Below are 72,089 nucleotides of genomic sequence, written 5' to 3' on the forward strand. Positions count from 1 at the left end.
ACAGAGACGGAACAGAGACAGAGACGGGACAGAGACAGAACAGAGACAGAGACGGAACAGAGACGGAACAGAGACAGAGACGGGACAGAGACAGGACCTTTCCATATTTATATCTATCAGGTTTCCCTCAGGTTCTATCAAGTTTCATTAGGTTCTATCAGGTTCCATCAGGTTCTATCTGGTTCCATCAGGTTCCATCAGGTTCTATCAAGTTTCATCAGGTTCTATAAGGTTCCATCAGGTTCTATCAGGTTCCATTATGTTCTATCAAGTTCCATCTGGTTCCATTAGGTTCTATCAAGTTCCATCAGGTTCTATCAAGTTCCATCAGGTTCTATTAGGTTCTATCAAGTTCCATTAGGTTCTGTCAGGTTCTATCAAGTTCCATCAGGTTCCATCAGTTTCTATCAGGTTCCATCAGGTTCAGTTAGGTTTTATCAAGTTCCATTAGGTTCTATCAGGTTCCATCAGGTTCTATCAGGTTCCATTAGGTTCTATCAAGTTCCATCAGGTTCCATTAGGTTATATCAAGTTCCATCAGGTTCTGTCAGGTTCGGTCAGGTTCCATCAGGATCTGTCAGGTTCCATCTGGTTCTATTAGGTTCCTCAGACCTCTCCATAGTTTCCATCTGGGTTTTCAGCTTCTGTGTTCTGCTGATGTTCTGAACTTTCAGCGGTTCATCTCATTCACCTGGACCCACCTGGACCAGATGGATCAGGTTCTGAGGAGGTTTCAAAACCCACAACTGTTCTGAGACTGAGAACCAACACAGAACTCCTCAAAGCCCAGAGCAGTCTGTGTTTCCATCCTGTAGGTTCTAGATACTTCACAGACCTGGACAGCTGCTGGGCTCCTGGTTCTGTGTTCCTTCATGTCTGGCTTCAGGACTGATGGATGAAACAAGAAGAACTGAAACAGGAAGAACCAAAAACAGGAAGAACCGGGGGGGGGGGGGGGGGGGGGGGATTAAGGGGGTCAGGGGGTTCTCAGGGGGTTCTCAGAGGCCTCTAGAGGATCTCAGAACTTGATCCTTGGGGGACGGTCCAGACCTGATCAGCCATTCATGGACTCATTCAGACGAGTCTGATGTCATTTCCTGTGTTTGTGTCTGAATGTTGTCCTTTCAGTTCTGCTTCCTGTTCACTGTCTGTGACTGTTCTGGGTTTGTGTTCTACAGAACGTTCTAGGTTTGTGTTCTACAGAACGTTCTGGGTTTGTGTTCTACAGAACGTTCTAGGTTTGTGTTCTACAGAACGTTCTGGGTTTGTGTTCTACAGAACGTTCTGGGTTTGTGTTCTACAGAACGTTCTGGGTTTGTGTTCTACAGAACGTTCTAGGTTTGTGTTCTACAGAACGTTCTGGGTTTGTGTTTTGCAGAACATCGACGTGACTAACTTCAGCAGCAGTTGGAGTGACGGCCTGGCGTTCTGCGCTCTGCTGCACACGTATCTACCCGCCCACATCCCCTACCAGGAACTGATCAGCCACAACAAGGTACGGCCACGCCCCTCAGACCAACGGCCAACTGACCACGCCCCTCAGACCAACGGCCAACTGACCATGCCCCTCAGACCAACGGCCAACTGACCATGCCCCTCAGACCAACGGCCAACTGACCATGCCCCTCAGACCAACGGCCAACTGACCACGTCCCTCAGACCAACGGCCAACTGACCACGCCCCTCAGACCAACGGCTAACTGACCACGCCCCTCAGACCAACGGCTAACTGACCAAGCCCCTCAGACCAACGGCCAACTGACCACGCCCCTCAGACCAACGGCCAACTGACCATGCCCCTCAGACCAACGGCCAACTGACCACGCCCCTCAGACCGCACCAGGAGGTTACGATGAGGCTGTCAAACATTGTTGTCTGTCTTCGTGTTTGTCTTCATCATTTGCCTTCACGTCTATCTTTGTCACCAGTCTTCGACGTCTGTCCTCATGTCCTCATGTCTGTCCTCATGTCCTCATGTCTGTCCTCATGTCCTCATGTCTGTCCTCATGTCCTCATGTCTGTCCTCATGTCTGTCCTCATGTCCTCATGTCTGTCCTCATGTCCTCATGTCTGTCCTCATGTCTGTCCTCATGTCTGTCCTCATGTCTGTCCTCATGTCCTCATGTCTGTCCTCATGTCCTCATGTCTGTCCTCATGTATGTCCTCATGTCTGTCCTCATGTCTGTCCTCATGTCCTCATGTCTGTCCTCATGTCCGTCCTCATGTCTGTCCTCATGTCTGTCCTCATGTCCTCATGTCTGTCCTCATGTCCTCATGTCTGTCCTCATGTCTGTCCTCATGTCCTCATGTCTGTCCTCATGTTCTAGTCCATCAGTAGATCTGCTCTTTTCTTTGTGGATCTCTTTAGACCTCCTTAGATCTGCTTTAGCTTTAGTCCAACTTTCTTAGATGTCCTTTAAATAAACCGTCCAATCATCTCTGTCATCTCCAAATGGTCCAGTCCGGTCCAGTCCAGTCCGGTCTGATCTGGTCCAGTCCAGATCCACCTGTTCATGGTTTCAGTTTGTTCCTTCATGTTTGGACTGGTGTACGTTTCACTGTTCAAACAAACATGGCTGTGGATCCTCCAGACCGCCGTGGTGGACCCGCCCCCAGGGACCCGCCCCCTCCCGTTCACTCCTTGTGCCTGTGCTGCTGTTGTTTGTTTTAGTCTGTGAATGGGATGTGTTTATTGTTCCTTCAGGTCCGTAACCTGACCCTGGCGTTCCAGGCGGCGGAGAACGTGGGCATCAAACCCTCACTGGTGAGTCTGACGTATTGACCAATCACAGCGCAGATGCTCACATGACACGCCAAAACAACTACGACTGTCTGCGTTCATGTCAGATATCAGCTGTTGGTCCTGTTCTGATCCAAACGCCGTCAGAACATCAGAACATGACCAAGAACCAGCAGAACATGGAGGAGCAGCTTCCACATTCAGCCCAGTTTGACCTGAAGTGGGTCAGAACCAGAACAAGAAGAACAGAAGAACCCCCCCCCTTTAAATGATGAAAATATTTGCATTTTACAAATAAGATGTAAATGAAAAAAGAAATGTATTTAATAAACAATATTCTTTATACAGTGGGTCAGAGTTCCACAAACGTGCAAACACGACGAATATTAGTACAAGTTTGGAACCAAAAGAAGAAGAATTTCCACAACAATATGTTTTAGAACATTTAAGAACATTTAAGAACAGACTGAATATGAGCACAAATCCACTGGTTCTATTCAGTTTGTAAATGTCACCTTTTCCATGGAACTGAACTGTTTTACACTAAAACACAGTGACACATGTCTGTGTTTGTGGTTCTTTAGAGTTTCTTCTGTTCTTATTTTCCTGGTTCTGATGTGAATGTGGAACCGGAGCAAACCAGATCTGAACTGCATTCTTTCATTCATTCTGTCTTTCATTCATTCATTCATTCATATCTTCAGTTGGATTTGGCATTTCACACTTTCATCCCATGGACCTGGTCCCACCCTTTGGTGGAACATGGGACCTTTTGGTGGACCTGATCGGACCCTTTGGTAGACCTGATCGGACCCTTCGGTAGACCTGATCAGACCCTTTGGTAGACCTGATCGGACCCTTTGGTGGCTGGTTTTGGCCCACAGGCCGTATGTTGGACCCCCCCCCCCCCCCATTCAGACTCAGCGGGTCTGTGTCAGTGTTTGTGTTTCTAAACCAGGTCACAGATGAACTGATGGATTTATTGGACTCAGGTCTTCATGGTAGACCAGGGTCCAGGTCTCCTTATCACCCGTCTGCACTCATGTCAGAGGAGCAGTGTGTGCGCAGTGTCATGGATCAAACCCCAGAGCAGAGTTCACACTGAAGGATCCATCACATGATCAGGGTCAAAGGTCAGACCTGGACCAGGTTCCACGTCCCAGGATTCAACAAACACATCAGCATCTGTATCTGACCAACACCAGGGTCACATGACAGTCACATGACACTGGGGGGGGGGGGGGGGGCAGAGCATCTCCTTGATATATGCCACATCTGATGGTCAGCTGGTCAGCTGGTTTGGAGTCGGCCTGATGCCTGACAGGAGCGTCTGTGTGGTGCTGAGGCCGGTTCTAGGCTGGTCCTGGATGGTCCTGTTCCCTTCTGGGGGTCCTTCAGTATGAGGACTGTCCTGGATGGTCCTGGTGCTGACAGTATATTTACCTTTACATAGTTAAATACACACACACACACACACACATATGTATTTATACCAAATCTCCACGTTCAAACAGAGTTCCAACGGCAGGTAGCCAAATATGGACCAGACAAATATGATCAATAGAATGAAATGAAATGTAGATAAATATTGTGTGTAATTCTAATTCTTGGAATCATTCTGTGGTTTTCAGGTGGAACTGAACAGTCTGATGAGGTTGAGTGGTGCATTTGGGTGGAATCAGACTTTTAGGATTCACTGCAGATCAGTGGTGTTTTCTGTCAGACTGCAGTGGAAGCCCGGCTTCCCCTAAAATTACAAAAATTAAATGGTTAAATCTGTTCGGTTGTGTTGACATTTTATTGACTCCAAATGTGTTAGAACACATTCATCTTAAAGATGAGTTTGTTCAGAATCAGTCTGATCCCAGATCAGTGGACTGGCTGTTGTTCCCTTCTCCTCCGTTCCCGTGTCTGTTTTCTCCTCCATCTCTGCTCAGTGCATGTGTCTGCAGACTGTGTCCGTCTGTGGGCTTCAGTGGGACTGAGTGGAACTGGTTTATTCATTGACTCTAAACTGGACGCTAATTGGATAAATGACACAATGTTGTCCCGCCCCCGGACGCCGGGCGTCTCTGGGGGTGAATGGAGCTGTGGGCGGAGCTCGGCCGGGCCGGACGCCAGAATCCCACGTGCTGATTGGAGGATCAGTCAAAGGGTGAATGCGGTTTGATTGACAGCTGTTTTCAGATCTGCTCCTTCACTGACACAGTTCAGTTTAATACCGTCACACATTCTGCTGTGGAATCACACAAACCAAAGTACTGGTTCATTTCTTGCACTGTAAATAAAACACACTCATTGGACTTCCTTGTTTCAATTTAACATAATTTCACTGTTTTCTTGTTTCAGTTCCATAATTTCATCATTTCTTGTTCAGTTTAATCTGGTTTTGTAGATAGTTAAATCAGTCAGACTGTCGGCTCGGTCACAGTGAAAGGAGCATCTGTAGTTTAAAAAGGCTGAAGTCTGACACCCACAATGCACTGGGCCAAGGCCGTCTGAGCAGACCAGCTCTGCTGGACATTCAGAGGACACTAGTCCAGTCCTGGAAAAGACGCCTACTGGTACGATAAGGACACTGAGCATTTTATTAAACAGGAACGGAGGGACGAATGTATGTTTAAATAACTTGACTTTTTTTTTTGTTTTGTTTTTTTTTCATGTAAGCTGACAGTGAGCTTCCCCTGTCTGAAAGACGAGCAGCCGCCACTGCTGCAGATGTGAAGGAGAAAAAACCTCAGGGTTTGTTTTGTTCAAATCGACCTCCAAGGTTTAGGAATAATGCTGCCTTCAGGTGCTGTCGGGAAGATGAGCCTCTCCACTTGTGAATTCAAAATTACCAGTGCGTTGTGTTCAAGTGCGTCTGTTGTTGTAGTTTAGTTTATGGAGACCTGATACTTCATTAAATCAGTTTAGGACACATTCATTCATCTGATGCAGCATTTAGTTTGTTTTGTTTTTTTAACTGTGTCTGTTATAAATGTGTAAAATGCTCTTCTAACAGCAGCAGAACATTAATAAAACCATTGTTTATCATTGGTCATGAATCCCTCATTGCTCTCCGTCATGTTGAAAAGGTCAAAGGTCATTTTCATCATTCATGTCTTTCCAGTTTTCCAGTGGAAAACACAACTTCAGGTGGCATAACTAGTATTTACCACAATTCCCATAGCACTTGAAGGCAGTATTAGTCTCTTATGAAAACATGTAAAATCAAATCAGATCCTCGGGTCAAAGGTCACAGATATTTATCATCATCATAAATGTCAAATCTCACAGATTTGTGCTTGAAAACTTTTAGAAGAAAATGACAATATTGAATCACACTGTATTTTGTTTCTGTTTTGTTCGTTAATGTCGATTCTTCAGTCGTGTTGGTTTTAAACTGAACTCATGGATCCGATCCAAACACACGAACACTGTGGACGGAACATTAGAGCACAGAACCGTCCCAGACTGAGTGGACGGAACATTAGAGCACAGAACCGTCCCAGACTGAGTGGACGGAACATTAGAGCACAGAACCGTCCCAGACTGAGTGGACGTGGATGCTCACTGTTGACGGAACCTTGGGAGGTTCTAGGGTCAAAGTCCAACCCACAAACTAACACAAAGCCAACGTCTGATCCGTTTTATGTGCAGTCCAGCTCCTTCAGTGGACCCAGATCAAAGTCCTCAGGGAGTCCCAGTCCATGGTGGTCCGTCCGTCTGGAATCAAATATGAAGGCGGGACTAACAGGCGCTGAGTAAACCAATCACAGATAAGACGGACGTGACGCTTTGGTCAGAGAAACTGAAATTACACAGATGTCACCTGGAATTTAAGAACTAGAACCACAACTAGAACCAGAACTAGAACCACAACTACAACTACAACCAGAACTAGAACCACAACTAGAAATAGAACCAGAACTGGAACCAAAGGTTACAGGGTCAATGTAAATCTCAGATGAGTTCAGACCAGTTTAGACCAGTTCAGTTCTGCTGGGTTTCTTGGGATCATATTCTCTAAATCTGTCTGAGGTCCAGGCTGGTTCTGGAGGTCCAGGCTGGTTCAGGTAGTTCTGGAGGTCCAGGCTGGTTCTGGAGTTTCAGGCTGGTTCAGGTGGTTCTGGAGGTCCAGGCTGGTTCTGGAGGTTCAGGCTGGTTCAGGTGGTTCTGGAGGTCCAGGCTGGTTCTGGAGTTTCAGGCTGGTTCAGGTTGTTCTGGAGGTCCAGGCTGGTTCTGGGGGTTCAGGCTGGTTCAGGTGGTTCTGGAGGTCCAGACTGGTTCAGGTGGTTCTGGAGGTCCAGGCTGGTTCTGGAGGTTCAGGCTGGTTCAGGTGGTTCTGGAGGTCCAGGCTGGTTCTGGGGGTTCAGGCTGGTTCAGGTGGTTCTGGAGGTCCAGACTGGTTCAGGTGGTTCACTTCCACCTTCAGACTCGGTCCTCTACCAGAGGTCTGGGACTCTGGTTCTGTTCTGGTTCTTCTCTGTTCCTTGGACTGTTCTCTGTTGGACTCAGAGCTCTGATGTGGTTCCTGGTATCTGCTGGTTCCATCCTCTCAGTTTGGGGGTCACTGCCCCTAGTGCCCCCCCACCCCCACCCCATCACTACTGGTACCACAGTTTCCTTCACACCCACATGTTCTGTCTCTCCTCTTTCAGTTCTTGCTCTTTCTCCTTCCTCTCCTGTTCTTCTTTCTTTGTTGCTCCATCTATCTCCACCTCTGTCTGCTGATGCTTCTCCTCCTCCTCTCTGTCAGGATGAGTGGACAGTACCATCTTGTCGGTCTGGATCTGGAAGTCCACCAGGATCTGGACCTGTTTGTTCTGGATCACCTTTGAGGGTATCTCCCATCTGGACCCTGGGACCTCCAGTCCAGACTGGGTACAGATGGTCCTGTCCACTATGTCCTCTACCTGGATATGGTGTTCCATATAGGCCTAACCTGGACCTGGGGTCTAGTCTACTGTGGTAGACCCTGGCCTCTATTGCTCTGGTGTTCAGGGTCTGTTCTGGTCCGTCTTTAGTCCCTCTGTTCTGTCTTTCAGCCCTTTTCCATCCACTGGTTTGTTTTCTCCATATCAGTCACTTTGTCAGTTTGTTGGTGGTCCATGCCATGCAGGGGCGTGTCCTTCCATGATTGCCCCTCTGGCTCCTCCTCCTTACTGGGCTTTTGTTGCCTGATGCGTTCACTTATCAGTTGGTCATTGGGTCCATTTCCTTCACATATTCCTGGAGGTTTGTCGTTTCCTCCTGGACAGTAGTTCTGACTCTTACTAGTCCTCGGCCCCCTTCCTTTGGCTTTGTATACAGCCTCAGGACGCTGGACTAAGGGTGAAACCCTCTATGCATATATATATATATATATATATATATATATATATATATATATATATACAGTACAGGCCAAAAGTTTGGACACACCTTCTCATTCTTTGCATTTTCTTTATTTTCATGACTATTTTCATTGTAGATTCTCACTGAAGGCATCAAAACTATGAATGAACACATGTGGAATTATGTACTTAACAAAAAAGTGTGAAATAACTGAAAACATCTCTTATATTCTAGTTTCTTCAAAGTATCCACCCTTAGCTCTGATGACTGCTTTGCACACTCTTGCCATTCTCTTGATGAGCTTCCAGAGGTAGTCACCTGAAATGGTTTCCTAACAGTCTTGAAGAAGTTCCCACAGATGCTTAGCACTTGTTGGCCCTTTTGCCTTCACTCTGCGGTCCAGCTCACCCCAAACCATCTCGATCGGGTTCAGGTCTGGTGACTGTGGAGGCCAGGTCATCTGGCGCAGCACTCCATCACTCTCCTTCTTGGTCAGATATCCCTCACACAGCCTGGAGGTGTGTTTGGGGTCATTGTCCTGTTGAAACATAAATGATGGTCCAACTAAACGCAGACCGGATGGAATGGCATGTCACTTCAGGATGCTGTGGTAGCCATGCTGATTCAGGTTGCCTTCAATCTTGAATAAATCCCCAACAGCGTCACCAGCAAAGCACCCCCACACCATCACACCTCCCCCTCCATGCTTCACGGTGGGAACCAGGCATGTAGCATCCATCCGTTCACCTTTTCTGCGTCGCACAAAGACACGGCGGTTGGATCCAAAGATCTGAAATTTGGACTCATCAGACCAAAGCACAGATTTCCACTGGTCTAATGTCCATTCCTTGGGTTTCTTGGCCCAAATAAATCTCCTGTGTTTGTTGCCTCTCCTGAGCAGTGGTTTCCTAGCAGCTGTTTGACCATGAAGGCCTGATTCACGCAGTCTCCTCTTAACAGTTGTTGTAGAGATGTGTCTGCTGCTAGAGCTCTGTGTGGTATTCATCTGGTCTCTAATCTGAGCTGCTGTTAATTTGCGATTTCTGAGGCTGGTGACTCAGATGAACTTATCTTCAGCATCAGAGGTGACTCTTGGTCTTCCTTTCCTGGGGCGGTCCTCATGTGAGCCAGTTTCGTTGGAGCGCTTGATGGTTTTTGCGACTGCACTTGGGGACACATTCAAAGTTTTTGAAATTTTCTAGACTGACTGACCTTCATTTCTTAAAGTAATGATGGCCACTCGTTTGTCTTTACTTAGCTGATTGGTTCTCGCCATAATATGTATTCTAACAGTTGTCCAATAGGGCTGTCAGCTGTGCATCAACCTGACTTCTGCACAACACAACTGATGGTCCCAACCCCATCAATAAGGCAAGAAATTCCACTAAGTAACCCTGACAAGGCACAGCTATGAAGTGGAAACCATTTCAGGTGACTACCTCTGGAAGCTCATCAAGAGAATGCCAAGGGTGTGCAAGGCAGTCATCAGAGCTAAGGGTGGATACTTTGAAGAAACTAGAATATAAGAGATGTTTTCAGTTATTTCACACTTTTTTGTTAAGTACATAATTCCACATGTGTTCATTCATAGTTTTGATGCCTTCAGTGAGAATCTACAATGAAAATAGTCATGAAAATAAAGAAAATGCGAAGAATGAGAAGGTGTGTCCAAACTTTTGGCCTGTACTATATATATATATATATATATATATATATATATATATATATATATATATGTGTGTGTGTGTGTGTGTTAGTGTGTGTGTGTGTATATATATATATATATATATATATATATATGTGTGTGTGTGTGTGTGTGTTAGTGTGTATGTGTATATATATATATATATATATATATATATATATATATATACTACCAGTCCAAAGTTTTAGAACACCCCAATTTTTCCAGTTTTGTCTGTGAATTCCAGCAGTTCCAGTCTTGAAATGGTCCAAAGGTAAGTGGTGAACTGCCAGAGGTAAAAAAAAAATAAATAAAAAAGGTAAGGTTAAATAAAATTGAAAAATAATGCACATTTCAGAATCATACAAAAAGGAGACCAAGAAATGGGTGAACAACTGAAAGCAGTTCTGCAGCAGTGGAGGTTGATCCAGTCTGGAAAGTTGGTGGTTCAGTTCCTCCAGGTGTCCCAGCGTTTGTGAATTCCTTCCACCCCCTGTGTCTGCAGAACAGGAGTGTGGAACACACTGTGGTACCAGACCCATGGAGCAGGACTGGAACAGGACTGGACTGAAGAAAGGAGTGTGGTACTGTAAAAATGGAAAAGAGGAAAAGGAATGAACCAGAGAAGAGAGACAGAGCATCAGAAGAGGGAAAAATGGAGGTGTGTCCTCCAGAGAAATGTCCAAGAAAGTCCAGGTGTCAGGAAGTCCAGTTTCCTTCAGCATCCAAAGGCACTGAAACTGGACTGGAAATGCAGACAGAAGAGGTCTGGAAGAAGCACAGACACAACAGAAGAAGAAGAAGAGTTTAGGACAGAAAACAGCTGGAGTGAGAGGAGACTGACAGGACAACAGCTGAAAGAAGAGAGAGAGAGAGGAGGAGGAAGAGAGGAGGTCATAGAGGAGGAGGAGAGGAGACTGACAGGACAACAGCTGAAAGAAGAGAGAAGAGAGAGGAGGAGGAAGAGAGGAGGTCATAGAGGAGGAGGAGAGGAGACTGACAGGACAACAGCTGAAAGAAGAGAGAAGAGAGAGGAGGAGGAAGAGAGGAGGTCATAGAGGAGGAGGAGAGGAGACTGACAGGACAACAGCTGAAAGAAGAGAGAAGAGAGAGGAGGAGGAAGAGAGGAGGTCATAGAGGAGGAGGAGAGGAGACTGACAGGACAACAGCTGAAAGAAGAGAGAAGAGAGAGGAGGAGGAAGAGAGGAGGTCATAGAGGAGGAGGAGAGGAGACTGACAGGACAACAGCTGAAAGAAGAGAGAAGAGAGAGGAGGAGGAAGAGAGGAGGTCATAGAGGAGGAGGGGAGGAGAGGAGACTGACAGGACAACAGCTGAAAGAAGAGAGAAGAGAGAGGAGGAGGAAGAGAGGAAGAGTTTACACTGAACAGAGTGAACAGATGAGTTTACACTGAACAGAGTGAACAGATGCAGGTCTGATGGGTCAAAGCCACTGGTGAGACTTCAGAATCAGAACCAGAGGCTTGGCTGGACCATGAAACAGCACCAGTGGAACTACTGAAGACTGGAAGAAGGGCTGATGGACTGATCAACCCTGACACTGTTCAGTCTGTTCCCAGTGTAAACTCAGTGTAAACTCAGTGTAAACTCAGTGTAAACTCAAACTTTCTTACTTTTTCTGTTTGTCGTTTGTGCAGAACATGGAGGAGCTGATGAGGACAGAGAGACCTGACTGGCAGAGCATCATGAACTACGTCTGCCAGATCTACAAGTACTTTGAGACCTGAACCTCCACAGAGAGGAGGAGGAGGAGGAGGAGGAGGAGGAGGAGGAGGAGGAGGAGGAGGAGGAGGAGGAGGAGGAGGAAGGATGGACATCAGATGGACCCATCTAAGGGCCACAGTTTCAGGACTCTTCAGACAGGTGGACGGTCCTTCAGGTCCACATTCAGAATCTGTTCATGTTGAATCATAGAAGACAGAACCACATGTCTCCTGGTGGACTGGTGTCTCCTGGTGGTCTGGTGTCTCCTGGTGGACTGGTGTCTCCTGGTGGACTGGTGTCTCCTGGTGGTCTGGTGTCTCCTGTCTCCTGGTGGACTGGTGTCTCCTGGTGGTCTGGTGTCTCCTGGTGGACTGGTGTCTCCTGGTGGACTGGTGTCTCCTGGTGGACTGGTGTCTCCTGGTGGACTGGTGTCTCCTGGTGGTCTGGTGTCTCCTGTCTCCTGGTGGACTGGTGTCTCCTGGTGGTCTGGTGTCTCCTGGTGGTCTGGTGTCTCCTGGTGGACTGGTGTCTCCTGGTGGTCTGGTGTCTCCTGGTGGTCTGGTGTCTCCTGGTGGACTGGTGTCTCCTGGTGGTCTGGTGTCTCCTGGTGGACTGGTGTCCTCTGTGTGGTCTGATGGTGTGTTTACTTCTGGACCACATGTGAAACAGATCAGATCAATAAAAGATGAACTGTTCCAAAAGTCCTGGTGTCAGTTCCGTCCAGTGTGTGAACATAGAGGTTCGGTTCTGGTTCAGTTCCAGTTCAGTTCTGGTTCAGTTCTGGTTCAGCAGGTTTTTAAGGCTCTGCATAAAACATCAGTTTCTGCGTGAACCCAAGTGGAAAACAGGGTCAGAACCGGACCGGACTGGACCGGCTCTGAACGGAACCAACTGCTCTGATTCTGTTGGACTGGGTCCAGTTTCATCAGATTTACACCAGGTTTTCCTGTTTCACTGAAACACACGAAGAAGAAGAAGAAGAAGAAGAAGAGGAGAAAACTTTATCGTAACTGAACAGCGCATGTGTGAGAGACAGCAACACACACACACATACACACACACACACACATACACACACACATACACACACACACACACATACACACACGACGGTTTCCACTGAATGCAGAACACGTGGAAACACTGTTTAATTGGCGCGTAATTAAGCACGACGCAACACATATGATTCCACCCGCAGCAGTGTGTGTGTGTGTGTGTGTGTGTGTGTGTGTGTGTGTTGGGCGGGGCTTTGCTGTTTTTTCTTTTCTCTCTCTCTCTCTCTCTCTCTCTCTCTCTAACTCTCTCTCTCTCTAACTCTCTCTCTCTCTCTCTCTCTCTCTCTCTCTCGCTCTCTCTCTCTCTAACTCCCTCCTCTCTCTCTCTCTCTAACTCTCTCTCTCTCTAACTCCCTCCTCTCTCTCTCTCTAACTCTCTCTCCTAACGCTCTCTCTCTCTCTCTAACTCTCTCTCTACTCCCTCTCTAACTCTCTCTCTCTTCTCCTCACTAACTCTCTCTCTCGCACTCTCTCTCTCTCATAACTCTTTCTCCTAAGGTCTCTCTCTCTCTCTCTCTAACTCTCTCTCTCTCATCTACTAAGTCTCTTCTAACTCTAATCTCTCTCTCTCTCTCTAAGTCTGCTCTCTAAACTCTCTCTCTCTCTCTAACTCTTCTCTCTCTCTCTAACTCTCCTTCTCTCTCTCTCTCTAACTCGCTCTCTAAGTCTCTTCTCTAACTCTCCTACTCATCTCTCCCTCTAAACTCTCTATCTCTCTCTCTCTCTCTCTAACTCTTCTCTATAGTCTCTCTCTAACTCTCTCGCTCTCTCCCTCTATAACTCTCTCTCTCCAAGTCTCTGCTCTAACTCTCTCACTCTCTCTCTCTAACTCTACTCTCTCTCTCTCTCTCTCTCTAACCTCTCCTCTCTAAGTCTCCTCTATAACTCTCTCTCTCTCTCTCTCTCTAACTCTCTCTCTAAGTCTCTCTCTAACTCTCTCTCTCTCTCTCTCTCTAACTCTCTCTCTAAGTCTCTCTCTAACTCTCTCTCTCTCTCTAACTCTCTCTCTCTCTCTCTCTCTCTCTCTCTCTAACTCTCTCTCTCTCTCTCTAACTCTCTCTCTCTCTTTCTCTCTCTCTCTCCAAACTGCTCTCGGCTGAACTTGTGCGTCTCTGTCCGTTCCGTTCCATTCCGTTCCGCTCCACTCCGCACGCACCGTCATTCGGCCGCTGTTGATGCGGAAACCCCGCAGAAGATGCGCGTGGGGTGCGCGTTAATGTGAACCGGTACCGGGTTCTGTTGCGGACCCGTTTAAAGGTCCGCGTGCTTGTGTGCATGCGCGTCCGCGGACCGATGGCCGCCCGTGAGGCGCGCACTGGCGGATCGTTCCCGGTTGTCAGCCCGCACACCCGTTAGGACCGGGTCCCCGTTAGGACCGGGTCCCGGTAGCCCAGATGGATCCGGGCTACATCGTGATCGAAGTGGCCATCGCTCTGCTGTCCGTGTCCGGGAACGTGCTGGTGTGCTGGGCCGTGGCCGCCAACAGCACCCTGAAAAACGCCACCAACTACTTTCTGGTGTCCCTGGCCGTGGCGGACATCCTGGTGGGCTGCCTGGCCATCCCCTTCGCCATCACCATCAGTGTGGGCATCCGCCTGGACTTCTACGGATGCCTGTTCCTGGCCTGCTTCGTCCTGGTTCTGACCCAGAGCTCCATCTTCAGCCTCCTGGCCATCGCCATCGACAGATACCTGGCCGTCAAGATCCCCCTCAGGTCAGTGAACGCACCACGGAGCGCAGATCAGAGGGTCCGAACCCCGGACTCATCTGGTCCGGGTCAGTTAGACAGAGTCAGTGTTAAAGGTCGACTTTTTCCGTTCGACAAAAACTCTGAAGTCGAACTGAACCGGTTTAATGTCGAATATGAATGGATTAAAAAAAACAACAACAGGCCAATTTATTCTGAAAAAACTGAAATGTTTTTATTATCAGTGGATTTAGAATTCAATCACAGATCAATATGTACAAAAACAATAACAATAATAATAACAACAATAATAATAATAATAATAATAATAATAACAATAATAACAATAACAACAACAATAATAATAATAATAATAATAATAATAATAATAATAACAATAACAATAATAATAATAATAATAATAATAACAACAACAACAACAACAACAACAACAACAACAATAATAATAATAATAATAATAATAATGCTAAAGTGCAGATTAATGAGTAAAAGTTCAGTTTCAGACCAAATGTGAAACTAATGGATCAAATGAATCATTGGTTGAATGTTTTACTCAGATTAGTTCAGTCTGGATCAGGGTTAGACCAGGGTCAGGGTTAGACCAGAGACAGGGTTAGACCAGGGTCAGGGTTAGACCAGAGACAGGGTTAGACCAGGGTCAGGGTTAGACCAGAGACAGGGTTAGACCAGGGTCAGGGTTAGACCAGAGACAGGGTTAGACCAGGGTCAGGGTTAGACCAGGGTCAGGGTTAGACCAGGGTCAGGGTTAGACCAGAGACAGGGTTAGACCAGGGTCAGGGTTAGACCAGGGTTGGATCTGTTCCTGAGTCAGACACTAGTTGCTGTCGTTGCATCCGTCCATCTGTCCGTCTTCAGTGTCCATCTGTCCGTCCTTCTGTCTGAGTGTTTGTCCAGATGTTTCTGTCCTCAGGACAGGACTCTCTCTCGGACTTCAGCCTCCGTTTCCCTCTGGACATTTGGACCCTGAAATAACCTTCAGCTGGCCCCGCCCACAGGCCCCGCCCACAGATCCCAGGCTGTAGTCTGGACATAACTGGACTGAGGGGACAGACATCCACTTGTACTGGACTGGACTGGACTGGACTGAGGGGACAGACGTCCACCTGTACTGGACTGGACTGGACTGGACTGAGGGGACAGACGTCCACCTGTACTGGACTGGACTGGACTGAGGGGACAGACGTCCACCTGTACTGGACTGGACTGGACTGAGGGGACAGACGTCCACCTGTACTGGACTGGACTGGACTGAGGGGACAGACGTCCACCTGTACTGGACTCAGATTCAGTTTGTCTGTAGTTGAAGCGTCAGGTTGTGACGGAGCTGAAACAGAAAGTGGATTCAAACCAGGACCCTGAGACCAGGACCAGGTCTAGGATCAGGTCCAGGTTCAGGTCTAGGATCAGGTCCAGGGTCAGGTCTTTGAACATATAGAGCCAATATCAGTATGTGTTCCATGTACATGTACACAAATACATATACATGTACTCATATATATATATAAATGTATACATATACATGTACACATGTACATGTATTTGTATATTAGTAGATGTATACATGTGTACATGTAAGTACATATATACACATATACATGTACACGTATACACATACATGTATGTACATACATGTACACATATACTAATATACATATACACAGAACGTGTAGCATGTATTAATATTTGTAATGTGCATTAGTACATGTAGTGTGTATTAGTATTTGTAGTGTGTATTAGCACATGCAATGTGTATTAGGATTTGTAGTGTGTATTAGTACACACTACAAATATTAATACACACTGCATGTACCAATACATACTACATGTACTAATACACGTAGTGTGTATTAGTACATGTAGTGTGTATTAGTACATGTAGTGTGTATTAGTACATGCAGTGTGTGTTAGTACATGTAGTGTGTGTTAGCACATGCAGTGTGTATTATTTGTGGTGTGTATTAGTACATGCAGTGTGTATTAATATTTGTAGTGTGTATTAGTACATGCACTGTGTATTAGTATTTGTAGTGTATTAGTATATGCAATGTGTATTAGTATTTGTAGTGTATTAGTATTTGTAGTATGTATTAGTATATGCAATGTGTATTAGTATTTGTAGTGTGTATTAGTAAATGCAGTGTGTATTAGTATTTGTAGTGTGTATTAGTACATGCAGTGTGTATTAGTATTTGTTGTGTGTATTAGTACATGCAGTGTGTATTAGTATTTGTTGTGTGTATTAGTAAATGCAGTGTGCATTAGTATTTGCAGTGTGTATTAGTATTTGTAGCGTGTATTACTACATGCAGTGTGCATTAGTATTTGTAGTGTGTATTAGTATATGCAGTGTGTATTAGTATTTGTAGTGTGTATTAGTACATGCAGTGTGCATTAGTATTTGTAGTGTGTATTAGTACATGCAGTGTGTATTAGTATTTGTAGTGTGTATTAGTACATGCAGTGTGTATTAGTATTTGTTGTATGTATTAGTACATGCAGTGTGCATTAGTATTTGAAGTGTGTATATTAGTATATGCAGTGTGTATTAGTATTTGTAGTGTGTATTAGTACATGCAGTGTGCATTAGTATTTGTAGTGTGTATTAGTACATGCAGTGTGCATTAGTATTTGTTGTGGGTATTAGTACATGCAGTGTGTATTAGTATTTGTAGTGTGTATTAGTACATGCAGTGTGTATTAGTATTTGTAGTGTGCATTAGTACAAGCAGTGTGTATTAGTATTTGTTGTGTGTATTAGTACATGCAGTGTGCATTAGTATTTGTAGTGTGTATTAGTATATGCAGTGTGCATTAGTATTTGTAGTGTGTATTAGTATATGCAGTGTGTATTAGTATTTGTAGTGTGTATTAGTACATGCAGTGTGTATTAGTATTTGTAGTGTGTATTAGTACATGCAGTGTGTATTAGTATTTGTTGTATGTATTAGTACATGCAGTGTGCATTAGTATTTGAAGTGTGTATATTAGTATATGCAGTGTGTATTAGTATTTGTAGTGTGTATTAGTACATGCAGTGTGTATTAGTATTTGTAGTGTGTATTAGTATATGCAGTGTGTATTAGCATTTGTAGTGTGTATTAGTACATGCAGTGTATATTAGTATTTGTAGTGTGTATTAGCACATGCAGTGTGCATTAGTATTTGTAGTGTATTAGTATATGCAGTGTGTATTAGTATTTGTTGTGTGTATTAGTACATGCAGTGTGTATTAGTATTTGTTGTGTGTATTAGTATTTGTAGTGTGTATTAGTACATGCAGTCTGTATTAGTATTTGTAGTGTGTATTAGTACATGCAGTGTGTATTAGTATTTGCTGTGTGTATTAGTACATGCAGTGTGCATTAGTATTTGTAGTGTGTATTAGTACATGCAGTGTGCATTAGTATTTGTAGTGTATTAGTATATGCAGTGTGTATTAGTATTTGTAGTGTGTATTAGTACATGCAGTGTGCATTAGTATTTGTAGTGTATTAGTATATGCAGTGTGTATTAGTATTTGTTGTGTGTATTAGTATATGCCGTGTGTATTAGTATTTGTAGTGTGTATTAGTACATGCAGTGTGTATTAGCATTTGTAGTGTGTATTAGTATATGCAGTGTGTATTAGTATTTGTAGTGTGTATTAGTACATGCAGTGTATATTAGTATTTGTAGTGTGTATTAGTACATGCAGTGTGTATTAGTATTTGTAGTGTGTATTAGCACATGCAGTGTGCATTAGTATTTGTAGTGTATTAGTATATGCAGTGTGTATTAGTATTTGTTGTGTGTATTAGTACATGCAGTGTGTATTAGTATTTGTTGTGTGTATTAGTACATGCAGTGTGTATTAGTATTTGCTGTGTGTATTAGTACATGCAGTGTGTATTAGTATTTGCTGTGTGTATTAGTACATGCAGTGTGTATTAGTATTTGTTGTGTGTATTAGTACATGCAGTGTGTATTAGTATTTGTAGTGTGTATTAGTACATGCAGTGTGTATTAGTATTTGCTGTGTGTATTAGTACATGCAGTGTGCATTAGTATTTGTAGTGTGTATTAGTACATGCAGTGTGCATTAGTATTTGTAGTGTATTAGTATATGCAGTGTGTATTAGTATTTGTTGTGTGTATTAGTATATGCAGTGTGTATTAGTATTTGTAGTGTGTATTAGTACATGCAGTGTGTATTAGCATTTGTAGTGTGTATTAGTATATGCAGTGTGTATTAGTATTTGTAGTGTGTATTAGTACATGCAGTGTATATTAGTATTTGTAGTGTGTATTAGTACATGCAGTGTGTATTAGTATTTGTAGTGTGTATTAGCACATGCAGTGTGCATTAGTATTTGTAGTGTATTAGTATATGCAGTGTGTATTAGTATTTGTTGTGTGTATTAGTACATGCAGTGTGCATTAGTATTTGTAGTGTGTATTAGTACATGCAGTGTGCATTAGTATTTGTAGTGTGTATTAGTATATGCAGTGTGTATTAGTATTTGTAGTGTGTATTAGTACATGCAGTGTGTATTAGTATTTGCTGTGTGTATTAGTACATGCAGTGTGCATTAGTATTTGTAGTGTGTATTAGTACATGCAGTGTGCATTAGTATTTGAAGTGTGTATATTAGTATATGCAGTGTGTATTAGTATTTGTAGTGTGTATTAGTACATGCAGTGTGTATTAGTATTTGTAGTGTGTATTAGTATATGCAGTGTGTATTAGTATTTGTAGTGTGTATTAGCACATGCAGTGTGCATTAGTATTTGTAGTGTATTAGTATATGCAGTGTGTATTAGTATTTGTTGTGTGTATTAGTACATGCAGTGTGCATTAGTATTTGTAGTGTGTATTAGTACATGCAGTGTGCATTAGTATTTGTAGTGTGTATTAGTATATGCAGTGTGTATTAGTATTTGTAGTGTGTATTAGTACATGCAGTGTGTATTAGTATTTGCTGTGTGTATTAGTACATGCAGTGTGCATTAGTATTTGTAGTGTGTATTAGTACATGCAGTGTGCATTAGTATTTGAAGTGTGTATATTAGTATATGCAGTGTGTATTAGTATTTGTAGTGTGTATTAGTACATGCAGTGTGTATTAGTATTTGTAGTGTGTATTAGTATATGCAGTGTGTATTAGCATTTGTAGTGTGTATTAGTACATGCAGTGTATATTAGTATTTGTAGTGTGTATTAGCACATGCAGTGTGCATTAGTATTTGTAGTGTATTAGTATATGCAGTGTGTATTAGTATTTGTTGTGTGTATTAGTACATGCAGTGTGTATTAGTATTTGTTGTGTGTATTAGTATTTGTAGTGTGTATTAGTACATGCAGTCTGTATTAGTATTTGTAGTGTGTATTAGTACATGCAGTGTGTATTAGTATTTGCTGTGTGTATTAGTACATGCAGTGTGCATTAGTATTTGTAGTGTGTATTAGTACATGCAGTGTGCATTAGTATTTGTAGTGTATTAGTATATGCAGTGTGTATTAGTATTTGTAGTGTGTATTAGTACATGCAGTGTGCATTAGTATTTGTAGTGTATTAGTATATGCAGTGTGTATTAGTATTTGTTGTGTGTATTAGTATATGCAGTGTGTATTAGTATTTGTAGTGTGTATCAGTACATGCAGTGTGTATTAGCATTTGTAGTGTGTATTAGTATTTGTAGTGTGTATTAGTACATGCAGTGTATATTAGTATTTGTAGTGTGTATTAGTACATGCAGTGTGTATTAGTATTTGTAGTGTGTATTAGCACATGCAGTGTGCATTAGTATTTGTAGTGTATTAGTATATGCAGTGTGTATTAGTATTTGTTGTGTGTATTAGTACATGCAGTGTGTATTAGTATTTGTTGTGTGTATTAGTACATGCAGTGTGTATTAGTATTTGCTGTGTGTATTAGTACATGCAGTGTGTATTAGTATTTGCTGTGTGTATTAGTACATGCAGTGTGTATTAGTATTTGTTGTGTGTATTAGTACATGCAGTGTGTATTAGTATTTGTAGTGTGTATTAGTACATGCAGTGTGTATTAGTATTTGCTGTGTGTATTAGTACATGCAGTGTGCATTAGTATTTGTAGTGTGTATTAGTACATGCAGTGTGTATTAGTATTTGCTGTGTGTATTAGTACATGCAGTGTGCATTAGTATTTGTAGTGTGTATTAGTACATGCAGTGTGTATTAGTATTTGACTGACCAGGCTGTGATTGACAGGTTCTTGTTGTCATGGCGCCTCATGTCGTGGTTTTCGCAGATGAGGTCGGGACCGTTGTCATGACAACTCAGACTCTGTGTGTGTGTTCATATCAGTGTGTGTGTGTGTGTGTGTGTGTGTGTGTGTGTGTGAGTCACAGTCGTCCTCTGCTGGTCATGTGACAGGTGTGAGTCAGAACTGACCGTCGTCCAGATGATCTGAGGGTTCAGGTCCAACATTAGACCCTTAAACTGACCCTTTAACACTTACCCTTAAACTAACCCTTAAACTAATCCTAAAACTGACCCTTAAACTAATCCTTACTGACCCTTTAACACTGACCCTTTAACTGACCCTTTAACTGACCCTGACCCTTGTGTCAATTTAACTGTTCGTATAAATGTGTTTAATGGAAAAATGACAGTTTGACCCAAATTCAAAAATATCAAATGTTTATTCAGTGTCATATTTTAACCCCTTAAATGATGTTTTTAATGGAAACAAACTGGACACCAGAGGGTTAATGGACAGAAGAAACGACAGCAAAGATAAAGAGTAAAGACTTTAAAATCTGAGAAAAACCTGCAAGAGAAATATGGAACCTACAAAAAATACACAAAAAATACACAAAAAAATACTCACTAGATCAGAAGTGTATGAGTCGTGTTTCTGCTCCTGGACTTATTTATTTATGTATTTATTTATGTATTTATTTATGTATTTATTTATGTATTTCCTCAGTTTTTAATGGTTGTAACAGAACACCAGAAGAGACTGTTTATTTACAGTTAAAGGACGCCAAAGCCAAGCTCCAGGGGGCGGGGTCATAATCCAGGTCCTTTGGGGGGGCGGGGTCATAGTCCAGGTCCTTTGGGGGGGGCGGGGTCATAATCCAGGTCCTTTGGGGGGGGCGGGGTCATAGTCCAGGTCCTTTGGGGGGGCGGGGTCATAATCCAGGTCCTGTGGGGGGGCGGGGTCATAGTCCAGGTCCTTTGGGGGGGCGTTTCCCTCCTGGACTCTAGACCAATCAGATGCTCTGTTTTGGTTTCAGGTACAAACAGTTGATGACGGGGAAAACGGCGCGGGAGATCATCTCCATCCTGTGGATCCTGTCCTTCGTCATCGGCCTCATCCCGTTCTTCGGCTGGAACAACAAACACGTCAGCTGCGGGAACGGCGGCTCCGGCGCCAACTCCACGGCGGGCGGCGGCAGCGGGCGGAGCTGCGAGCTGACGTGCTACTTCGAGAGCGTGGTGGACATGCAGTACATGGTGTACTTTAACTTCTTCGTGTGCGTCCTGCTGCCGCTGCTGCTCATGCTCGCCGTCTACGTGAAGATCTTCACGGTGGCGCGGCGCCAGCTGCGACAGATTGAGCTCAAATGCGTCGGTAATGGCGACAGCCATCACCACGGGCTCCTGCAGCGCGAGATCCGCGCCGCCAAGTCGCTGTCCATCATCGTGGGCCTGTTCGCTGTCTGCTGGCTGCCCGTCCACATCCTCAACTGTCTGACGCTCTTCTACCAGGACCTGCACAAGCCCGCCGCCGTCATGTACGCCGCCATCATCCTGTCCCACGCCAACTCGGCCGTCAACCCCATCATCTACGCCTACCGCATCCAGGACTTCAGGAACACCTTCCGCAAGATCCTGACCCGCCACTTCCTGTGTCGGAGGGAGGAGACCTACCTGAGCTCCAACGGAAGCAGGACCACTACGGACCAGGTCCACATGACCATCGACCCTCTGCTCTAGGACCTGGATCCGCCGGGGGGGCTCCGGTCTGGTCTGGGTGGCTCCGGTCCGGGTGGCTCCGGTCCGGGTGGCTCTGGTCCGGATGGGTCCGGTCCGGGTGGCTCTGGTCCGGATGGGTCCGATCCGGGTGGCTCCGGTCCAGTCCGGATGGGTCCGGTCCAGGTGGCTTGGGTCCAGACCTTCAGTTCACTGAGGGTGACAGTGTTTACAGAACATTACTAATGAAGACGTCAGCATCAATGTGGACATTATTTGTGACCTGGTCCAGGTGGACCAGGTGGACCAGGTGGTCCAGGTGGACCATCTTATCCTCTCTTTTGAAGGTGTTTTGTTCAAACTGTGAATCAGATCCAGACTTGGCACTAAACCCTCTTGATCGTCCTTACTCCACCCCGTTACCATGGAAACACTCCTGTTCTGTTCTACTGTCACTGTTGAACTTATTTATTACTTTGAGAACGGAACCAACCGACGGTTTGTGGTTCCATCTGGACCCGTGGACTAAACCGGATCCTACCCATAATCCCCTGCATGTGGGTCTAATGGGAGGCGACAGAAACGGCCTTAAACCAACCCTTCCAGTCCAGTCTGGACTCGAACCTGGTTCTGGACTTGGACCTGGTTCTGTAGTCGGAGCTGGTTCTGGAGTAGGACCTGGTTCTGCGTGAACGGGTCCATCAGGTACTGATGCACCATCTGCGGGTCAAACCAGTCCAAGTCCATGTGATCATCCTGGACTAACGGATGTTCGAACATTAATTAAATAATAAACCTGGTAGTGAAGGGTGTGAAGACTGTGATTGACAGGGGAACGGACCAATGGCGTGGCTCGGACCTGTGAGTGCGTGTTCATTTTTGGTCCAATTATCGGCTCCGTTTCCCTCCACAAACATGAACCCGGCATTTAGACCCAGAGTGTAAACCAGACCAGCGTTGAACCCACAACTCCACTGTGTCTGTTCAGCTCCGGCTGGTTCAGGTTCCACATTCAGACCACGAGCAGAACGTCAGAACCTGGAAAGAATCACAAAAAGGATTTTTTTTCTGTTTCATTTAATGAAACAAATTAAAATGACATGAAGCCTGTGTTTGTTCCACAGGTTCTGTCAGTTCTAACTGGGTTCTGTCAGTTCTAATTATAAAAGACAAACTGAATATTAGTCTGGTTCCACAGATGTTTGGACCCAATCCTAGGGTGTTGATGTTCTTAATAAATGCAGACGTTCTCAGACATTTGGAGTTCCGTCTGGGTTCTGTCATTTCCTGGTTCTGATCCACTTCAGGTCGTACTGGTCTGAACCTAGAAACTGAACTGAGCTCATTTTTACATCATTTATTGTTTGTGTCTTCAGTGTCATTTTGTGGGTTGAACATAAATGAAATAACGACAACGCAGTAAATACAGACACACTGAAGCGTCCGAACCTGTCAGTGATGCGTTTAAAGGCGACGCGGTAAATACAGTTAATGAAATGTGACCTTCACTGTCCACAAAATCAACCACACTGCCTCTGATTATGTTTTGACGGATGGATGACCTGGTCCGGTTCAGTCCTGGTTCTGGTCTGGTTCAGTCCTGGTTCTGGTCTGGTTCAGGTCTGGTTCTGGTCTAGTTTAGTTCTGGTTCTGGTCTGGTCCCCAGCTGTGGTTTCGGTTCTATCGTTTGCTCTCGTTGTGGTTTGAACATCTATGTCCATAAAAGGAAAACATCAGGTCAGAGGTCGTTCTGTCTGAAACCCAATCAGACCTGGACGGTTCCGTCGCCTGAACCCGACCGTAGAACCCGACCGTAGAACCTGAATCTGCCGTAAACTCAGTGGAACCGGGTTTGGATCAGACCTTCTGTCCAATCAGCTGCTCTGATGAACCGTTAACGTTAAGGGCTAAACATTAGTGTTCCATCGCCGTGGAAACGGTAAACGCACCGGATGCTGGGAGCACCGGTACCGACTCGGTCCCGGTTCCACTGAGCACATGCTGAACCACTTCCACATTCCTGCCTTTGATTGGCTGTGTTTGAGTGTCAGGACCAATCAGGAAGGAGCCCCAGTTCTACTGTGAACGTTTACGTCTGTGTTTGATTCTGTTTAATAAAATCCTGTTTCTACTGTTTCCGTTGTCTGTGTTTATTTATTTTCACCTGAGTTTAAGTTTAAACCTGAGTTTAAATCTGTTCACTGGGACACAAAGGACTGTTTTTAGGGCTTTTTCCCATGATTCCCTGTGGGTTCCCATGGGAACAGACCAGATGTGGTCCTGTGTTTCCGGCAGTTGATGATGTAACATTCATCTGCCGCCGCTGAGCCGACCTAAAAATAGACCCACGCCCGCCTGGCGTCTTTGAAAACGCCATTCATCCTCGCCGTGACCTAAAGCGTCCTCTGAAAATGTCCAATCAGAACATGGGCCCGTCGCTGAACGTACCTGAGCATCATGGGACCGCCTCCACCGCTGAGCATCATGGGACCGCCTCCACCGCTGAGCATCATGGGACCGCCTCCGAGCATCATGGGACCGCCTCCACCGCTGAGCATCATGGGACCGCCTCCAAAGCTGAGCATCACGGGACCGCCTCCAAAGCTGAGCATCATGGGACCAACACCACCGCTGAGCATCATGGGAGTGTTCCCCTGCTGAGCAGCGCTGTCATGTGCTGGTCGGTGACGGCGTCCTGCTGGGTGACGCCCATGGCCTGGGACAGGTACACAGCCAGGAGGTGTTTACACTGGAAGAAGAGAAACAGCTGATGATCCAACAGAACAGTCCCATCAATAACCTGATCAATAACAGACCATATATGGACCTGATCTGACCTTTGACACATGGAGGTGGAGCCGCTCCTCACACCAGGGTTTAAAGAGTTAAAGGAGCTGTGGCACATTTCTACAACACTGCAAAAAAAGTTCTGAAGTTTCAACTTCAAATCTGAGTCTGGGAGGATTTTAGAACTTTAGTTTATTCTGAAAACAGAAGTGGACTGGATGAACTGTGGACTGACAGAAGGACAGAGGGACAGAAGAACAGAGGGACAGAAGGACAGAAGAACAGAGGGACAGAAGAACAGAGGGACAGAAGAACAGAGGGACAGAGGGACAGAAGGACAGAGGGACAGAAGGACAGAAGGACAGAGGGACAGAAGAACAGAGGGACAGAGGGACAGAAGGACAGAGGGACAGAAGGACAGAGGGACAGAAGGACAGAGGGACAGAAGAACAGAGGGACAGAGGGACAGAAGGACAGAGGGACAGAGGGACAGAAGGACAGAGGGACAGAGGGACAGAAGGACAGAGGGACAGAAGAACAGAGGGACAGAAGGACAGAAGAACAGAGGGACAGAAGGACAGAGGGACAGAAGAACAGAGGGACAGAAGGACAGAGGGACAGAAGAACAGAGGGACAGAAGAACAGAGGGACAGAAGGACAGAAGGACAGAGGGACAGAAGGACAGAGGGACAGAGGGACAGAAGAACAGAGGGACAGAGGGACAGAAGGACAGAAGAACAGAGGGACAGAGGGACAGAAGGACAGAGGGACAGAAGGACAGAGGGACAGAAGGACAGAGGGACAGAAGAACAGAGGGACAGAAGGACAGAAGAACAGAGGGACAGAAGGACAGAAGAACAGAGGGACAGAAGGACAGAGGGACAGAGGGACAGAAGAACAGAGGGACAGAAGGACAGAAGAACAGAGGGACAGAAGGACAGAGGGACAGAGGGACAGAAGAACAGAGGGACTGAAGGACAGAGGGACAGAAGGACAGAAGAACAGAGGGAAACAGGAACAGAGGGACTGAAGGACAGAGGGACAGAAGGACAGAAGAACAGAGGGACAGAAGGACAGAAGAACAGAAGGACAGAGGGACAGAAGAACAGAGGGACAGAAGGACAGAGGGACAGAAGAACAGAGGGACAGAAGAACAGAAGGACAGAGGGACAGAAGAACAGAGGGACAGAAGGACAGAGGGACAGAAGAACAGAAGAACAGAGGGACAGAAGAACAGAGGGACAGAAGGACAGAGGGACAGAAGAACAGAGGGACAGAAGGACAGAGGGACAGAAGGACAGAAGAACAGAGGGACAGAAGGACAGACGGACAGAAGAACAGAGGGACAGAAGGACAGAAGGACAGAGGGACAGAAGGACAGAGGGACAGAAGAACAGAGGGACAGAAGGACAGAGGGACAGAAGAACAGAAGGACAGAGGGACAGAAGAACAGAGGGACAGAAGGACAGAGGGACAGAAGGACAGAGGGACAGAGGGACAGAAGAACAGAGGGACAGAAGGACAGAAGAACAGAGGGACAGAAGAACAGAGGGACAGAAGGACAGAGGGACAGAAGGACAGAAGAACAGAGGGACAGAAGAACAGAGGGACAGAAGGACAGAGGGACAGAAGAACAGAAGGACAGAGGGACAGAAGAACAGAGGGACAGAAGGACAGAGGGACAGAAGGACAGAAGAACAGAGGGACAGAAGAACAGAGGGACAGAAGGACAGAGGGACAGAAGGACAGAAGAACAGAGGGACAGAAGGACAGAGGGACAGAAGAACAGAGGGACAGAAGGACAGAGGGACAGAAGAACAGAGGGACAGAAGGACAGAGGGACAGAAGAACAGAAGGACAGAGGGACAGAAGGACAGAGGGACAGAAGGACAGAGGGACAGAAGGACAGAGGACAGAGGGACAGAAGAACAGAGGGACAGAAGGACAGAAGAACAGAGGGACAGAAGAACAGAGGGACTGAAGGACAGAGGGATGTGGACACCAGGATGTCCTCCACACATCTGTCCCAGTCCAGGTTCTACATGTTTACACTAATGTGGTGAAGGCGGGGCTAAGTGCATGTTTAAACTAATGTGGTGAAGGCGGTGCTAAGTGCATGTTTACACTAATGTGGTGAAGGCGGGGCTAAGTGCATGTTTACACTAATGTGGTGAAGGCGGTGCTAAGTGCATGTTTAAATTAATGTGGTGAAGGCGGTGCTAAGTGCATGTTTACACTAATGTGGTGAAGGCGGGGCTAAGTGCATGTTTACACTAATGTGGTGAAGGCGGGGCTAAGTGCATGTTTAAATTAATGTGGTGAAGGCGGTGCTAAGTGCATGTTTACACTAATGTGGTGAAGGCGGGGCTAAGTGCATGTTTAAACTAATGTGGTGAAGGCGGGGCTAAGTGCATGTTTAAACTAATGTGGTGAAGGCGGTGCTAAGTGCATGTTTAAACTAATGTGGTGAAGGCGGTGCTAAGTGCATGTTTACACTAATGTGGTGAAGGCGGGGCTAAGTGCATGTTTAAACTAATGTGGTGAAGGCGGTGCTAAGTGCATGTTTACACTAATGTGGTGAAGGCGGGGCTAAGTGCATGTTTACACTAATGTAGTGAAGGCGGGGCTAAGTGCATGTTTAAATTAATGTGGTGAAGGCGGGGCTAAGTGCATGTTTACACTAATGTGGTGAAGGCGGGGCTAAGTGCATGTTTAAACTAATGTGGTGAAGGCGGGGCTAAGTGCATGTTTAAACTAATGTGGTGAAGGCGGGGCTAAGTGCATGTTTACACTAATGTGGTGAAGGCGGGGCTAAGTGCATGTTTAAACTAATGTGGTGAAGGCGGGGCTAAGTGTATGTTTACACTGATGTGGTGAAGGTGGGGCTAAGTGCATGTTTAAACTAATGTGGTGAAGGCGGGGCTAAGTGCATGTTTAAACTAATGTGGTGAAGGCGGGGCTAAGTGCATGTTTAAACTAATGTGGTGAAGGCGGGGCTAAGTGTATGTTTACACTGATGTGGTGAAGGTGGGGCTAAGTGCATGTTTAAACTAATGTGGTGAAGGCGGGGCTAAGTGTATGTTTACACTGATGTGGTGAAGGTGGGGCTAAGTGCATGTTTAAACTAATGTGGTGAAGGCGGGGCTAATGTGGATTATTTCACACATTTGTTTGGTTCTCCGTCTCTGTCTCTCCCTCTGTGTCTCCGTGTCCGTCCTCAGTTGGGGTTAAAGTCCACGTTCTCACAGTGGTCTCATCCTCCGGGGACACGTCCTGATGATCGTAGAAGGATGAGGGTCAGTGGGCACAGACGTCCCTCAGAGCCTGAGGTCATGTGACCACATACTGGACAGAAAGACACGTCCAAGTGGACACGTCTGTCCACTAAACACATACATGTCCCCGAGTGGACAAACGCAGACTGGACAAATGAAGACATATACTGGGTGTGTTTGCTGTCCTCGGCTGTCCTTCACTGTCCTCTGTCCGTTTGTCTCCGTTTGTCTCTTACAGGTTCTCATGCTCGGTCTGTGTCTGGACTGTTTGGGTGCGTTTGTTTCTTTTTCTGTTGGAACACTCACCATCAGAGCTCCGCCCCTGTGAAGGACGGCATAGGCGAAGGATGGACACGGACAGAAGTGACAGGAAGTGAGGCAGGTGTAGACCCGACCGGAACCGCCCACCACCTAGGACACGCCCACAAAACACATATTAAACACACATTAAACACAGACTAAATCTAGGACTAAATCACAGACTAAACAAGAGAATAAACCACAGACTAAACCTTAGACTAAACCACAGACTCAACCTAGGACTAAACTAGAGACTAAACCACAGACTAAACCTAGGACTAAACTAGAGACTAAACAAGAGTCTAAACCACAGACTAAACCTTAGAATAAACCACAGACTAAACCTAGGACTAAACAAGAGTCTAAACCACAGACTAAACCTTAGAATAAACCACAGACTAAACCTAGGACTAAACTACAGACTAAAGCTTAGACTAAACCACAGACTAAACCTAGGACTAAACTAGAGACTAAACAAGAAACTAAACCACAGACTAAACCTTAGAATAAACCACAGACTAAACCTAGGACTAAACTAGAGACTAAACAAGAGACTAAACCACAGACTAAACCTTAGACTAAACCACAGACTAAACCTAGGACTAAACTAGAGACTAAACCACAGACTAAACCTAGGACTAAACTAGAGACTAAACAAGAGACTAAACCAAAGACTAAACCTTAGAATAAACCACAGACTAAACCTAGGACTAAACTACAGACTAAACCACAGACTAAACCACAGACTAAACCTAGACTAAACTACAGACTAAACCACAGACTAAACCTCAGACTAAACAAGACTAAAGCTCAGACTAAACCTCAGACTAAAGCTCAGACTAAAGCTTAGACTAAACCCCAGACTAAAGCTCAGACTAAACCTCAGACTAAACCACAGACTAAACCTCAGACTAAAGCTCAGACTAAACCCCAGACTAAAGCTCAGACTAAACCCCAGACTAAAGCTCAGACTAAAGCCCAGACTAAAACTCAGACTAAACCCCAGACTAAAGCTCAGACTAAAGCTCAGACTAAATCCCAGACTAAAGCTCAGACTAAACCTCAGACTAAAGCTCAGACTAAACCCCAGACTAAAGCTCAGACTAAAGCCCAGACTAAAGCTCAGACTAAACCCCAGACTAAAGCTCAGACTAAAGCTCAGACTAAACCCCAGACTAAAGCTCAGACTAAACCCCAGACTAAACCTCAGACTAAAGCTCAGACTAAACCCCAGACTAAAGCTCAGACTAAACCCCAGACTAAAGCTCAGACTAAAGCCCAGACTAAAACTCAGACTAAACCCCAGACTAAAGCTCAGACTAAAGCTCAGACTAAATCCCAGACTAAAGCTCAGACTAAACCTCAGACTAAAGCTCAGACTAAACCCCAGACTAAAGCTCAGACTAAAGCCCAGACTAAAGCTCAGACTAAACCCCAGACTAAAGCTCAGACTAAAGCTCAGACTAAACCCCAGACTAAAGCTCAGACTAAACCCCAGACTAAAGCTCAGACTAAAGCTCAGACTAAACCCCAGACTAAAGCTCAGACTAAAGCTCAGACTAAAGCTCAGACTAAACCCCAGACTAAAGCTCAGACTAAAACTCAGACTAAACCCCAGACTAAAGCTCAGACTAAAGCTCAGACTAAATCCCAGACTAAAGCTCAGACTAAACCTCAGACTAAAGCTCAGACTAAACCCCAGACTAAAGCTCAGACTAAACCCCAGACTAAAGCTCAGACTAAACCCCAGACTAAAGCTCAGACTAAACCCCAGACTAAAGCTCAGACTAAACCTCAGACTAAACCACAGACTAAACCTCAGACTAAAGCTCAGACTAAAACTCAGACTAAACCCCAGACTAAAGCTCAGACTAAACCCCAGACTAAAGCTCAGACTAAACCCCAGACTAAAGCTCAGACTAAACCTCAGACTAAAGCTCAGACTAAAACTCAGACTAAACCCCAGACTAAACCTCAGACTAAACCACAGACTAAACCTCAGACTAAAGCTCAGACTAAACCCCAGACTAAACCTCAGACTAAACCACAGACTAAACCTCAGACTAAACTGGATCCAGATCAGCCGTTAGTGGGAGGAGGCGGTTCAGGTTGAACCCAAACATCTCAAGCATCTGTGAACGTGTTCAGACTTGACTCGGTTCTAAAACCTGCTTCAGTTTATTCAGACACAATCTGATCAAAACACACGACTACAGTTTAGAGAACGGAGAACAGACAATCAGCTTCAATGAAACTGTATGAAACACACAAGTTACTGACGACACGTGGTTGGACTGAAGCAACTGTTTCAGCTGGTCTGGATTGAATTATTATCAATAATAATAATATTAATAATGTACACACACACATAAATACATATATATATATATATATACACACACACGTATATATGTGTATATATATATATATATGTGTATATATATATATATGTGTATATATATATATATATATATATATATATATATATATATATATATATATATATATGATCCATTCTTGGTCTGGTTCATTCCATCTGATGCTGGTGCTTTTCTTTTCGTTTTTTTTCTGTTGAACTGATTGTGTGACGGCGTCTGGACTCAGAGGTTTTATGTCTTTGGTTTAATGGAGGCGTCGGCACAGAGACGCTGATGTACGACACGTCTGATGTACGACACGTCTGATGTACGACACGTCTGCGTCTCAGACACATGAGGATGAAGTGGAGGCGGGACCTTAACGACGCCTCCATGAATCAGCTCTGTGGAAACATCATCATCTGTTCACATGTGGACGCTTTGACCCTTTAACGGCTGCTTTTACACACAGGTACATTTAAACATGTATTATTTGTGCTGGTGCTTTGTAGTGGATGCTTGTGTTCATTTGACAATAGCACATAAATCAGATGGAATTTTGGGTTCGTTGCATATTTGTGACAACAGGAAATTTTAAAAAAAATCGGACCAATGGCCCTGTAGCTTAGCGGCCAAATTCAAAGTTTTGGGAAATGTATCCAGATCCATTTATTCTCCCCCAGTTCTGTGTATTTATTCTATTACAGAAATAGTCCATGTTTTGCTCATATTCAATCAGATCTGTAAAAAATTCAAATTCACACTTGATATCAGTGATACTGATTTATTGGATCAATCCACTTCCTATCTGTTAGAATGGGAACATTTTTCAAAGTGGCACCAAATCCAGAATCAGATCTGGATCCAAATAATTTCACTAACTTGTGTTGACATCATCATACAGAAGCTGTAGACCAAGTTTGAAGTCAATCAGAACTGGAGTTTAAGAGAAGAAGACAATTGAACCTTTTGTGACAGACGACGACAGATGCCACCACCAGGTGTCACATGACAACAGCAGCTTACAGCCTGTCGGCCAGCGAGCTACAAACCCATATTTCCTGTTGTGAGGCTGGAGGTGGTTCTACTGACACCAACTGTTGGAACCGTTAGAACCCAAACAAACAGAACTGTGAAGGTGGAACATGGAAGTTCAGGTTCCACATCCAGACGCGGATGATCTGAAGAACCAAACAGAACAAATACTGAAACACAGAAAAATGAAACATGTTTTGTACATGCCATTCGACATCTTTCAGTTTCTTTGAGACAAACTTCCCAGAGGGCGGAGTCTGCAGTGACGCTGAAGTTACATTTAGGTCCAAATGAACTGGGATCTACATCTGGAACCTCAGTCACTTATCCGGTCCATTCTAATATGAAACTGTTCTATCAGCAGATGTTCTGGGGGTTTCAGTCTCCGTCCTGGGCCCTGGACGTCCACAGGTCCAGCTTGTTCCCAGCTGAAGGTCTAAAACCTCCTTTAACTCTATCCCGTCTCATTTGTTCAAATGTTCAGGCATTTGTTGTTCAGCAGCTGAAAAGCTTCCAGAGTGTTTGACATTCCAGTCAGAACTGAAGTCTGGCACCGACGGAGCAAACAGAACAAACAGAACCCAAAGAAGGCCTCGGACACAAGCAGACAAACGGACGGATGGACGCCAGCCACAGGACAGACGGCAGAGTGGTACATCAAACCCCAGGAAAAAAGAAGAAGAAAAAGAAGAGGAAGAAGAAACCCCAGGAAAAAAGGAGAAGAAGAAGAAGAAACCCTGGATCAAACCCCAGGACAAACGAGGCCTGTTGGACTAAGCCCCGCCCCATTGACTGAATCTGTAGGTGGGTTTCAGTTTGTTCGTGGGTTCTTCTGTCAGAACCTGAAGGTCCAACATTTATCGGATCCTTCATGTTTGATTCAACAGAACCAGAACATGTGTGAGTTCAGGTTCTACATTCAGACCCATATGTTCTAAAGTGGATGAGAACCAGAACAATAACAACACAATCAACTAGAAATAATGAAATCTTCCTCCTTTTATTTGACAGTGAAATAAGTCTAATTTCAGGATGAAACTATTCTCAGACCGCATCGGACCGGATTGGACCCTGGGGCGGCCGGTTCTGGTGCACGGGCCGTAGGTTTGACACCCGTGAGCGTCAGTCTGTGCCACCATGAGTCACTGTCTGCACCCATTTCCCATCAGCCCCTGCTGCGGCGTCTCCAATGAAAAGGTCACAAACATCAGACACGACGCACGGAGACAAATGCAGTGAAGAAACGACGACGTGGATGAGTTATTCATGAACGGAGGAAACAGAACGGAAGCAGAACAGAACACTGAAACAGAACCCAAGGAGAACAGAACACTGAAACAAAACCAAAAAACTGGACCCGCCCAAACACCAGTCAGCACTAGGACAGAGGTCAAAGGTCAGAGGAGGACATTCGGACAGAACCTGGAAAAAGGTCAGACTCAAACGTCTGAACTGAAACTGAAGCTTCTTCTGGTTCACCTGCTTCAGGTTTGAAACATCAGAACATCTGCAGTACACTGACAGAACACAGTTATCTAGAACCTGAACTCTGCCCACATTTATAGATTGTTTCTAAGGGTTCATCCATATGAACTCAACTCAGCAAATCAATCAATTAAAGCATAGATTAATTCAATCAATTCAATCCTCAGTCTATATATGGACTTTGATTTACTCAAAGTTAATCAATTGTTGGTTTTCACTAATAATTGATCCTTAATCATTGGAACTCTGGTTAGCATCCACAGACAGTTGAACATCATCTCATTCAGACTCAGGTTTATTTAATTAAACTGGTTTAATTAACTCAACTGTTGTTGGGTTTAAGTTCCTTTAACAAAAGGAACCAAGCTACATTAGCTAATGTTACCATGAATATGTATGAAATTCTATGGTCTGTCAGCAAGCTGCTAATTAGCTCAGGTAGCATTAGCATGTTTGTACATTTAAACTGTTATTAACACAACTGTAAGTGTTTACATTTATTCTTATTTGTATAAAATGACCATTTTTGGACGTAATACTAAAAGCTTATGAAAATTCAATTTTGAGCCTCTTGGTGACCATCTGAAAAAGGTGTTGAAACAACCTAAAACATCTCAGGGAGTGTTTATTATGAACTCAGGAAAATCCTAAAACACTTTTGGAGGATCTATTAAAATGTGTTCAAAATGACCATTTTTGGACATCATACTATATCGCCTTATGAAAATTCAATTTTGGGCCTCTATGTGACCATCTGAAAAATGTGTTGAAACAACCTGAAACATCCCCGGGAGTGTTTATTATGAACTTAGGAATATCGTAAAAACACTTTTTAATTATCTATTAAAATATGTTCAAAATGACCATTTTTGGACGTCATACTATAGCCCTATGAAAATTCAATTTGGAGCCTCTATGTGACCATCTGAAAAAGGTGTTGAAACAACCTGAAACATCTCAGGGAGTGTTTATTGATGCCTTAGGAATGTCCTAAAACACTTTTGGAGGATCTATTAAAACATGTTCAAAATGATCATTTTTGGACGTCATACTATAGCCTTATGAAAATTCAATTTTAAGCCTCTTGGTGACCATCTGAAAAAGGTGTTGAACCAACCTGAAGCATCTCAGGGAGTGTTTATCGATACCTCAGGAAAGTCTAAAACACTTTTGGAGGATCTATTGAAATATGTTAAAAATGACCATTTTTGGACGATATAGCCTTATGAAAATTCAATTTTGAGCCTCTTGGTGACCATCTGAAAAAGGTGTTGAAACAACCTGAAACATCTCGGGGAGTGTTTATTATGAACTTAGGAATATCGTAAAAAACTTAATTATCTATTAAAATATGTTCAAAATGACCATTTTTGGACGTCATACTATAGCCTTATGAAATTTCAATTTTGAGCCTCTTGGTGACCATCTTAAAAAGGTGTTGAAAATACCTGAAGCATCTTGGGGAGTGTTTATCATGAACTTAGGAACATCCTAAAACACTTTGGAGGATCTATTAAAATATGTTCAAAACGACCATTTTTGGACGTCATACTATATAGCCCTATGAAAATTCAATTTTGAGCCTCTTGGTAACCATCTGAAAAAGGTCTTAAAAAAACCTGAAACATCTAATGGAGTGTTCATTATGAACTTAGGAATGTCCTAAAACACTTTTTAAGTCTATTAATGAGTTTATCCAGTGCTTCTCCACACACTGCAGCTCTATTCTGAACCAGGTGGCTCCCGTGAAAACTAATGTCACTCGTAAGTGGTCTTGTCCCTGGATAAATGAAAACATCTTAAACCTAAGGAGAACTTGTCGCAAAACTGAGCGTCTTTGGAAATCAACCCAGTTGGAAGTACACAGGTTACATCTTAAAGATCTCATAACCTCCTTAAATAAAATGATTAAGGAGGCAAGATCCAGCTCCTTCCACAAACTTATAGCCACAAACAAGAAAAACCCCAAAGTAATCTGTGACACAGTCCAGTCCATTGTGTCCCCTGCTGTCCCCTGCCCCCCCCCGTGCTCTGTAAAGCTGACAGCAATGACTTCCTAAACTTCTTCACAGACAAGATCAGGGATATTAAACACAATATCCCACCACCCTCTGGCCGTCTGACCCTATCTGATCCCCCTCTGCAAACCTGGTCCTCTTTCGACCCTGTGACACTGGAGGACATCTCAGCACTTTTATCCAAAACGAAACCCTCCTCCAACTCTGCAGACATCCTCCCCCATAAGCTCCTTGTCGGTGTCTTTGACACTATTGGACCATGGGTCACAAAGCTTTTTAACCTGTTGCTCTCAACTGGTTTGTTTCCCAGCTCCTTCAAACAGGCCATCATAGAACCTAAACTAAAGAAAACCACACTGGACCCCACAGACTTCAAAAGCTACAGGCCCATTTCAAAGCTCCCCCTATTGGCCAAAATCCTTGAGAAGGCAGTGTCTAAACAACTTACAGCTTTTCTGGAGACACACCAGATCTATGACACTTTTCAGTCTGGGTTTAGACAACGCCACTCAACACAAACCGCACTATTAAAAGTGTCCAGTGACATCCTGATGGAGGCTGACTCCGGGAAATCCACGGTCTTGGTCCTGCTAGATCTGTCCTCGGCCTTTGACACAGTGGACCATACCATAATGATTGAGAGACTGAGGGACCTGGTAGGGATGTCAGGTCCTGTGCTAGACTGGTTCTCCTCTTACCTGACCGGCAGAAGCTTCACTGTGTCAATAAACAACTTCCAATCTGACTCAGCGGATCTACTGTGTGGTGTGCCCCAAGGCTCTGTCCTGGGACCAGTGCTATTCTTACTCTATGTCCTCCCACTTGGCCACATTATCCGACAGTACAGTGATGTCTCCTATCATCTATTCACAGATGACATCCAGATATACTGCTCCTTTGACTCCTCTGAACCCCACAAACTGAGTTCCTTAATCATCTGCTTGTCAGAGCTGAAGCAGTGGCTAAATGAGAACAGCCTCCAGCTGAACTCCAGTCAAACACAGACCCTCATCATTGACCCGGACAGTGCAATCCCAGGGATCAAACATCACCTTGGAGACCTGAGTTCCTCGGTAAAGACCAAACTGAGGAATCTGGGTGTCATCTTTGACCAGGACATGTCTTTAGAATTCTACTCCAAACACCTGGTGAAAAACTGTTTCTTCCACCTACGCAACATCTCCAAACTCAGGTCTATGGTGTCCATCAATGAGCTCGAGATGATCGTTCACGCTTTTGTGTCTTCTGGCTTAGACTACTGCAACAGCCTGTTTACATGCTTAAACAGAAGGAGCTGGCCCGTCTACAGTTTGTCCAGAACTCTGCTGAAGGCTCCTGACCCGCACAAACAGGAGAACCCACATCACTCCCATCCTTAAGTCTCTCCACTGGCTCCTGTTCTATATCGTCTTCATTTCAAAATTCTGGTGCTAACTTTCCGGGCTCTACATGGCCAGGCCCCTGCATACATTGCTTCCCTGATCCAGCCCTACAGCTCGACTCGTAGCCTGAGGTCTTCAGGACAGCACCTGCTGATGGTTCCACACACCTGCTGATGGTTCCACACACCTGCTGATTGTTCCATGGACCTGTTTTAGCACACGCGGTGACAGGTCTGTTAAAGCTGTGGACCACGTCTATGGAATGACCTGCCTCTACACCTACGGTCCATGGACTCTGCACAGAGCTTTAAGAAACACCTGAAAACCCTCCTGTTCAAAAAGGCTTTTTAGTCTCCCACCTGACCCAGGACCACCACAGACTGACTACACTCTATGTATTCATCATAACGTACTCCATGTGTCATCCCCCCCCCCAGTCTCTCTATATCTCTATCGCTCTCTCTTTTCTCCTCCTTTACTCTCTCTCTCTCTCTTTAACCCCACTGGTCCAGGCAGACGTCCATCCTTCAGGAGTCTGGGTCTGCTCCAGGTTTCTGCTGTTAAAGGGAAGTTTTTCCTTCCACTGTCACCAATCACACGTGTTTGCTCCTGAAGGATTCTGTTGGGTCTGTAGAGTTCATTTGATTCTGATTTGAATTGATAAAGCACTTTGTGACTCTGTCTGTGAAAAGTGCTCTATAAATAAAATTTACTTTACTTACTTACTTAAAACATGTTAAAAATGATCATTTTTGGACGTCATACGATAGCCTTATGAAAATTCAATTTTGAGCCTCTATGTGACCATCTGAAAAAGGTGTTGAAACAACCTGAAGCATCTTGGGGAGTGTTAATTATGAACTTAGGAGGAACGTCCTAAAACACTTTTGGAGGATCTATCAAAACATGTTCAAAATAGAGGTCGGCCGATTATCGGCGCCGATATTTGGAAATCTGACATATATCGGTATCGGCCTTTTTTTAATCCGATGGGCCGATATTAAGAAATCAATTTAAAACTGAGTTATTTCGGCTCAGATGCAGCCGCGCCTCTCTCTCTCTCTCTCTCTCTCCTCTGCACTATCCACTCTCTGCCCTCTGATTGGTTGACGTGGAAGCTGTCCTCACACACACACACACACACTCAGACTGGGACTGACTTGGGATCAGACTGTGTTCTATACATGTTCTCCATTACTAACACATAGAGCGTTTAGATCCAGACTGAACTCATGTTCTGGTCAAAGCTCATCAGACTCCACCTCAGCGTGCTTCCATAAAACAAGTGAAGTGAGTTTTTTACTCTCTCTCTTAATCCCACACATGCTTTTCTCTCACAGACTGTTTCCATCTCCATATTCTCTGCAGTCTAATTCACACACATGTCAGGAGGTCATCTAAGTTAGCAGAGCTGCCGCTAATGTTTCTTCTGCTCTGACGTTCTTCTGAAACATTAGTAGTAGTTATCAGATGTAGAGCACAGGGATGTTTAGTCCAGTTTCAGAAGAGTTTTCTGCCTTTACCTTTGACACATGTTCTCTCTCTGGAGCTTCTCACACCAGAAAACTTCTCCTCTCCGCAGTGCGTACTCCTTCTGCGTCGGATTTCAACGCAGAAGGACTTTCAACTTTATAAGAGATGCTTCTGAGTCTAGGAAATCCATGCACTTCTGGAGCTATTATTTTCTATTTGTTTGATTAAATAAACATGTTTTAGGCATTTAAACAAAGTTCAGTGTTTGCATTATTCAAAATTTTTCACGCCGATTTTTACACTTTTACTGCAAATGAATATCGGCTCCAAATATCGGTTATCGGCCTCCTCTAACTACTAATAATCGGTATCGGCCCTAAAAAACCCATATCGGTTGATCTCTAGTTCAAAATGACCATTTGTGGAAATCATACTATAGCCTTATGAAAATTCAATTTTCAGTCTCTTGGTGACCATCTGAAAAAGGTGTTGAAACAACCTGAAAAATCTTAGGGACTGTTTATCGATACCTCAGGAAAGTCTAAAACACTTTTCGAAGATCTATTGAAATATGTTCAAAAGAACCATTTTTGGACGACATACTATAGCCTGATCAAAATTCAATTTTGAGCCTCTATGTGACCATCTGAAAAAGGTGTTGAAACAACCTGAAACATCTCGGGGAGTGTTTATTGATGCCTTAGGAACATCCTAAAACACGTTTTGAAAGTCTATTAAAACATGTTCAAAATGACCGTTTTTGGACATCATACTTATGAAAATTCAATTTTGGGCCTCTATGTGACCATCTGAAAAATGTGTTGAAACAACCTGAAGTATCTTGGGGAGTGTTCATTGATGCCTCAGGAAAATTCTAAAACACTTTTTAAGTATCAATTAAATATGTTCAAAATGACCATTTTTTGATGCCGTACTATAGCCTTATGAAAATTCAATTTTGAGCCTCCTGGTGACCATCTGAAAAAGGTCTTTGAAACAACCTGAAACATCACTGGGAGTGTTTATTGATGCCTTAGGAATGTCCTAAAAAACTTTTGGAGGATCTATTAAAATATGTTCAAAATGAGTATTTTTGGACGTCATACTATAGCCTTATGAAAATTCAATTTTAAGCCTCTTGGTGACCATCTGAAAAAGGTGCTGAAACAACCTGAAACATCTCGGGGAGTGTTTATGAACTTAGGAACGTCCTAAAACAATTTTGGAGGATCTATTAAAATATGTTCAAAATGACCATTTTTGGACATCATACTATATAGCCTTATGAAAATTCAATTTTGGGCCTCTATGTGACCATCTGAAAAAGGTGTTGAAACAACCTGAAACATCACTGGGAGTGTTTATTGATGCCTTAGGAATGTCCTAAAATAATTTTGGAGGATCTATTAAAACATGTTCAAAATGACTATTTTTGGACGTCATACGATAGCCTTATGAAAATTCAATTTTCAGCCTCTTAGTGACCATCTGAAAAAGGTGTTGAAACAACCTGAAACGTCTTGGGGAGTGTTTATTATGAACTTAGGAACGTCCTAAAACACTTTTAGAGGATCTATTAAAACATGTTCAAAATGACCATTTTTGGACATCATACTATATAGCCTTATGAGAATTCAATTTTGGGCCTCTATGTGACCATCTGAAAAAGGTGTTGAAACAACCTGAAACATCACTGGGAGTGTTTATTGATGCCTTAGGAATGTCCTAAAATAATTTTGGAGGATCTATTAAAACATGTTCAAAATGACTATTTTTGGACGTCATACGATAGCCTTATGAAAATTCAATTTTCAGCCTCTTAGTGACCATCTGAAAAAGGTGTTGAAACAACCTGAAACGTCTTGGGGAGTGTTTATTATGAACTTAGGAACGTCCTAAAACACTTTTAGAGGATCTATTAAAACATGTTCAAAATGACCATTTTTGGACATCATACTATATAGCCTTATGAGAATTCAATTTTGGGCCTCTATGTGACCATCTGAAAAATGTGATGAAAAAACCTAACACATCCCCAGGAGTGTTTATTATGAACTTAGGAATGTCCTAAAACACTTTGGAGGATCTATTAAAATATGTTGAAAATGACCATTTTTGGACATCATACTATATAGCCTTATGAAAATTCAATTTTGGGCCTCTATGTGACCATCTGAAAAATGTGATGACAAAACCTAACACATCCCCAGGAGTGTTTATTATGAACTTAGGAATGTCCTAAAACACTTTGGAGGATCTATTAAAATATGTTGAAAATGACCATTTTTGGACGTCATACTATAGCCTTATGATAATTCAATTTTGAGCCTCTATGTGACCATCTGAAAAAGGTGTTGAAACAACCTGAAGCATCTTGGGGAGTGTTTATTATGAACTTAGGAATACCATAAAACACTTTGGAGGATCTATTAAAATATGTTCAAAATGACCATTTTTGGACGTCATATGATAGCCTTATGAAAATTCAATTTTGAACCTCTTGGTGACCATCTGAAAAAGGTGTTGAAACAACCTGAAACATCTCAGGCAGTGTTCATTGACGCCTCAGGAACATTCTAAAACACTTTTTAAGTATCTATTAAAATATGTTTAAAATGACCATTTTTGGACGTCATACTATAGCCTTATGAAAATTCAATTTTGAGCCTCCTGGTGACCATCTGAAAAAGGTCTTGAAACAACCTGAAACATCACTGGGAATGTTTATTGATGCCTTAGGAATGTCCTAAAACACTTTTGGAGGATCTATTAAAACATGCTCAAAATGACTATACTATATTTATTTATGACTATATATTTATGAAAATTCAATTTTAAGCCTCTTGGTGACCATCTGAAAAAGGTCTTGAAACAACCTGAAGCATCTCAGGAAGTGTTTATTATGAACTTAGGAACATCATAAAACACTTTGGAGGATCTATTAAAATATGTTCAAAATGACCATTTATGGACGTCATACTATAGCCTTAGGAAAATTCAATTTTGAGCCTCTTGGTGAACATCTGAAAAAGGTGTTGAAACAAAATGAAACATCCCCGGGAGTGTTCATTATGAACTTAGGAAAGTCCTAAAACACTTTTGGAGGATCTATTAAAACATGTTCAAAATGATCATTTTTGGACGTCATACTATAGCCTTATGAAAATCAAATTTTAAACCTCTTGGTGACCATCTGGAAAAGGTCTTGAAACAACCTGAAACATCTCGGGGAGTGTTCACTGATGCCTCAGGAACATTGTAAAACACTTTTTAAGTATCTATTAAAATATGTTCAAAATGACCATTTTTGGATGCCGTACTATATATACTATATGCCTTATGAAAATTCAATTTTGAGCTTCCTAGTGACCATCTGAAAAATGTGTTGAAACAACCTGAAACATCCCCGGGAGTGTTTATTATGAGCTTAGGAATGTCCTAAAACACTTTTTAAGTATCTATTAAAATATATTCAAAATGACTATTTTTGGACGTCATACTATAGCCTTAGGAAAATTCAATTTTGAGCCTCTTGGTGACCATCTGAAAAAGGTGTTTAAACAAAATGAAACATCCCCGGGAGTGTTCATTATGAACTTAGGAAAGTCGTAAAACAATTTTGGAGGATCTATTAAAATATGTTCAAAATGACTATTTTTGGACATCATACTATGGCCTTATGAAAATTCAATTTTCAGCCTCTTGGTGACCATCTGAAAAAGGTGTTGAAACAACCTGAAACATCTCAGGGAGTGTTTATTGATGCCTTAGGAACATCCTAAAACACTTTTTAAGAGTCCATTAAAATATGTTCAAAATGACCATTTTTGGACGTCATACTATAGCCTTATGAAAATTCAATTTTCAGCCTCTTGGTGACCATCTGAAAAAGGTGTTGAAACAACCTGAAACATCCCCGGGAGTGGTTATTGATGCCTTAGGAACATCCTAAAACACTTTTTGAGCATTTATTAAAGACTTTAGGTTTAATGACACAGGGATGTGGGCGGGGCTTATCATGACAGTGTTAGTGGATGTGGGCGGGGCTTATCATGACAGTGTTAGTGGATGTGGGCGGGGCTTATCATGACAGTGTTAGCGGATGTCGGCGGGGCTTATCATGACAGTGTTAGCGGATGTGGGCGGGCTTATCATGACAGTGTTAGCGGATGTGGGTGGGGCTTATCATGACAGTGTTAGTGGGAAAATCAACTCTTTTTTTGGAAACTAAACTAAATAAATCCTGAATCCGTTGTGATCCAGTGACTTGATGTTTCCAAATGTCCCATGATGCCCTGGTGCACAGCGGGGGTGTGTGGGTACATTCATGCCATCAGATGAAGTGTTCCTGGTCCCACATGAAAGGGTTCCTTCAGTCAAACAGGACAACAGAACTGCAGCGTCTGGTCAAAGCCACGCCATCCAACGCATCCAACATTAAACTGAAACTAAGGCTGAACATGAACAGACGCCACGGCCAGAAGAACCACCACCACAAGGAAGAACCACCACCACGAAGAAGAACCCCCACCACCACGAAGAAGAGGACCACCACGAAGAAGAACCACCACCACGAAGAAGAGGACCACCACGAAGAAGAGGACCACCATGAAGAAGAACCACCACCACGAAGAAGAACCACCACCACCATGAAGAAGAACCACCACCACGAAGAAGAACCACCACCACGAAGAAGAAGACCACCACGAAGAAGAACCACCACCACGAAGAAGAACCACCACCATGAAGAAGAGGACCACCACAAAGAAGAACCACCACCACGAAGAAGAGGACCACCACGAAGAAGAGGACCACCACGAAGAAGAACCACCACCACGAAGAAGAGGACCACCACGAAGAAGAACCACCACCACGAAGAAGAGGACCACCACGAAGAAGAGGACCACCATGAAGAAGAACCACCACCACGAAGAAAAACCACCACCACGAAGAAGAACCACCACCATGAAGAAGAACCACCACCACGAAGAAGAACCACCACCACGAAGAAGAAGACCACCACGAAGAAGAACCACCACCACGAAGAAGAACCACCACCACGAAGAAGAACCACCACCACGAAGAAGAAGACCACCACGAAGAAGAACCACCACCACGAAGAAGAACCATCACCACGAAGAAGAACCACCACCACGAAGAAGAGGACCACCACGAAGAAGAACCACCACCACGAAGAAGAGGACCACCACGAAGAAGAGGACCACCATGAAGAAGAACCACCACCATGAAGAAGAACCACCACCACAAAGAAGAACCACCACCACGAAGAAGAACCACCACCACGAAGAAGAGGACCACCACGAAGAAGAGGACCACGAAGAAGAACCACCACCACGAAGAAGAACCACCACCACGAAGAAGAACCACCACCACGAAGAAGAGGACCACCACGAAGAAGAGGACCACGAAGAAGAACCACCACCACGAAGAAGAACCACCACCACAAAGAAGAACCACCACCACGAAGAAGAGGACCACCACGAAGAAGAGGACCACCACGAAGAAGAACCACCACCACGAAGAAGAGGACCACCACGAAGAAGAACCACCACCACGAAGAAGAGGACCACCACGAAGAAGAGGACCACCATGAAGAAGAACCACCACCACGAAGAAGAACCACCACCACGAAGAAGAACCACCACCATGAAGAAGAACCACCACCACGAAGAAGAACCACCACCACGAAGAAGAAGACCACCACGAAGAAGAACCACCACCACGAAGAAGAACCACCACCACGAAGAAGAAGACCACCACGAAGAAGAACCACCACCACGAAGAAGAACCATCACCACGAAGAAGAACCACCACCACGAAGAAGAAGACCACCACGAAGAAGAACCACCACCACGAAGAAGAGGACCACCACGAAGAAGAGGACCACCATGAAGAAGAACCACCACCATGAAGAAGAACCACCACCACGAAGAAGAACCACCACCACGAAGAAGAACCACCACCACGAAGAAGAGGACCACCACGAAGAAGAGGACCACGAAGAAGAACCACCACCACGAAGAAGAACCACCACCACGAAGAAGAGGACCACCACGAAGAAGAGGACCATGAAGAAGAACCACCACCACGAAGAAGAGGACCATGACCAGGAAAAGGATATTTACACGTTTTTATGTGTATTTTTATGTTTATATGTGCTATATATGTATTTACATGTTTTTATATGTTTATATATGTTTATATGTGTTTTATGTGTTTTATGTGTTCACGTTTTATATGTTTATGAGTTTTATAAATGTTTGTGTTTACATGTGTTCATATTTTCATACTGTACTTGTACTATATACTGTACTTTATACTGTATTTTATACTTTACGTGTACTTTATATTGTACTTGCACTTTATACTGCACTTTTAGTTTATACAGTACTTTACACTGTACCTGTACTTTATACTGTACTTCTACTTTATACTGGACTTTATATTGTACCTGTACTATATACTGTACTTTATACTGTACTCTACTTTACACTAGATTTTATACTGTACTTCTACTTTATACTGTACAGGGTGGGGAAGCAAAATGTACAATATTTTGAGGCAGGGATTGAAAGACAGTGTATGACCAATTAGTTTAGTGAAAGTCATGAGAATTTATTTGCCACAAGAAAATGTCCATAATAGAAAATGTTTTTATTCTATGTGTCCTCCTTCTTTCTCAATAACTGCCTTCACACGCTTCCTGAAACTTGTGCAAGTGTTCCTCAAATATTCAGGTGACAACTTCTCCCATTCTTCTTTAATAGTATCTTCCAGACTTTCTGGTAATAGTTTTGCTCATAGTCATTCTCTTCTTTCCATTATAAACAGTCTTTATGGACACTCCAACTATTTCTGAAATCTCCTTTGGTGTGACGAGTGCATTCAGCAAATCACACACTCTTGGACGTTTGCTTTCCTGATTACTCATATGGGCAAAAGTTTCTGAAAAGGTATGGATAATAGTGTTAGGTATGATTATGACATCAGTATATGTTTGGGTTCAAAACAACTGACGTAGTGTCTGCTGAGAAAAAACAACTAAATGTTCAGTGTACATTTGGCTTCCCCACCCTGTACCTGTACTTTATACTGTACATGTACTTTATACTGTACTTTATACTGTACATGTACTTTATACTGTACTTTATACTGTACATGTACTTTATACTGTACTTTGTACTGTACTCCTACTTTATACTGTACTTTGTACTGTACATGTACTTTATACTGTACTTTGTACTGTACATGTACTTTATACTGTACTTTGTACTGTACTCCTACTTTATACTGTACTTTGTACTGTACATGTACTTTATACTGTACTTTATACTGTACCTGTACTTTATACTGTACTTTTACTTTATACCGTATTTCTACTTTATACTGTACTTTATACTGTATTTGTACTTTATACTGTACTTGTACTTTATACCGTACTTGTACTTTATACTGTACTTTTACTTTACACTTTACTTGTACTATATACTGTACTTGTAGAATATATTGTACTTCATGCTGCACTTGTACTTTACACTGTACTTTATACTGCATTTGTATTTTATACTCAACTTGTACTTGTTACTGTACTTATACTTTATACTGTACCTGTACTTCATACTGTACTTTATACTGTACTTGTACTTTATACTGTACCTATACTTTATACTGTACATGTATTTTATACTGTACATCTACTTCATACTGTGCTTTATACTGTACCTGTACTTTATACTGTACATGTACTCTATATTGTACTTTGTACTGTACCTGTACTTTGTACTGTACATGTACTTTATACTGTACTTTATACTGTACCTGTACTTTATACTGTATCTGTACTTAATACTGTACATGTACTTCATACTGTACTTTGTACTGTACCTGTACTTTATACTGTACTTAATACTGTACCTGTACTTAATACTGTACTTAATACTGTACCTGTACTTAATACTGTACATGTACTTCATACTGTACTTTGTACTGTACCTGTACTTTATACTGTACATGTACTTTATACTGTACTTAATACTGTACATGTACTTCATACTGTACTTTGTACTGTACCTGTACTTTATACTGTACTTAATACTGTACCTGTACTTAATACTGTACCTGTACTTAATACTGTACATGTAATTCATACTGTACTTTGTACTGTACCTGTACTTTATACTGTACATGTACTTTATACTGTACTTAATACTGTACATGTAATTCATACTGTACTTTGTACTGTGCGTGTACTTTATACTGTACTTTGTACTGTACCTGTACTTTATACTGTACTTTTACTTTATACCATATTTCTACTTTATACTGTACCTGTACTTTATACTGTACTTAATACTGTACCTGTACTTAATACTGTACATGTACTTCATACTGTACTTTATACTGTACCTGTACTTTACACTGTACTTAATACTGTACCTGTACTTAATACTGTACATGTACTTCATACTGTACTTTATACTGTACCTGTACTTTATACTGTACTTAATACTGTACCTGTACTTAATACTGTACATGTACTTCATACTGTACTTTATACTGTACCTGTACTTTACACTGTACTTAATACTGTACCTGTACTTAATACTGTACATGTACTTCATACTGTACTTTATACTGTACCTGTACTTTACACTGTACTTAATACTGTACCTGTACTTAATACTGTACATGTACTTCATACTGTACTTTATACTGTACCTGTACTTTACACTGTACTTAATACTGTACCTGTACTTAATACTGTACATGTACTTCATACTGTACTTTATACTGTACCTGTACTTTACACTGTACTTAATACTGTACCTGTACTTAATACTGTACATGTACTTCATACTGTACTTTATACTGTACCTGTACTTTACACTGTACTTAATACTGTACCTGTACTTAATACTGTACATGTACTTCATACTGTACTTTATACTGTACCTGTACTTTACACTGTACTTAATACTGTACCTGTACTTAATACTGTACATGTACTTCATACTGTACTTTATACTGTACCTGTACTTTATACTGTACTTAATACTGTACATGTAATTCATACTGTACTTTGTACTGTACCTGTACTTTATACTGTACTTTGTACTGTACCTGTACTTTATACTGGACATGTACTTTATACTGTACTTTGTACTGGACATGTACTTTGTACTGTGCGTGTACTTTATACTGTACTTTGTACTGTGCATGTACTTTATACTGTACTTTGTACTGGACATGTACTTTGTACTGTGCGTGTACTTTATACTGTACTTTGTACTGTACACGTACTTTATACTGTACTTTTACTTTATACCGTATTTCTACTTTATATTGTACATGTACTTTATACTGTATTTGTACTTTATACTGTACCTGTACTTTATTCTGTACTTTATACTGAACTTGTACTTTACACTTTACTTGTACTATATACTGTACTTGTACAATATATTGTACTTCATGCTGCACTTGTACTTTACACTGTACTTTATACTGTATTTGTATTTTATACTGCATTTGTACTTTATACTCAACTTGTACTTGTTACTGTACTTATACTTTATACTGTACTTGTACTTTATGCTGTACTTGTACTTCATGTATTTATTAAACCCTGTTCTTGTTTACATTGGTCTGTATCTGACAGTCACTGACTGTGTAGGTCAGGGGTCACCAGCCTTTTCTCTTCTGTGGGCTACGTTTACCTACTGAAGTTGCCGGAGGGCTACTCTAATTTAGCAACATTTATTTACATAACTATTTTTCATATATACTCATATTTTGTATCATACGTTTGTAACATTGTGCTCTCCATTTATTTTATTTATTTATATATCTTTGTTTTGACATTTACAATACTTAAAAAGTGTTAATATGAAACTATTATTTTACTTTAAGAAAATCAAAAGTAGAAAAAAACAAATACAAGCATTTGCATATTGTATTCCTAAATATTTTAATACTATGTCAGAAATTATGAAATGGAACAATCCTGCATATTTTTATAGAATTACTAAAAACAAATACTACACACCTGTATGTGCATTTTTAATACTCTGAAACTGTGAAAAGGAACGTTGTCACTCACACAATAAAACTTCACCAGCATGTGCTGCTGTTTTTCTGAAGGATTTGACCTTTTCTAAATTCACATATTTTGTCAAAACATGAATTAAAACCAGAACTTTGTGCACATGAATGCACCGTCACTTCTACAGTCATCACACTGGAGTCAAACGCAGACGCACCTGTTCAGGTCCGACTGCAGCTGTCTGAGCGCATGCGCAGATAGTGCACATATGTTTGTGCTGGTCCAGGATGTGGACCACTTCACTGATGGTTCTGCTGGAGCTGGTCCTGGTCAGTTTACTGAACATGGACTGTTGGTTTGGACTGGAGTTTTCAGCTCTTTTACCTTCTGTTCACAGAGGCTGATTCCCACTGGAGAACCTCCAGAACAGCTGCTGTGAACTTTGGTGAAGTTCCGCTCCACGTTGCATCTTTTACTGACTTCCAGAACGCACCACACACACACACACACACACACACACACACACACTCGTCTTTCACATTAGTCAAACATTAGTCCGTGCCTCATCGTTGGTGAAAATAACTCCTGACCATATTCCGTCCACATGGTTGTGGGGCTAAACCCACTTCCTGCCTGGCATCTGGCTCATCCTGGGCTCCGCCCCTCTCCAATGACAGGCAGCAAACCAGCGCTGAAGTTTGATTGACAGCTAGTTGATCGTTTCATCTCGGGAGGGGGACACTTGTAATTTTGACTGGGTGGAAATTTAGACCTGTTCTACCAAATGACCACTCAGCTTTGTGTTCTTATATTAGTGACCACTGGAGAACCACCGGTAGATCGCGAGCAACGTGTTGGAGAACCCTGAACTAGTTCTATTTTTAGAACAGGCCTGCGGGCGACTCGCGTGGTCCCTGCGGGTGACCTGGTGCCCGCGGGCACCGTGTTGGTGAGCCCTGGTGTAAAACATCTAATCTAATCAGATCACAGCAGTAATCTGATTACATTCAATCAGATTACGACACCTGGATCTGTCCCAGTAGTCTCATGTTTTCACACGTTTACAGGTTCATCTGAACATGTGGAAAAAGGATGAAATCACAGAAAACACAAGAACGGAGACGACAAGAACAGGAAGGAGGAGTTTACTAAAGTCAAAAGAAACCAAATATTCAGGAAAAAACCAACAAAAAAAGAACCAAATCAAACAAATATTCAGTAAAAACCATAAAAAAAAGAACTAAACCAAATATTCAGTAAAATAATCCAAAAAATAGACAAAACCAAAGAAAAACTGAGGGAAATAATGAACAAATTAGTAAAACCCAATAAAAAAATGAACAAAATAATGAAAGAAATGAACAAAACTGAACAAAAAATGAAGGAAAATCATGAAAATAACTCATAAACTGAACTAAAATTGTCTAAACTGAAGAATAAAGTGAACAAAGCTGAACCACAGGAGTTAAAGACAAAAACAGGAAGTGGGATTGGACGTCACTACGAACAAACGACCTGTGAACTCAACTCAATAACAAACTGAAGCAGGTTTATGGACGATCCCGTTTCTGAGCTGACAGTGAACGCATCATGATCTGGCTCATAAGTTATTGGATTATTGTCGTCATGGAAACAGACTAATGTAAACACACGCTGCAGGTGGGTTCTGTCAGAACATTCACCCGGTTCTGTAGACGCAGCAGAACCACATGGAACACCCGGTTCTGGTTCTGGACTGACCTGGAAGACGCTGCGTCCACTGGGAGACGACAGGCGGGACACGCTGCGGCGGTCCACCAGGTCCAAGGCCGGCAGGACGCACGAACCCAGCACGAAGGTCAACCTGAGACCAAAGACAGGACACGGAGGTCAACAGGTGCCCTGCAGGGGTCAAAGGTCACAACAGTCAAACCAGCAGGGGTCAAAGGTCACAGGTCAAAGTGTGGACTCCTCTGCAGTAGAAGCTGAACTCAAACACTAACGTGTCGGTTTTTTTTGTTTTTGTTGCTGTTTTAATGTTTCATCAAAGTCAAATATTGACTTTAGAACCAGTTCAACAGAAACTGACAGAACTGGACGAAGCTTCATGGAATGAACCGTGTCCAAACCAACAGTGGAACCTTTAACATCCGTTTAAGAACAGGCAGAACCACCGGCTTTGACCCAGAGTCAGAGCCAGTTCTAAAGGAGAAGAACCACGGAGAACGTCTGCAGAACCAGCACAGACCAGAAACACTGGGATCAAAGAAAAAAATTATAAATAATAATAATAAAATGATAGTAATAATAATAATAATAATTGTAACAATAATAATAATGTTTTTTGTCTGATTTCAGTCATATTTTCTGTGTTTTTAAAGCTGCTTCTTCTTCTTCATGTTTATTTTTTTAATATTTGGATTCCATTCTAAATACTGTTTCTTTTCTGCTTCTTCTGTTTCACAGTTTTCCAGGGTTTGTGTTTGATCAGACTGATGTGTATTCCAGATGTTAGAGGTTCACTGAATGTGAACTTAAAGGTCAAAGGTTAAAGGTTGATACTTACGCTATGAGCAGGTCGTCAGGAACTGAGGAAGAAAAGAACAGGAAACAAGTTCAAGTGGATGTGAATAAAAACAGCTGATTTCACCATTAGACAAGAAGAACCATCAAACTGTGAGTGTTATTGAACACAGTGAGTATTAGAGGAATGAGTCTGAGACTGAATGAAACAAATACATGGATTTATTTACTTCATGTGAATATTGTATGAAGAAAAATATTCTTGACATTCATCTGATGATCCCACAAGAAAACTGACAATAAAAGAAAAAGGTAAAATAAGAAAAAAACACATTAACGGAGGGATAGAGGAAGAGGAGGAGGAAGGGGAGGAGCAGCAGGACTAAACCACTCGTTCAGTCTTTGTTTGTTTCTCCATTTTTGTTTTGTTTTTCTTGCTGTAAAAACTTAAACGTGGTGAAACTCCGCCTCCTGCTGTTCAAACATCACATGACACCATCAGATCAAACATTCCGCAGGAACAGAACTGACTTTAAATCAGCCAAACTGTTTTAAAATAAACACCAGTCACTTTTTACTTTTTTTTCCTTTTTAAATCATCCTCAGACGGACTGTCGGGTTGAACTCACACCGGCACGTGTTTCAAACAGTTAACTTTAATGCTAATGCTAATACTTCCGGTTTACCGACGCCCGTTCCCGTGTGTCCGGTGTGTCCTTACTGTGAGCCGTGTCCTCGTATGTCCTCTGGATGTCTGCGAGCAGCTGTTCAGCCACAGCAGGTAAAAACGAGCCCATTTTCAAACCCTTTGGTCCCAGAAAATAGTCGGATCCACAAAACTGGCGCGGGAGTAAAATGTGACCACTTCCGGCTTGATGCGGCTCCTTCAAAATAAAATACATGCGGGGGTAAATATTGAATTAAAATTAAAATGAAGGATAAATAGAACCTTTAAAGCACGAATATACGGAAGACAGGTTAATCATGTGATTTTGAACTTGAATCCGTTTTTATACAAGTTTATCTTTGAACTGGTAAATGTTTGTGTTTGAAGTTTTTTTTTCTAAAATCATTGGTTTCTAATTCACTCAAATGTACACGGACCGTTTTTTGTTTGTTTTTTTCACGGCGTTTTCCCGCGGTTCGGACCGTCCAGTGGTGACCCCGAACCTGCTGTGTGGCTCCAATTAGGTCTAATTAAGTTTAATTAGGACTAATGACCGAATTCAGAGCAGCTGTGTTGGTCTGGACACGCTGACGGACTCTGTGACGTCATAGGTCAACTGGTGCGTGAGACAGACTCACCTAAAAAAAAACAAACAAAAACAAACAATAATAATAATAATAAACTCAGGGCCTTGTTTTTGTGTTTGTTTTTCCAACAGGTTTATAAATATTTATGACTTTAATGAACTTCAGTGTCGAACAGATTTAATTAGTCAATCAGTAGCTTTGATACTTCCTGTTTTCTCTTTTCCTGAATTGTTCAATGTGTACGACAGACTTTGTGTCTCAGTGTGAGGTTTGAACATTTAAAGAAGTTAAATATATAAATAAATAAATAAATAAATAAATAAATAGTCTATTTTGGAAACTTGAACTCACACACACAGTGAATGAAATAAACAAGTACAACTAATCAGCTAACATTAAAAATGACCTTTGACCTCTGACCCCACTCACCTGCTCATCACCTTCCCTACGTTATTTTTATGTACGTTTATTTTAATTATATCTATTCTAATTCTATTTATTTTAATTATCATATTTATTTTAAGTATTGATTTGAATTAGGCCCGAGCCGAGTAAAGCCGGCGCAGGGCCTATTGAGTCTGCAGTGGGCGCATGGGGACGAAATCAGCAGTGACGCGGTCGCCTTTCTCCACTGTCGCCACTCTCACACATATTCACATTCACGACAGTCAGACCTTTAAGAACATGTACATGACATGTGCACAAATCGCATATTTACACCTGCTCACAATGAATGGGAGTCAATGGGACACGCCCACTCAGGGTCAGTCACGTGTGTAAGTGCACGACATGTGACCTCTGACCCCACAGACATGTGGGGGAGCTAAAGAGCTTTCAAATAAGGCCAAATATGTGGTTGCCACGGAAACAGCTATATTGTTCTTGCTCAGATTTTTTTTTTTTCTTCTCCTGCTCTTTGAGCTCAAATCTGACCCCCTGAACATTTATGAAAACTCACCAAATTTTGCCCAAAATTCAGAAGTGCGAGAAATTGAATTTACAAATAGGTTTCGTAGATGTCGGTAAAGAAATGCTGTGACAGCGCCCCCTTGAAAAGTGGAAATGCATTACGCCAATGGGAGCACGTCCAACATAAAGTTTGTCGTAGAGCCACGAAAATCGGTACACAGATTCATCATGAGGAGACAAACAAAAAATATTATTATGGCCACGCCCCTAAACCAACCTTTAGTCGGCCATATTGGATTGAAATTTCCAAAATGCTGAGTCAGCGTTTTCGCTGACGTCGTATTTTAACTATCTGCTCCTTGGCCGTTTGGCCAAATGAGCTCAAAATCGGTGTACAGTATCTAGAGAAGTGGGGCATCAAAAGTTAGCCAAATTCTTGGGATGGGTGTCACCGTTTTTGTGTGACGATGTCGCAAACTTTGCAAAGTTTCTTTGGGAATTTACCATTACAAAAATTGCTTCAGCTCAGACATTCGAACACCGATTTGGCTCAAATTTGACTCAGACGTCTATCTCCCAGGCCTACACCCATTTATTAAAAGAAATTGAAATTTCACACTATAGCGCCCCCTACAAATATACATTTACAAAAATGACACCAGTTCGGACATACGAACACCGATTTGGCTCAAATTTGACTCAGACATCTGTCTCCCAGGCCTACACCTATTTATCAGAAAAATTTGAAATTTGGAGCTATAGCGCCCCCTACAATTTTACCTTTACGAAAATTACTTCACTTCAGACATACGAACAACAAAATTGGCTCAAATTTGAATCAGTTTTCAATCTCCCAGGCCTACACCCATTTATCAAAAGAAATTGCCATTTCGCTCAATAGCGCCCCCTACAAATTTACCTTCACAAAAATTGCATTAATTCAGACATATGAACACCGATTTGGCTCAAATTTGACTCAGACATCTATCTCTCAGGCTTACACTCATATATCAGAAAAAATTGAAATTTGGCGCTATAGCGCCCCCTACAATTTTACCTTTACAAAAATTACTTTACTTCAGACATGCAAACACCAATTTGGCTCAAATTTGAATCAGTTGTTAATCTCCCAGGCCTACACCCATTTATCAAAAGAAAACGCCATTTTGCGCAATAGCGCCCCCTACAAATTTACCTTCACGAAAATTGCATCAGTTCGGACATACGAACACCAATTTGGCTCAAATTTGACTCAGTGGTACATCTCGCAGGCCTACACCCATTCAATGGAACAAATTGAATTTTGGCTCCATAGTGCCCCCTACAGATTTATTTATACAAAAATTTGTTCAGTTCAGACATACGAATACTGATTTGTCTCAAATTTGAGTCAGTTGTCAATCTCCCAGGCCTACACCCATTCATCAGAAGACACAAAATTTGGTGCTAGAGTGCTACCTGCTCAACGATGGACATACTTCTACTGGACGTGCCCGTGGCGAGGGCCTTTAGATGCCGCTTGCGGCTTTAATTTTAGTTGCACCTGCAGGACACTGGGGGGTTGAATGTGAAGCACATTCTGCTTCATGTACCATGTTTGAAAAATGTGAAACAAATAAAGTTTGATTGAAATGTTGGTCTGAAGTTTGGACCTGATGAGCAAATGTGGAGACGGAACCAGTTCAGAAGGAATTCAAACAAAATAATGAATGTTCAGAGTTTAAGATCAGCTGGAGGTTCAAATTCAGATGGAACTATTAGAGTTTAAAGACGAAGAAATGAAGCAACAACAACTCAGTTCAGAAGAGTCCAGAACGGAGACCACGGTCTGAGCCCTGGTCTAAACTCTGGTCTGAGCCCTGGTCTAAACTCTGGTCTGAGCCCTGGTCTGAATTCTGGTCTGAGCCCTGGTCTGAACCCTGGTCTGAACCCTGGTCTGAACTCTGGTCTGAGCCCTGGTCTAAACTCTGGTCTGAGCCCTGGTCTAAACTCTGGTCTGAGCCCTGGTCTAAACTCTGGTCTGAGCCCTGGTCTGAACTCTGGTCTGAGCCCTGGTCTGAACCCTGGTCTGAGCCCTGGTCTGAGCCCTGGTCTGAGCCCTGGTCTAAACTCTGGTCTGAGCCCTGGTCTAAACTCTGGTCTGAGCCCTGGTCTAAACTCTGGTCTGAGCCCTGGTCTGAACTCTGGTCTGAGCCCTGGTCTGAACCCTGGTCTAAACCCTGGTCTGAGCCCTGGTCTGAACCCCGATCTTGGACCCTGGTGTAAACCCCGGTCTTGGACCCTGGTCTGAACCCCGGTCTTGGACCCCGGTGTAAACCACGGTCTTGGACCCTGGTCCTGGACCCAGGTCTGAACCCTGGTCTGAACCCCGGTCTTGGACCCTGGTCTGAACCCCGGTCTTGGACCCTGGTCCGGTTGCCCACACATAAATGAAGGAGTCGTGCTCATTGGTGGAGAACGGATCCTCCCCTTTATTTGATTGGTCTGAACGGTGGTTCTTTGTGCGATACAAACATTTCAACATCAGGACACACGGGTTCAAGTCCATTTAAAAAGACACAAAAACAAGAGTTGAAAACAGGCTCCAATTCTGTTTCCGCTTCATTTCCGATTCTTTAAGATTCAAGTTTGTAAACGTTTTGTCGTTGCCTTTTGTAAACACAGAACATCCCATCGGAACGGGACCGAGAACCAGGATGTTGAAAACCACAGAAGAAAAAGGGGAACGGGAGACAAACGTCCAAAACAGGAAACAAACAAACAAAAAAACGTCCAAAACAGAAAATAAAAAAAAAAAACATCCAAAACAGGAAAAAAAACCCAAAATGTCCAAAACAGGAAATAAAAAAAAAAAAAAAAAAAACCGTCCAAAACCCAAAAGACAGAAAAAGGACAGTTTAAAGCAGGTGGGCGTGACCTGGGGACACAGTCACCGTTTCCACGACGACACTGAACAAAACCAAACACTGAAAACCAGAAAAGATGACGATGGAGCGGCGACGGGAGGAGGGGCCAAAGTTGATCTGTGACAGTGAAAGTTAAAGCGCGTTTGAGGTTGAAGAAGTTTCAGCAGGTCAGAAAAGCTACGAAGCAGAAAGTTCAACTGCGGCGCAGACCCTTGTGTGTTTGGTCGGTTCAGTTTGTTGTTGTCGTGGAAACAGTTTCATGTCAGGATCAAATAAAAATGGGCGGGGCTACAGAAACACAAACAGACATCAAACCCCTTAAAGCTGCCTCTTCCTCCAATCACAAGGCAAAACTGCTCCAAAAGTAAAGACCCGCCCCCGGACCAGCCTCCACCAATCAGGGCAGAGTTCTGGACACACTGGAAACTGCAGACGGACGCCGCGTCGATGCCACACCTCCACAACACAGATGTCGGCTCGCATTAGTTTTTCCGACGGGCCCTGAAGTAGTCATCAGGAGCTTACATCAGACTCCGCCTCCTGCTATCAGACTCCGCCTCCTGCTGCGACACCAGCGTTCGCAGCTGAAACGGACTCGACCTGAAGGCGGCGTTCGGTGTCCGATCTTCAGGTTTCCGTGTTGTGGCGTCCTCTCAGCCTCCGGTCTGCTCGCCATCAAGTACAAACCACAGGTCACCGCCCACTGAGCGCCGCTGTGGTCCATGGGGCGTGGCCACTGTGGTCTTAGAAGTTTCCGCCCCTTCACGTCCCGTCGAAGTGGATCAATTAAAAAGCAACATTAAAATCCGAAAAGCCTCCGTTTAGAAACACTGCAAAAGAATCTATTTACATCTGATGGGGAACGAGCAGGCGCGGCGCCACACAGTCCCACGCCGGCACCGTTTACGGCAACTTCTTCATCTTTAGCTCGTGTCGTTTCCTTCCCCGAGGGGCGGGGCCGGTGCGGGTCGACCCCGCCCATCTTCGGCTGCCACTGGGGCTCAGAGCTAACGGCCAGGGGGCGCCGTAGCACCAAAAGTAAAAATGACTCCGCCCCCTCTACCATGCAGACTCGCCACAGAGCAGAGATCAGTTCTGGGAAAAGGGGGCGGGGCCTCAATTCCATCCGAGGAGGCGGCGGCAGTTCAGTCGTCGCTGTCAGACAGCGTCTCGTACTGCTCCGACAGCAGGGACGGCCACACCCGCTGCTGGGCCACCGCGGCCCCGCCCAGGGGCGGAGCCTGCTGACTCTGGATGGAGGACGATGCCATAGAGGTGGGCGGCGTGCTGCTGAGGATGCGCATGGTCAGGGGGTTGTACGGGAACTGCATCGACCCTGAGGAGACGAGCACAGCCAACGTCAGCAAACGGAAACACAGAACGGAAGCACAAACCAACCGACACGCCCACCTGTGGACGAGGGGCGGTCCTCCCAGCTCCACTGCGTCTGCGCTGGAGCCTGCCGGTGGTAGTCGCCCTCCGAGTGGACCGACGACACAGAGGACGGGCGCTCGCCGCCGCCGTACGCCGGGCCCAGGCTGGGGGACTTGGACTTGCGGCTGCCGCTTTTGTTCTGCAGCTTCTGCTTCCCTGTGGGATCACACACAGAAGGCGGGTTAACGCCGGCTCTAGCCCCGCCCCGGTCGCCGGATCTACGAGCGGGTTGGTCCGTACCCATGCCGGGGGAGGGGCTGGCTTCCTGGCGGGGGTCTGCGCCGGGGGCGTTGCCCTGGTGCTCGTCCTGCCTCTCCTCCAGGTTCCCCATTAGCGCCTTGCGGATGATGTCCTCCAGACCCAGGTTACTGGCCGGGTCGTTGAACGAGTGGTTCCTGGGGTTGACGCTGCCTGAAAAACAACACACACACACACACGCCGTCAGACACAGGCCAACGCATGGACGGAGGCCAACACTCGGACGGAGGCCAACACTCGGACGGAGGCCAACGCACGGACGGAGGCCAACGCACGGACGGAGGCGACTTACTGGAGCTGGTGACGGCAGGAAGGTTGAAGATCTCTGTTCCTGGTTGAGCGTTTCCTGAAAGAAAGGGCAGAGCTGGTGAGAAGACTGACAGAACAGACTGAGGCTCCGCCCACACAGAATCACTGAAGGAGCAAGGGGCGGAGCTGTCATTGGTCAGTTCTATAAGTTTGTTTGTTTGTTTGATGCTCTTGTCAATAAAGGTTAAATGAACAGTGAAATAAACCTGAAAGCAGGTCAAAGACATTAACATTAACCCTTACAGACCCAGACGTCCACCTTTAACCCTTACAGACCCAGACGTCCACCTTTAACCCTTACAGACCCAGACGTCCATCTTTAACCCTTACAGACCCTTAAAGGCCTATTTACTCCAACAGCTCAACTCCCACTGTTCCCAGTCATTTCTCACCAGGGCTTAAGTTCGAGATAATTAGATCCTAATGATTATATCAGGACACGCCCACACATGATGACATCAGCTGTATCGATGCCAAAATAAAGTACAATAGGTACAGGGGGTGGGGCTTGTGCCTGGCTCCACCTGTTTGTGTATACATGATGGGGTTGGAGCAGGTGGAACTGAGTCCAGTACCGTCAGTTTGGACCCATTTAAATAGAACCAGTTCAGGACAACAGAACTAAGGAGCGACCCACCCACATGGACCAGCTTTGAAGAGTGTTTGAGGACTGTCACACATGCACGTGTGGACACGCAAGCCTCTGAAAACCATGTGAGAACTCTGAAAATATAGAAACAGGCCAGACTGACACTGAAAATGTCCAAACCAGAGGAGAATACTAGAGTAAAGGCAGATAAAGGACTGGGACCAGAAGGATCTGTGGGACCAGAAGGATCTGTGGGTCTAAAAGGATCAGTGGGACCAAAAGGATCTGTGGGTCTAAAAGGATCAGTGGGTCTAAAAGGATCTGTGGGTCTAAAAGGATCAGTGGGACCAAAAGGATCTGTGGGTCTAAAAGGATCTGTGGGTCTAAAAGGATCAGTGGGTCTAAAAGAATCTGTGGGTCTAAAAGGATCTGTGGGTCTAAAAGAATCTGTGGGTCTAAAAGAATCAGTGGTTCTTTGTGGTTCTCCTTTACAACAGCAGCAGTCACATGCACATGTCTGAATGTTTATCCACCATCTGATGCAGAAGAACAGGAGGATGAAGACCCACTTACCAACATCTGAATCACCGACACCAGAGGTGGAGTTCAACTTACGGAAGATCTCCTGCTTCTTGGAGCGGACCATGGGGGAGGTGTTCTCCAGTTTGGTGAAGAAGGAGGGCAGGTAGCTGACGCTGCCTGGGGACCGCGAGTCCCCCCTGGAAAGAGGGAGGAGCCACAGGTCAAAGGTTACACACTGCACACATGTGGGCGGGGCTAGGAGGGCTCCGGCCACCGCCCAACGCCAGCTGACACCAGGACCGGCCCCAAGGCCTGGAGCCGGTCTACGGTCAACAAGGTCCAGTTTCAAAGGTCTGAACCTGAACAGAACCATGTGACCCAGAAACAGGAACCCACAGACCAACATTCAACACTGTAACGACGGCACACGTTCCAGACATGAGAACCCTTTAAGGAACACCAGGAGAACATCTGCATGTGTTCAGGAGAACATCTGCATGTGTTTAGAACACCAGGAGAACATCTGCATGTGTTTAGAACACCAGGAGAACATCTGCATGTGTTTAGAACCCCAGGAGAACATCTGGATGTGTTCAAGAGAACATCTGCATGTGTTTAGAACACCAGGAGAACATCTGCATGTGTTTAGAACACCAGGAGAACATCTGCATGTGTTCAGGAGAACATCTGTATGTGTTTAGAACACCAGGAGAACATCTGTATGTGTTTGAGAACACCAGGAGAACATCTGCATGTGTTTGAGAACACCAGGAGAACATCTGCATGTGTTTCGGATGTTTTTTCCAGTTCTTCTGCACCTTTTCAGGAAGAACTAAACAATATGTGTTCATTATTTCTCATTATTCTATGGAATGAATCATTAAAACAGTGGATTAGAGTCAAAATAAACCAAACGGTAAATGTTCAGAACTAAACTGTTTGAGTTTATTTAAAGAACCGTTCGTGTCTTTTCTGTGTGTTGATCCACTGTAGTTGTTCTAGATCAGTGTGTGTCCATGTTCTTCTGTTCTTTTTGGTTCTTTGGTGTCACTTGGATCTAGTTGATAGTCTGTGTTCACTTTGGGTCTAGATGTAGACAGAGCCGCTCATTTCACTGACAAACATCCATCAGCTAATTCAAATACACACACTGGATCTGTCTATGAACTGGAGAGATCTGACTATAGAATTACACACATATACAAATATATGTAGAATATTTGCACAGATACACACACACACACACACATATATACATATATATATATATATATATATATATATATATATATATATATATATATATATATATATATATATACACAGTACAGGCCAAAAGTTTGGACACACCTTCTCATTCTTCACATTTTCTTTATTTTCATGACTATTTTCATTGTAGATTCTCACTGAAGGCATCAAAACTATGAATGAACACATGTGGAATTATGTACTTAACAAAAAAGTGTGAAATAACTGAAAACATCTCTTATATTCTAGTTTCTTCAAAGTATCCACCCTTAGCTCTGATGACTGCCTTGCACACCCTTGGCATTCTCTTGATGAGCTTCCAGAGGTAGTCACCTGAAATGGTTTCCACTTCATAGCTGTGCCTTGTCAGGGTTACTTAGTGGAATTTCTTGCCTTATTGATGGGGTTGGGACCATCAGTTGTGTTGTGCAGAAGTCAGGTTGATGCACAGCTGACAGCCCTATTGGACAACTGTTAGAATGCATATTATGGCGAGAACCAATCAGCTAAGTAAAGACAAACGAGTGGCCATCATTACTTTAAGAAATGAAGGTCAGTCAGTCTAGAAAATTTCAAAAACTTTGAATGTGTCCCCAAGTGCAGTCGCAAAAACCATCAAGCGCTCCAACGAAACTGGCTCACATGAGGACCGCCCCAGGAAAGGAAGACCAAGAGTCACCTCTGATGCTGAAGATAAGTTCATCTGAGTCACCAGCCTCAGAAATCGCAAATTAACAGCAGCTCAGATTAGAGACCAGATGAATACCACACAGAGCTCTAGCAGCAGACACATCTCTACAACAACTGTTAAGAGGAGACTGCGTGAATCAGGCCTTCATGGTCAAACAGCTGCTAGGAAACCATTGCTAAGGAGAGGCAACAAACAGAAGAGATTTTTTTGGGCCAAGAAACCCAAGGAATGGACATTAGACCAGTGGAAATCTGTGCTTTGGTCTGATGAGTCCAAATTTCAGATCTTTGGATCCAACCGCCGTGTCTTTGTGCGACGCAGAAAAGGTGAACGGATGGATGCTACATGCCTGGTTCCCACCGTGAAGCATGGAGGGGGAGGTGTGATGGTGTGGGGGTGCTTTGCTGGTGACGCTGTTGGGGATTTATTCAAGATTGAAGGCAACCTGAATCAGCATGGCTACCACAGCATCCTGAAGTGACATGCCATTCCATCCGGTCTGCGTTTAGTTGGACCATCATTTATGTTTCAACAGGACAATGACCCCAAACACACCTCCAGGCTGTGTGAGGGATATTTGACCAAGAAGGAGAGTGATGGAGTGCTGCGCCAGATGACCTGGCCTCCACAGTCACCGGACCTGAACCCAATCGAGATGGTTTGGGGTGAGCTGGACCGCAGAGTGAAGGCAAAAGGGCCAACAAGTGCTAAGCATCTGTGGGAACTTCTTCAAGACTGTTAGGAAACCATTTCAGGTGACTACCTCTGGAAGCTCATCAAGAGAATGGCAAGAGTGTGCAAAGCAGTCATCAGAGCTAAGGGTGGATACTTTGAAGAAACTAGAATATAAGAGATGTTTTCAGTTATTTCACACTTTTTTGTTAAGTACATAATTCCACATGTGTTCATTCATAGTTTTGATGCCTTCAGTGAGAATCTACAATGAAAATAGTCATGAAAATAAAGAAAATGTGAAGAATGAGAAGGTGTGTCCAAACTTTTGGCCTGTACTGTATATATATATATATATATATATATATATATATATATATATATATAATATTTACACATATATACATTTAGAGAATATTTTCAGATACAATACAACTATTAATTTACAATATAAACCACAAAAACACAGAGAACAGTGAAAAATAAATAAAACTAAGGTGAAACTGGACAAAAACACTTCTAAACCCACTAGTAGAACACTAGTAGAACACTCCAGAACAGAACTATCACTATTATATACAAATATTTACATGAATTTACTAAAACACTGATAAAACACTGCTAAAAATGATACAAATCTTCCCCGTCTCTGTCACCGACTGCACTGTGCTGCTCTAAGCCCCCCTCACTTCCACCCCTCCCCTCATGTGTTCTAGACCAACAGAAAGAACCCAGTGTCAGGTCAAAGGTGCTGTGTTCTACCTGATGTCAGAGTTGTCGGCCTCTCGCCGTTGGGGGGGCGGAGCTCCGGCCTCGCCTTTGTCCAGCCCCTGGTAACTCTGGGGCGGAGAGATGGGCTCGTACGAGTCCATGGGCCGCCCCCGCTCCGGGGATTTACCAGGTCTGGAACCAGAGCAGAGGACATTTAAGAAGCAGAGTGCAGGCTGGGTTCATTCTGCGCTAATGTTCCGTCTGTCGGTTCTCCACATCAGGAACCCACTAACAGTTCGGTTCCAAACATCAGCCACTTAAAGGGTTCCACCTGTCAATCATCACAGCAGACTTCCCATCCAATTATTCAATGTTTATACAGTCCAAATCCGTCACCAATAACAAGGCTTTGGGTCCATTAAGTGGATTTCATTTACAGACCCCCCCCCCCATAAACCCGTGCCTTTAAACCAGTGCACCTTTTACAGACACCCCCTGCCCCCCTCCCAATAAACCCCCCCACCTCAGTGCTGTCAGTCCCATTGAACTTCATCCACAGGTTTCAGTGGGTTTAATACAGATTAACCCTGCCCCCTTTCCATTGCGGTCCCACCCCCTTCCCACTGCGGTCCTGCCCATGTGTACCTGTTCCGGGGCTTGTCGGGGGGGTTCTCCGGGGACACCCTGCTGGGGGGTCTCTGGTGGTGCGGGGCCTGGACCTGGACCTGGTTCTGGTTCTCTGGACTGTAGCGGCTGGGACCCTTGGCTCGACCCGTGGACACTGGTGGTCCCACGTTCTGGAATGTAGAGGACGGCGCCGAGGAGACGGGAGGAGGAGGCTCCTGGTTCCGGGCGAAGTCCTGGGTTATGATGTGCTGGGGGGGGGGGGGGGGGTGTCACATGGGAATGGTGTTGGATTTAACCTTTCGGTGTCAGACGTCCTTTAATCACCTCAACCACAGGTGTCAAACATGCGGCCCAGGGGCCAAATCCGGCCCACCAAAGGGTCCAGTCCAGCCCTTGGGATGAATTTGTGAAATGTAAAAATCCCACTCAGATCTGTCCAGTCCTTTAAAGTTCAGTTCCACATTCAGACCAGTTCAGTCTGCAGTGGACAGGACCAGTCAAATACTACCAGAAGAACAGAGAAATAATGACAACGGTTTCTCTTTGTGAATGTAAATATTTTCATGTATTTGAACTAAAACAAAGTATAATTTCCCAAAAAATGTGAATCATCTGAACAAATATGAACAACCTGAAATGTCTTAGGAGAAGTCAGTACAATTTTAACAATAGTCTGCCTGTTATTAAATGTTCTGTGTGTTTGCAGATCCACTGTGATCTGTCAGTTCTAATGTACATGTGGGAATGATAAACTGAGGCAGAATATTGTTAAAATTACACTGATTTTTTCAGTTTGTTCATGTTATTTACATCTTTTGAAAGGATAGTTTGTAGATGTAAACCTGTTCATAATGTAAAATGACTGTTTTCACTCTTAAACATAGAGAAAAGTTTGGAGTTGACCCTAGTTATATATTATTCTGTTCTTATTTTCCTGGTTGGGCCCACTGCAGATCTAATTAAGCTGAATGTGGAACTGAACTAACATGAGTTGAACACCCCTGTTCTAAATGGTTTCAACTGGATCCATAAACACAAACTCTCTAACAATGAAGGCCATATTTGAACCCAGGGCTGTCAAACTCTTTTTAGTTCAGTTCCACATTCAGCCCAAACTGATCTGAAGTGGGCCGGACCAGTGAAACAATAGCATAATAACCACTCCAAATTTTTCCTCTTTGAACATAACCTCCTTGGCGGAGGTAAATATATGTACATTTGCTAACTATCCAAACAAAAATGATGTGAATAACCTGAAAAAAACTGAAATTTATTGAAGAAAAATAAGTGCAATTTTAACAATATTACACCTCAATGTACCATTTACACATGCATACTACGGATTGGATCTACAAAGGCACCAAATACTTAATAACAGGAAGAATTATGTTAAAATTTCACTTTCAAAATTTCAGGCTTTTCGCATTTTGTTGTTAAAGGATAGTTTGTAAATGTTAATATTTCATCACTTAATGTAAGTTTTTACACTAAAACAAAGAGAAAAATTTGGAGTTGTCATTACTTATTTATAGATGTAATGTAATACGTTTTTCACATTAAACTCAGAATATCTGGAGTCATTATTTATAGGTTATTATGCTACTATTATTACTATTTTAGCTGAGATCCCATTGGTCTGTATGTGGAACCTGGACTAAAACGACTTCGAAATTCTTGATCGTTCGTATCGTCAGTGTAATTTTTGCACTTGGCAGATTCATCCTGCGGGCCGGACTGGACCCTTTGGTGGGCCGGTTTTGGCCCGTGGGCCGCATGTTTGACACCTGTGTTTGAACCCTTTAAATGACATGTTTTTAATGGACACAAACTGGATTAGTGATGAATAAACTGTTTTTACTCCAATATTCCATATATAAACTGTATTATTTATTTATTCATTTATTTATTATATAAACTGCATTATTTATGTATTATATAAACTATATTTATGTATTTATTTATTATATAAACTGTATCATTTATTTATTTATTATTACATGAACTGTATTATTTATTTATTATTATATATACTGCGTTTATTTATTATTATATAAACTTATTTATTTATTACATAAACTATTATTTATTCATTATTATATAAACTCTATTAATCATTTCTTATTATATAAACTGTATTTATTTATTTATTATATAAACTATTATTTATTCATTTATTTATTCATTTATTATATAAAATGTATTTATGTATTTATTTATTTATTTATTTTATAAGCTCTATTATTTATTTATTTATTTTATAAGCTCTATTTATTTATTTATTTATTTTATAAGCTCTACTATTTATTTATTTATTTATTTTATAAGCTCTATTATTTATTTATTTATTTTATAAGCTCTACTATTTATTTATTTATTTTATAAGCTCTATTATTTATTTATTTATTTATTTATTTATTTTATAAGCTCTATTTATTTATTTATTTATTTATTTAATAAGCTCTACTATTTATTTATTTTATAAGCTCTATTATTTATTTATTTATTTTATAAGCTCTACTATTTATTTATTTATTTATTTATTTTATAAGCTCTATTATTTATTTATTTATTTATTTTATAAGCTCTATTATTTATTTATTTATTACTATTTCTTGTTTCCTTCTGTGCTCTGTCAGTGGTTAACTCCAACACTGGTTCATATTCTTCTTATTTTTGGTTCTAGGTCAAAGGTCAAAGGTGAAATGTGTCAGTGTGTATTTTTACTCCCTTGGTTGAAGGGTGTTAGTGTCGGAATTTAACACTGTTTATTATGGGATGGATTTAGTGGATGGATCTGAATGTAAACTGTCCAGTCAAAGGGCCGGGTCCCGGTCCTGGTCTTACCGAGATGTGGTCCGCCAGGGTCATGAAGCGGGTGTGGGTCTTGGCGGGGTACTCGGGCTGGGGGGCCCCGGGCAGCTGCAGCGGCCCCTCCCCCTGAGGGCGGTAGCGGCTCATGTCGTAGGCTCGCACGCCAGCTGTGAGGGGTGAACGAGGACAGGGTCAGGACCGGACAGAACCGGCTCACTCAGCTGTCCAATCAGAGGACAGATGAGGTCATGTGAGCGGGTCAGTGGGTTATGGGATGTTTACTGGGCTAGGCGCTAAATTTAGCCTCTGAAACACACTCCTGTTTCCAGGAAGTGCAGGCGTGTGTTGGACTCGTACCTGCCGTCTGCTGAGGCCCCTCCTCCACTTTGTCCTCCTGGTTCTGGACCGGAGACCCGGCAGGACTGATGACCTCAATGGCTCCGCCTCCGCCACCACCACCGGGGGTTTCATACCGACTGGACGACACTGAAGCACAGAGAGAGAGTTCAACAGGCTGTTTACATTTACACAGAACATATGAGAAGAACACTGGGTTCAGAGTTGGTTCTGTCTGTGGGTTCCATCAGTCGGTTCTGTCTGTGGGTTCTGTCTGTGGGTTCCATCAGTCAGTTCTGTCTGTGGGTTCCCTCAGTCGGTTCTGTCTGTGGGTTCTGTCTGTGGGTTCCATCAGTCGGTTCTGTCTGTGGCTTCTGTCTGTGGGTTCCATCAGTCGGTTCTGTCTGTGGGTTCCCTCAGTCGGTTCTGTCTGTGGGTTCCGTCTGTGGGTTCCATCAGTCGGTTCTGTCTGTGGGTTCTGTCTGTGGGTTCCATCAGTCGGTTCTGTCTGTGGGTTCTGTCTGTGGGTTCCCTCAGTCGGTTCTGTCTGTGGGTTCTGTCTGTGGGTTCCATCAGTCGGTTCTGTCTGTGGGTTCTGTCTGTGCTTAAACTCACAGCTGCTGGAGGAGTCGGAGCTCTGGGACCCTCGCTCCCTGGAGTCTTTGTCGGAGGCGATCTGCCGTGTGATGATGACGTCGATGAAGTTGGCGGCGGTGATGGTGGTCTTCCCTCGGGTCCGCAGCTCCTCCTCGATGCGGGACTTGGAGCAGGGGGGGCCCTTGTCTTTGGCGCCGGCTCCGTCCGAGTACACGGGGTGGGGCTTCCCTCCGGGCAGAGACATGGCACCGTACGGGGAGTGCATGGGCCTGCGCTCCGCCTCCTGCTGCTCGGAAACGCCGGCTGCTCGCCGTGCCGCAGCATCGTCGTCCTGTTCATGTTTGCCCTCCTTGGCCTTTGCCACGTCCATCTGGGGGGCGGACGCCGCGGCGTCCACCAGAGCCGCCAGCGCGTCAGCGGCCGTGCTGTATGGAGAAGCGCTCTGAGCTGCCGTCACCGCCGCCGCATGTGGTCTGGAAACAACCAATGAGAGAGCAAGAACAATGTGACATCAGAGTTTAAACGGAGACACAGACCGTTTTCACTGATGTTCATCTGAGAGACACCATGAGGATCTATGAAGGATCTGTGAAGGATCTATGAAGGATCTGTGAGGATCTATGAGGATCTATGAAGGATCTATGAGGATCCATGAGGATCTGTGAAGGATCTATGAGGATCTATGAAGGATCTGAGAAGGATCTACGAAGGATCTATGGAGGATCTATGAGGATCTATGAAGATCTATGGGGATCTGTGAAGGATCAATGAGGATCCATGAAGGATCTATGAGGATTTGTGAAGGATCTATGAGGATTTGTGAAGGATCGATGAGGATCTATGAAGGATCTATGAGGATCTACGAAGCATCTATGAGGATCTACGAAGGATCAGCTGTCGCTAGATCAGTCTCATCAGGGCCTCCACTGTTCACAGGGTTCTACTATCAGCTCTAATGAGGATTCTGCTGTTTGGTTCTACTGTCGGTTCTACCCACATCAGAGAGGTGATGACGCTCTTCCCAGGGAAAATGCTGGGTCTCTGTTGGACCACCACGTCCTGGGTCCGGAGGGAGGGGGAGGGGGAGTGCAGGTATCCTCGACTCCCGGGTCGACCCGGCTGTTCTGGACCTGCTGACGACACAGAACCGTCAGAACACACCGGTGTCAGCTGACACTCACACCCTGGTCCATTTAAGACAGGAACACAGAACCACATCAGAGCCTAAACTGTTTTCCCTTTTCTACATGATGGATGGAGGACAGGATCCGGTTAGAACCGGTCGGATTCACAGGTCATCACCTGGAACCAGTCTGACTCCGCCCCTTCTTTCCAAAAACCACATACACTGACCAGGTGTAAAGGTTCCTCTAGTGTAGAACCACTAACCCTGGGTTCCAAAGGTTCTGATACTGTAGAACCACTGACTGGATCCAGTCTGATCCAGTCCAAAGATAAGATAAGATCAGATAATTCCATCCCATAATAATCCCCTGTAAATGCAGATGGTGGTGACCTCACCTCCTCTCATGTATTCACTGACTCGTTCTCGTTCTCTCAGTTCTCGTTCTCTCTGCTCCCGTTCTCGTTCCTTCTCTCTCTCCTTCTCCTGATGCTCCCTCTCTCGCTCCCTCTCTCGCTCTGCGCTGGCAGCGGCGAGATGGGCCGGATGTCCTGGAAAGAACCCACATGACAGAAAACATGAAGACCAGCACACCCAGACCAGGAGGATCCACCAGACCCAGGCCACAAGGATCCACCAGGCCCAGACCAGGAGGATCCACCAGACCCAGGCCACAAGGATCCACCAGACCCAGACCAGGAGGATCCACCAGACCCAGGCCACAAGGATCCACCAGACCCAGACCAGGAGGATCCACCAGACCCAGGCCACAAGGATCCACCAGACCCAGACCAGGAGGATCCACCAGACCCAGGCCACAAGGATCCACCAGACCCAGACCAGGAGGATCCACCAGACCCAGGCCACAAGGATCCACCAGACCCAGACCAGGAGGATTCACCAGACCCAGGCCAGTAGGATCCACCAGACCCAGGCCAGTAGGATCCACCAGACCCAGGCCACAAGGATCCACCAGACCCAGGCCACGAGGATCCACCAGACCCAGACCAGGAGGATCCACCAGACCCAGGCCACGAGGATCCACCAGACCCAGACCAGGAGGTTCCACCAGACCCAGGCCACAAGGATCCACCAGACCCAGACCAGGAGGATCCACCAGACCCAGGCCAGTAGGATCCACCAGACCCAGAGGATCCACCAGACCCAGTCCAGGACCAGCCCACTGTACCCAGAACACCTGAATGGGACTTAGGGTACGTTTACACGGCAACACTAGGATCTAATTCCGCAAAGATTTCTCCTTTGCGTTATAAAATCATTCCGCGTTAAGACGAAGCCGCTATGATAACGATCTGCGTTAACATGAGTCCGCGAGGACGGCTGAATACGCTGTAGTGGCCATGCCAGACCAGTAGCTGGCGATGTAGAGCTGTAGGGAAACAGTGGCGGTAAAACACGCGCCTGCGCACAAATGATTTCCAGTTTAGACAGCCTTTAAATGAGAAGAAGAAGAAGAAGAAGAGGCGGACAACACTATTTACAAACAACAATGGCGAGTGGTCGTACAAAGACGCAGGACTTCTTTGTCTGGACAGACGAGCTGAGCACAGTTAGCAGCACGTATGTTGTTCTGAAACCGGCCATTGTTGTTGTGGTTGTTCCTTCTTTTTCTGCAGCTTTATTGTGTCATAGAGGCTGGCAAACCAGCTTGGAGGCGCATTACCGCCACCAACTGGCCCGGAGTGGGTTAACTGGCAGTTCTTGGCTGCGCGCGCATGCGGTTACGTCATATTTTACCCCGGAACGCTCCGATTCGCGTTAACACGGAGCTGAAATGCGGAGCCTATCGATAACGTTCCACCCTGGACTCTGGTATCAAAAGTTTCCGGATTCAGGCACTCTAGGCACCGTTTCCATGTTAACAGAAGGCTAATCCGCCATGAACTCTTCCCGGAGTCGACTGAATCCAACGCCGTGTAAACGGCCCCTTAGAAGGATCCAGAGTGACCCCCATTCCAGAGTCTGGGTTTGAACTGGACTTAACTCTGTGGTGTCCAGGTCAGCAGAGTAAAAACACCAGAGCAGAGTTAGACCAGAGGGATTTCAGGGTTCACACACACACACACACACGTTCTAGGTCAGATTCAAACCCTTTTAAGGGTCATTTTTAGCTCATCCAAACCAGAGATCCAACTGGAGCTGGAGTCCACCTGAGGACACATGGACCTGACTTTATGACATAAAGGGTTCATTTTCTTGTTTTTTTGGTCTGGAGTTTAGATTCAAACTAAATAAATCACACCGTCACAGAGTTAAAGTTCAACGCACCTGAATGAACCCTGGATTTGACACCATTTGGTTTTGGTCTGAATTCAACACTTGTTCATTTGTGTCAAATTCTATTTAAATAACAGTGTTAAATTCCTACTCTAACACCCTTCTACCAAATGAGTACAAAATACACACGAACACATTTAACCTTTAACCTAGAACCAAAAATAATCAGAATATGAACCAGTGTTGGAGTGAATCACTGACAGATGACAGAAGGAACTAATAAACAAATAACAAATAAATGAATAAATAAGATTTTTATGTAGAATATTGGAAATATTGTATTTTTTGCATAAAAAATACAGTTTGTTTCCATTCCAAACATGCCATTTAAAGGGTTAAAGTGTTAAATTAAGAGTTATTGAGTTATTGAAAAAGTGTTACAAGAAAAAAAAAAGTGTCTCAGAATCTGCACATCCACCAAGTGAACCAACACTATTCATATGAAAGGACTTCATGGATCTGCAGAACTGTCAGAGAACAGCTGCCCAGGGGTTCTGTAGTGGATCTGGTTCTGTAGTGGATCTCATCAGTGTTGAAGGTTGTCATGTGTGGAGGATATTTTAGGATGGGTTTATGTTCTGGACTGACCCACTTCTACAAACTGTTATAGAACTGAGGCAGGAAACAGATCCACATGGGTCTGTCTAAAGCCTAGTTCCACATGGGTCTGTCTAAAGCCTGGTTCCATATGGGTCTGTCTAAGGCCTGGTTCCACCTGTTCATCCTACAACAGGGCTGTCAAACATACGGGCCGTGGACCAAAACGGGTCGCCAAACGGTCCGATCCGGTCTGATCCAGTCCAATCTGGTCCAATGGGACGAATGTGCCAAATAGAAAAATAACACTGAACACATGAACAATAAGAAATGATGTTCAAAACAATTGAGTTCAGGTTCTACATTCAGACCAGTATGAGCTAAAGTGGATCAGAACCAGGACCAGAAGAACACAATAAACTACAAATAACAGTCCCTTTAACACTGACCCTCTGAGTGGGTGAAAAGAACTGGCACATAAAAATTTGCCAAATAGAAAACCGACAATTTGGCCAAAACTCTAATTTTTTGGCTGAAAAGTTTTTGCGCTGCTGAGGTGGTTTTTCGGTCGGAGTGAAACTGGTTTATCACACAAAAGTGAAAAGAAGTTTATGGAAACAGAAGTGAGGACCGACCACATCAAATGGAAGACCTCTGGAAGACTTTAAGAAGGTTTTAAAAGCACACACTTAAACCCTCTTATTATCCCATTTAATGTTTATCATTTAAAAAATAAAAGTTGACTTTTATTTATTTTTTCTTCATATTTCATGACTTTTCTTAATTTGATGAAGAAAACTGTTGAAGCATAACATGATCCTGATGATGTTTGTTCAATGTGTTGAACACAGACTGGTGTTCCTCTGGGGTCTGTCTGAGGCCCAGCTAATTTATCTGTGTGTGTATGTGTGTGTGTATGTGTGCAGAGTTTGGGAGGGGGGTGTGTGTGTGTGTGTGTGTGTGTGTGGGGTAAAATGTGTTGGCTAATAGGAGGGTTTAGACTTTCTTAGACCCACTGGAACCCTGCTGTTGGTCTGAATGTGGAACCTGAACTCCCATGCGTTTGACGTCCCTATTCTAGACGTTCTCCAAACACACCCCTGCTCAACGTGGACTCGCTAGCGTCATCCGACAGTCAGATGTGTTTGTTTGTTAAATGCGTCCCTCCTGTCGCTACACATTTCCTGAGTGGCGGTCAAACGGACCTTTCGGAGCTCGGCTGGTTCGGCGCCACACTCTTAAAGGTGCGGGAGACTTTCATGACCAGTTTTTCCTCAAATCGGTCAAACCTCAGTCATATCCTCAGTATCAGTAATCTGTTTGTCTTTGTGTCATTCCTCAGCTGAATCTCTTCCTCATGTTTAACAGTTTCTTAGTTCCATCCACCACAA

The 72,089-nt window shown here is 43.7% G+C and overlaps 3 protein-coding genes across 5 annotated transcripts in view; 1 reads left to right on the forward strand and 2 right to left on the reverse strand.

Annotated features, from left to right (window-relative positions):
* Positions 1-13,551: 13,551 nt before the first annotated feature.
* Positions 13,552-24,320, forward strand: adora2b (adenosine A2b receptor). 2 transcript variants are annotated; one of them, XM_030155048.1, is made up of 3 exons: positions 13,552-14,235; positions 21,511-22,228; positions 22,375-24,320. In XM_030155048.1, exons 1-2 carry the CDS (start codon positions 13,916-13,918, stop codon positions 22,211-22,213), a joined length of 1,023 nt encoding a protein of 340 aa, XP_030010908.1. In that variant the 5' UTR covers positions 13,552-13,915; the 3' UTR covers positions 22,214-22,228; positions 22,375-24,320. The 2 variants fall into 2 exon arrangements, with proteins under 2 accessions (XP_030010908.1, XP_030010907.1); XM_030155047.1 differs by having other exon boundaries at positions 13,552-13,747; positions 13,779-14,235; positions 21,511-24,320.
* Positions 22,236-51,987, reverse strand: zswim7 (zinc finger, SWIM-type containing 7). 2 transcript variants are annotated; one of them, XR_003937382.1, is made up of 6 exons: positions 51,588-51,987; positions 50,910-50,931; positions 50,105-50,207; positions 28,558-28,662; positions 24,638-24,938; positions 22,236-22,402 (listed from the first exon to the last, which is right to left on the reverse strand). XR_003937382.1 is itself a non-coding variant. In XM_030155049.1 (5 exons), exons 1-5 carry the CDS (start codon positions 51,766-51,768, stop codon positions 24,828-24,830), a joined length of 522 nt encoding a protein of 173 aa, XP_030010909.1. In that variant the 5' UTR covers positions 51,769-51,987; the 3' UTR covers positions 24,619-24,827. The 2 variants fall into 2 exon arrangements, 1 of the variants encoding a protein (XP_030010909.1); XM_030155049.1 differs by lacking the exon at positions 22,236-22,402 and having other exon boundaries at positions 24,619-24,938.
* Positions 51,988-56,427: 4,440 nt separating this feature from the next.
* ncor1 (nuclear receptor corepressor 1) overlaps positions 56,428-72,089 on the reverse strand; it is a 61,169-nt gene continuing 45,507 nt past the window's right edge. Inside the window, exons 25-36 of the mRNA XM_030155046.1 lie at positions 68,262-68,414; positions 67,738-67,870; positions 66,759-67,213; positions 66,165-66,293; positions 65,841-65,974; positions 63,015-63,244; positions 62,421-62,561; positions 59,099-59,244; positions 57,920-57,973; positions 57,610-57,780; positions 57,346-57,525; positions 56,428-57,271 (exon numbers count right to left, since the gene is read on the reverse strand). Coding sequence (XP_030010906.1) covers positions 57,081-57,271; positions 57,346-57,525; positions 57,610-57,780; positions 57,920-57,973; positions 59,099-59,244; positions 62,421-62,561; positions 63,015-63,244; positions 65,841-65,974; positions 66,165-66,293; positions 66,759-67,213; positions 67,738-67,870; positions 68,262-68,414 — 2,117 coding nt within the window. The 3' untranslated portion in view covers positions 56,428-57,080. The remainder of the gene's footprint in view (positions 57,272-57,345; positions 57,526-57,609; positions 57,781-57,919; positions 57,974-59,098; positions 59,245-62,420; positions 62,562-63,014; positions 63,245-65,840; positions 65,975-66,164; positions 66,294-66,758; positions 67,214-67,737; positions 67,871-68,261; positions 68,415-72,089) is intronic.

This window comes from Sphaeramia orbicularis, chromosome 14 (assembly GCF_902148855.1).
Source record: "Sphaeramia orbicularis chromosome 14, fSphaOr1.1, whole genome shotgun sequence".
NCBI classification, from domain to species: Eukaryota; Metazoa; Chordata; class Actinopteri; order Kurtiformes; family Apogonidae; genus Sphaeramia; species Sphaeramia orbicularis.

Coding starts and splice junctions, on each gene's coding strand:
- adora2b (XM_030155048.1), top strand. CDS start 13,916: ATGGATCCGGGCTACATCGTGATCGAAGTGGCCATCGCTCTGCTGTCC. Junction 14,236..21,510: donor GCCGTCAAGATCCCCCTCAG/GTCAGTGAACGC, acceptor TTTTGGTTTCAG/GTACAAACAGTTGATGACGG.
- zswim7 (XM_030155049.1), bottom strand. CDS start 51,768: ATGTATTTTATTTTGAAGGAGCCGCATCAAGCCGGAAGTGGTCACATT. Junction 50,208..50,909: donor CCTGACGACCTGCTCATAGC/GTAAGTATCAAC, acceptor CTTTGGTCTCAG/GTTGACCTTCGTGCTGGGTT. Junction 28,663..50,104: donor GTGGACGCAGCGTCTTCCAG/GTCAGTCCAGAA, acceptor GGCGTGTCCTAG/GTGGTGGGCGGTTCCGGTCG.